Source organism: Lathyrus oleraceus, chromosome 4, assembly GCF_024323335.1.
Source record: "Lathyrus oleraceus cultivar Zhongwan6 chromosome 4, CAAS_Psat_ZW6_1.0, whole genome shotgun sequence".
In the NCBI taxonomy this organism is placed as follows: Eukaryota; Viridiplantae; Streptophyta; class Magnoliopsida; order Fabales; family Fabaceae; genus Lathyrus; species Lathyrus oleraceus.
In genome coordinates this window covers 496,547,940-496,620,028 of record NC_066582.1, presented here as the reverse complement: position 1 = coordinate 496,620,028, position 72,089 = coordinate 496,547,940, and the positions used below count along the sequence as shown (strand labels likewise).

Below are 72,089 nucleotides of genomic sequence, written 5' to 3'. Positions count from 1 at the left end.
ACCAGATCGAAATTACACCGTGAATAGGTATTGGATCTCTTCCCTCTTTCCGATTCCGGTCTCTGCTTCCTCTTCCTCTTGATCTTCTTGCTACTTCTTCTGGTTTTCTTTGCTAATCGGTGATGACGGCAGGGACGATGCTTGAACGCGATTGCGGCGATGACGAAACTTCGAATCACAGCTCTTCACTACTCCTTGTGCAAACTCACCGTTACCCGCTCAGAAGAACACGCCGCTATTTGTTGCTATCCTTGGTTGCGAAGGATGAACCGTAGTTAGTATGGTGACGACGAGAGTTCGAGTCGCCGGATCGACGGCAACGCGGTGGTGAAGCGTCGTCGCGATGAAGATCAAGGCATCGATGAAGAAAAGATTGGAGTCGATGATCAAAGGAGAGAGAGGACTATCGAATTCCCAAAGGTGCGATCCGATTTTTCCTCATCTACTTCTGCTATCTCCTTCTGCTTATCACCTCTGAGAATGGAGAGAATTGCTGCAGAATTGTTGCAGGATCCTCTGTGGTTCGGTTGTGATGATGATAGTTATGCCGAATGGAAGAGTGAAGATTTGGTTGAAGAAGAAGAATCTCGGTTGGGAAGAGGAAGTTGAAGTGGTGGTTCTTGATGTTGAAGATTGGAGAAGAAAGTGAAGGTTACGGTTACGGTGATAGAAGGTGAAGACTATGGAGTTTGGTGAAGGAATTGAAGAGAGGAAACCGAATTTGAGAGAGGGAAGGAGAATTTATAGAGATGAGTTTTTTTGGTTATAGTTTGTTAGTTAGTTGTGAATGAAAAATTCTGTTATTTCATTGTTGCAGGCTTTGCGGTTGGTGTCAATGCATTACCGTTGGATTTGGCTTATGTATTCACTGGAGCTTTGCTTATTCACCTGCGTTTTGCACCTTTTGCAGCTGGATCACAAGTCGTGGCTTACGCATTGGCTTGCGTTTGTTGCCGCGGTTTTAGCTTTGGCTTTGAGCTGCGTTTTTGAATGAGCTATTGTGAACGGCTTTGTGCTCTGCAGGTTGGAGCTTGGAAGTAGCTTTAGAAGCTTGGCTTGAAGCTTTGCACCGCTTGGTGAAGCTTGCTGCTTGTGTTTGGTTTTGGCTCAATAGCTTTTTGGTGCATTTTATGCAGAATTTCCACATGCCTATTATGCAGAATTTTTTGATGTGTTGCTGAATTTTTAATGCAGATTTTTTATGATGCAGAATTTTGTTTTAAATTATGCAGAATTTTATAATGCAGATGCAGAATTTTTATGATGCAATGCAGAATTTGGTTTATGCAATGCAGAATTTTTGTTATATTGTAAATGCAGAATTTTTTTTATGAATGCAGAATTTGGTTTATGCAATGCAGAATTTTGGTTTTGTACAAATGGCTATGGGTACGATTGGATAATGGCAATTGGTTTTAAACGGATAAACTAAATTGGATATGATTCGTGTTGAGTATTGGATAAAATGGATTATGGTAAAAAAATGGATATGAAATTGGATAATGATTAAATTGGAATAAAAGTGGTTTTGAGGGATATGGAATTTGGATAGCCGTAAAAAAATGGTTAAATGGATTTGGTTAGTTAGAAATGGATATGGTAATGAATGGGTTCTAAAAATAAAAGTGGATTTAGATTTTGATTGAATGGATATGGGTTAAACCAAATGGATACAAATGGATTAATGAACTTGGATTAAAATTGGATAAATGGGCTTAATGGGCTTATGAGATTTTCAAGATGAGATATGGATATAAAAAAATGGTTAATGGGATAAACTTGTGGGCTTAACAAAAGGAAATGAATGGGCTTAATGCAACCACGATTATGTTTCCACAACCAAATCAACTTTCCAGTAATCCTAGGATCATCCAACTCAACTTGAATTTCCAAGATTAATTCGAGAAAAGAACAAAATGATTTCTAACCTCAAATCCTTCAAGATAAGTATTTGTAATGACAAATGAACTTCTTTGGGACATGAAGGAAGCGTCTCAACCCATCTCTCCACTTCCTAACCCTCAGTTGACTTACAGTTGACTGTTATGGGCCCCAGATGACCTGGAACTGCACTGTGGACTTTGAGCTTTCAACACTTGGCCAAATTGCATCAAAATGAACCTTGGATCAGGTAAGCTCTCTAGAACACCCGCAGAGCCTTTATTTCATAGAAGAACCCTTCCTCTCTTGCACGGATGGATTCCCCTGATCAGTTTTGACTGATGAAATACAATGCACTATGCAATGTGAATGCAATGTTTATGCAATGTTAATGTGATGTTAGTGACCTAAAAAATGAAATGAATGTACAAATGGGAGGGTGCAAATTTGAGGTGCTACAGCTGCCCCTATTCAATCAACTGGGAACCCGAATGGATGAGAGCAACTGCTGTCAGACTTTCAGGGTAAACAGGGATTGAATACCAAGAACCGTAGAAATTTGCACACTGCTGGGAATTTTTCTTGTTTTCTTCTTTTTGTTTTTTTGTTTTTATTCTTCTGTCTTCTCTTTAAAAGCACAAGCACATCCAGACAATCGGACGACAATGACCGGGATCCGAAATCTCAGCTAGATGTCAACGGACAACTAGGAAAAACTCAACGTTTACCAAGACCAACGGAGAGGTAAATCAACTCTACTGGGGATGACCAGGAAAGGATGCAGCCATACGTCAGCGGACGTAATGGGAAAAACTCAACGTTCACCAAAACCAACGGAGAGGTAACCAGACATCATCGGATGAAAGGCGGGGGTAGTGATACAACCATGCGTCAGCGGACGAAATGGGTAAAACTCAACGTTTACCGAAACCAACGGAGAGGTAACCAATCATCATCGGATGAATGGAAAGAGATATACAACCATACGTCAGCGGACGAAATGGGAAAAACTCAATGTTTACCAAGACCAACGGAGAGGTAACCAGACATCATAGGATGAATGGGAAGACTCGACCAGACGTCATAGGACGAAAGGGAGAAGCTCGACGTTTATCGACACCAACGGAGAAGGAGGAAACTCAACCAGACGTCATAGGACGAAAGGGAAGCTCGACGTTTATCGACACCAACGGAGAAGGAGGAAACTCAACCAGACGTCATAGGACGAAAGGGAGACTCAACGTTTATCGACACCAACGGAGAAGGAGAAAACTCAACCAGACGTCATAGGACGAAAGGGAGACTCAACGTTTATCGACACCAACGGAGAAGGAGAAAACTCAGCCAGACGTCATAGGACGAAAGGGAGACTCAACGTTTATCGACACCAACGGAGAAGGAGAAAACTCAACCAGACGTCATAGGACGAAAGGGAGACCACAACCGGACACCAAATAGGACGTCTACTGGGGATTCTGGCTGGGAAATCAACCAGACATTAATGAATGAACTGGGAATAGGGTATACAATCAGACGTTCATGGACGAATGAGAAAAACACAACGTTTATCGAAACCAACGGGGAGGTAGATCCACTTGGGGAAGGGTACAACTAGACGTCATAGGACGAATAGGAAAAACTCGACGTTTATCGACACCAACGGAGAGGAGGAAACTCTGAGGGGAATCATATGGTATTACCAAATGATCTGTAGGGAATAAGCAACTAGACATCATTGGACGACTAGGAAAAACTCGACGTTTATCGACACCAACGGAGAGGAGTAATGGAGATAATGAACACAACCAAATCATCAACGGATGATCGGGAAAAACTCGACGTTTATCGACACCAACGGAGAGGAGAAATCTTCACTAGGGGAGGGATAGCGACGTTATGAACATCGAAAGAGGATGTTTACCGACATCAAAAGAAGACCAGACACTTACGCATGACTGGAAATCACCGAAAGATGGTGTTTACCGACACCAAAGAAGACCAGACACTTACGCATGACTGGAAATCACCGAAAGATGGTGTTTACCGACACCAAAGAAACAACACACGCGGGTGCTGACAGGAAGGAACACCAAGGATATCGGGTTGTAGGTATGAAACAGGTGACCGACCAAAACGTGAATTGGTTTGTGTTCCAAAACACTCAACATCCTGAAGAGGGCTAGAAAAGCAGTCTTGTTAAAGGATGGACATTCGATTCCACAAGGAATGCGAATCTTACTCTGCTGGAGGAAACAATCAACAGACTGACCAGAGAGCGCATGAGACATATTATCTATAGCCGTCAAAACGTAGATAATAATCTCGCCTGGAAGATTATCCATAGCCGGGTTGTAGGCTGTTAAATGGATAAACGACCGAAAAGAAAGGCATCGGGTACCAGGAATAGGTATGCAAAGATGACCAATCAAAAAAGGATGAAGTTGCTAACTCGGAGCAAATACCCAAAGGAAGTGAGAAACCCACTGGGGACAATACTGCTTGATCAAGGCAAGTATCCAGGGGAAAAGAATATCAGCACCACAAACTGAAGACTGATAACTGCAAAGAGGGGATTACATCTACCGGTTTGTAGGCAGAAAACCACGGAAAAGTAACCAGTCATCGATAAGATGAGCACACAGGGTTAACTCCACCAAGGGGATGAAAGTGGGATTTTACAACTACCAGCTAGTAGGTAGAAAACCACAAAGATAGGACTTACAGCTACCGGTTTGTAGGTAGAAGCCAACAAACAGAATGAACCACAAAGGTTACCTCTGCTAGGGGATGAAAGTGGGATTTTACAACTACCGGTTTGGTAGAAAACCACAAAGATAGGACTTACAGCTACCGGTTTGTAGGTAGAAGCCAACAAATTCCGCTGAGGATAAGATGAATGAGTGCCGATTAGTGAGCAACTATTCATTTATGCCCCAGGGAAGTACAAGAAACAGTCACGGGGAGCCAATTTAGGATCGGTCCCAAAAGGCAGACTGCATCAAAACTCATCCTAATGAGGAAAGAACTCAATAGGAAAAACCATCCCGTGCAGGGAGGAAACGGAAACAACCGTCATCCACGAGGATCTAACTCAGTGGGGAGTGCAGGAGGAAATGGTAGACACTTTCTGCTTAAGGGGTAGACTCTACATGGAGAGATCAGACACACCCACATTTGCTAGGGGATTTGGCCCAAGCTCTGCAAAATGCTGCCAACTTCTGGGAGTAACACTGCTGGGGATACCCACTTCTGAAGCCGATCCAATGGCGCGATGCTAAACTCTTTCCAACAACCCAATCTCGGCTGGTCACCACGGTCTAGGGCTAATGGATATGTTTGCAATGTTGGTGCACGAGTTTTTTTTTTCGTTCTACACAATGCCCCATGATTATGGAATGCTATTAATGATGCAATATGCCATGTTTATCTACATGATGAATGCATACACACGTCTCCTCCAGAGACAACACCGGGGAACTCCAGGAATTGTGCTGAGGATCTCATTACCACGTCAATTTCCACCCTGCTGGAGAAAGACAACCCTTGCTGGGAGTATCAAGACAACTTGCTAGGGATAATCAGGCGCCTTCACTGGGGAGAGCCAACCAATCCACAAGTAGGACCAACTCTGCTTTGGGAAATAAATACTACTTCGCTGGGGACGATCCCCACAACCCACAGATAGAATACACTCAGCCGGGGATGTAAATATCAATCTGCTATGAAAACCCGTCCAATCCACAAGTAGGATTGACTCTGCCGGAGAAATATTTCATTGAAACCCGCTCCGCTCGGGGAACTTGCTGAGGAAGAAACCCAAATCTCTACTCAGGAGATCTACTAGGGAACACAGCCCTGCTGGGGAGAAGCACTCACGACCATGCTGGGGATAACAATATCACAAACCCAACTGCCGGGGAACAACATCCCACTGACAAACTCCGCTGGGGGAACTCTCCTGGGGAAGCATCTTCCAGGCACTCAGTGGGGATCCCAGCTGGGGAAACCTGCCAACATAGGCCTGCTGGGGGTAAGCAATCCTCAAATATACCGAGGAAAGAAGGTACTATCCACAGACTTTTCCGTAGGGGAACACAGCTCTGACAGCTCTCAAACTTGCTTTGGAGAAAATATCTGCAGGGGAACGTCCTCAACCCTGCGAAACATTGTGCCCCTGACATCCCCACTGGGGACATGGCAACCTTCACTGCCTACTGAGGAGACACTGATCTCGAATCTGTCGGGGAGATACGGCTGGTTTGACATGGGATGCCGATCGACTCATCGAACACTGGTATTCATCATCCACCCTTTTGAGAACTCCCAGACTCGCCTGGACTTTTCTGCTCCGTCATCTGGTATCCCCCACTTGTCCGTACTTCACGGAGATCGAACTCTTGGGATCCACACATACTTTCCAATCATCAGACTTTGAAGAGTCTTCTTGATTACCCTTCCAGGATCGTCGTCGTAATCCTTCGCCGTCTTTTCACCGTTCATCTATCCCTTGCCCCTGGTCGGGCTCTGTAGGAATCTCATATCAAAAAGGGGTTCACACTACCACTGACAAGTGAATGAAGATATCCAACAGTACCTGCACAAGAGATCGTCAGATAACAGCGTGCCCCAGGTATGCCCCAGGCGTTCCAATGTTTCAACACTTAGGTCACTCAAACTTCCGAATAAGATTTCCAGATTTCAATCTCATAAGCATGCATCGGAAGGGACCAGTATGTTTCAAAATGCAAATATTCTTATCAAAATAAACAAACGTTTTCGTAATCAAAGCGGTAATGACACAAAAACAAAATTTATTTGACTGAACACACGCTTTATTGACTGGAACAAAAGATGGCTCACAACCGAGCAACACACAGGAAGCAAACCCTGGAAAGAGGTGATTGCACACAAAAGGAAAAATCTATCCTAATGGCAACGTGAAACCGTGATCTCATCGGGTTCCAACTCAGTTACACCTCATATGCCCTCAAGACTTTCCGCACTTTCTGCCTTCTGAACAAGACGTTTCCGATCGGTCTCTGTCGGAGATTAGCCGAGTCTTCATGAGCACAAACGATCATGCTGGACGCAGTTGTTCGTTTCAATCTCTCTTTTGCCTGAACGCCCTTTCGGGTTTCAGTCCACCGGGATACCCTTTTTTGCCCAAGTCGCCCTTGAGGGGTTTTCAACTTGCCGGGTGTACAGTTCTTTTCTTTTCGTATCCCTAACTTTTGCCCGAACCTTTCTCTTTTTCTTGGTTCGCCGGGATGCCCATTTTTGCCTGGACTCTTTTGTTCTTTTTGTCCAGCGGGTCTCTTTCACGAAGTATTTTCTAACTGCGTCCGCATTCACAGGGGATGGAAAATCGTCGTCATCCGTGGTCATCATCAAAAAGGCTCAATCAGCGGAAACCTTCTTGACCACGAATGGACCCTCATAATTGTTCATCCATTTGTCCCACGATCGTCTTGAGGAGGAAGGATCCTTTTCAACCAACTCATATGGTACGCACGAGGTCGCACTTCTCGGTCAACAACACGCTTCATCCCCTGGGCCCAACTGCCCCATGACAAGTAACTTCCAGCCTTTTCCCTCAGTTGGGTTCACCGTGTCATACCGAGTCCTTATCCATTCAGTCTTCTCTGATCAAGACATCAGATAGTAGCATCAATTCCCTCTCGGACACCTATGAGGAAGACACTGCCCCAGTAGATGCACATCCTGAGGTTCAATACCCAGGATACATACTTTATGTTCAGCCACCATCGTTGGTGCAGTCAAATGTGATCCGAGAAGTACTACCTCATCCACCTCTTAACCTCCCCATCAGACATCAGAATCCGTTCGGATTCAGGGTCAAGCCCCTCCTCCGGGATCGGTCACTCTCAATCTTTCGATTTGAGTACCTCGAGATGTCCTCATCAGGGACCTCAAACTTCCTTGGTTGATAATTCTCCATGGGTTGTTGGGCAAGATAATCAGGCCTCACACTTACTGCTTTCCGGGAGGTTTGAACACCATGTTCAATCAACAGCATTCGCCCTCATCCAGTCACTGCTAACTTCTCAAGCACACACTTGACCAGATCCATTTTGGACATCCACAAAGTGGTATGAATCAGCATACACTGTCTCAGTCGGCGAGCAGCCTATGCCAAAGTACATCAAGTTTTTTCGAACAGTGCGTGTATTGTTACACAGTTGATAAACTTTTTGCTAAGGTAAATTGCATGCTCTTTTCGACAAGACTAGTCATACTGACCCAATACGCGCCTCATAGACCCCTCGAGGGCTGTCAAGTACCAGATTAATAGTCGTTCCTTTTACTGGAGTATCGGAATCAGAGGTCCCTGCAACTTACTCTTTTGTTTTTTTTTCAATGCCCCTTGGCGATCATTATTCACCTGACCGTCTGATCTCCTCTTCTTTTTTTGGTTTCGGTTCAGGCATTTCTTGTATTGTTGTTTTTTTTTTTTTTTTTAATTTTTTTTTTTCAACAGGATTAAACTTGATTCCTCTGACTTGCTCACAACAAGCCTCGGTAGCTTGACGGGCAGCACTCCATAAGTGCACTGATTCGGACTCAACAGTATGAGTGAACTTGGTCGGCCAAACACCTTGCCCCGGCCTGCCGGATGCTCCTGTTCTGTTTGGGACTTTGCCATCATGTCATGAAACAAAGTCACCGTAGACTTCTGATACGTGGCACCGGCCTCTTGCGACTGAATGGCATCCCTTCATACCAAGGAGGTGCCCCTTGTGTGATGGACATTGTTTACTTCATATCATTTGGCAGCAACGCAATCTGGTCTTGGCCAAGAATCCATCCATGAAGATAAACACTGAGACTTGAGCTGTATAATCAACCGATACTCATTGTGACGTACCGGGAATCCATCTTTCAGATTAGCTCCATTCTCACTTTGGGGGTCCATACACCTTTTCTCTTTCTCATCCTTTTCAGGCCTCAGCTTCTGTTTCAATGGAGAACAGTTTTCTCTTGATGGTAGGTTGTGCCCCACAACATTAGTATTCCACCTTGGTGTATCATGATACAACCAGGCACAACTATCAAACTGCTCTTTCAACAGGGCTACCACTCTGTTCTTGACTTGTCTCTGAAGCGGCCTCAACTTTCACTTTCTGACCTCGGCGGAGCTTGGAATAACAAATCTTGAATCGCCCCTCGAGCGGTTGAATCACCTTCTCCTCTTGTCTTAACAACTTGGCTAGTTCCAGCAGATCACAATCTTCTGCGCCTTCTTCTTTGGCATGATAGATCGGATTGTCAAAGTCATACAGAGGTGTATCCGGATTGTTATCGATGAGATCCGGAGAATAATCACCGGTGAGGTGAGACCAATCTCAAAAGGGAAAACAAAAAGAAAAACATTGCCATTTTTATTTGTTTTTGAAACTGCAAAAATAAATGAAAAACAGGGAATACCGCTTTTAACTACAAAAACATCCATTTATCATTGATGCAAAATGTTGCAAAATGAAACACATAAGGTGGCCCTTACAATGGACCAATACGTTTCGGGCAAAACGTATGGCTTTCATGCAAACAAGAATTGAAAAACAGAAATACTACACTTCTGGATGAGTGACAGTGATGCTGTTGGAAGCCTTCCAGTTGTCTGGTACGCACGACTTTATCCACGCCTCAAGCTCGCGGTTGCTGTCAACGTCTTCATCCACTGAACGGGCATGACCAGGATCCAACATTCCTGCACTGACGAAGATATACGGTGAGCGACGTCCTCTGTTCGGTCTAGGCGACTCTTGATCCGGATAACCAATCCCGAACATGTCTGCCTTCACCACAATGTCGATGATTCTTCCCCAGCCTTGGGCCTCTTGGTTCTTCACCACCTCTAGAGCTTGCTTGTAAGAAGAAATGGACAGCTTCTTCTCTTTCCCAGCAACAAGAGCACTCCCCGCCTTGACGGTTTCGATTACTTGGCTGGGTGTTTCTTTTTCATTGTCCAGTTCTACTTCCTTCATCCTTTGGGTCGTATCTCCTGTCAGCATACATCCCTCTGTGGTGACGGTTGCACAAGTATCATCAACAGCAGGGAAAGCTCCATCCTGCCTCAGCGATTTGGGGACCACAGCCATTGGAACTTTTAACTGATCTTCCTCAGTCACCTCCATCCCTTTCTTGGCCTTCTTTACCATCTTGACTTTCACAGGACCCCGCCTGGGCACAGGGTTGACATCCCCCTTCATGATCTGTGCTAAGTTGATGGTCTTAGAGTCCACCATGTCCTGGATAACATGCTTAAAAGCTCTACAGCCCTCAATGCTATGTCCGGGCATCTCAGAATGAAACACACAACTAGCATTCTCATCATAGTTTGGAGGCCTATTCTGCCGCTCTATGGGAATCAATATCCTCGGCCGTACCAAACCCAGATCCATCAACCTCTGGAACAGGAGGGCATAAGTCACAGGTGGCTCCTCAAACTGACGTTCCTCCTTTTTCTTCTTCACCTGGCTCCTAACCCTTAGCGCCTTCTGTTGAGGTGGTGGTTGTTGCTGTTGAGCAGGTGTATTACCAACAGGAGTGGTTACAGAGCCAGCGTAAGGGTGATAACGATCCTGACTACGTTCCCTTTTTACCGTCCTACCAACTGGCTTAACCTCCTTCTTGAAAGGACTTCTGTCAGAAAGTTTCTTTACTACAGTGCTAGAGGGTTTGTTTACTTCGGAGGACGGAACCTGGTCCTGAACTTTCTCCACCATCAGCCGCTTCTCGATCTTTTCCAATCTCTCGGCCATGGCTTTCTGCCCCAAGGCAAGCCCTTGTACCATACCGAACAAGTCCCTTACCATCTCTTTCAGCTCAAGGATGTCGGCGTTGGGAAGATCCATCAGCTTGGATTTGTTGACCCCAGCAGGTTATCTGAGCAAACGAGCTATGCGCACCGGTTGAATACTGAACCCTACAAAACAGCAAACAGGTTAGTATGACTCACCCATGCAATGTCTGTCCGTACTAGGAATGTTCTGTCCTTTGATTCCGGTTTCATTGAGACAGATAAAATTTTATCAACAACATTCTGACATCTGGATGTCTCTCGACCTGAGTCTCAATTAAAAATAATGGACCCTGAGTACGGACCGACATGAGTTGAATGCAAATGAATGCCAAATGAGACCAATGCAAATGCATGTATGCAGGCCACTGTGCCGCCAAGTCATCTGAAGACCCAATACTTCTCTGAACCAGTCACAGTTATCTGAGGGACTAGGTCACCATCAATCCAACTTAGGGAGTTCCGAAATAAACGGAACCGGAGATTACATCCCTATCTTCACAGGAACATCCACTGAACGGATGACAAACGGATCCTCTGAACAAGTACTCTCAACTCAACCCGGGGCTCCGAAATAAACGGAACCCGCTGATAAACCACGGACAGAACTCTGGCGTCCCAGAAACAAACGTCTGCAATTCATGGTCGCCATTAGTACCAAGAGTCACCAACAAGTCACCAGCAAATCAGCAACTGTACCTGTAACGATCAACCCCTCCCCACTCACGGGTGTCATCTAGGCCAGGGTAAGGTCAAGAGAAACGCAGGATAAACAACCCTTTCAAGAATATCATCCTGTGCACACCAGATGTATGCACCGATAATACCCCATCAGAGTCTGAACTGCTCGTGATATCGATGTTCCGCTAAGTGGCGCCATACCACCCGCTTCCCATGAATCACTCTATTCCTAGGTTTCCTAGATTGCACTCATAGCCTGGGTATTGGGCCTTTTACCTCGAGTATCACCCACCCCAAATCAGAGAACACACAGCCAGCACAGCAAATGAAATGAATGAATACATTAATGCACACATTGAATGCAAACAATAAATGAAATGAATGCAATAAATAACAGCATACAGCAACCAAACCTAATCCTAGAGAGCGCTAGGAGAGACTCGCTTAGGGAAGAAGGACCAGCACAGGTCAACTTCTCTAGGTTCCCCAGCAAAGTCGCCAGCTGTCGCATTACGCGAAAAACCGGCGGGAAAACAAGAACAACAGAGCCGCCACCGTGCGTTATTTATCCCAAAAGAGGGAAAGGAAACGCTCAGAGTAAACCTGGAAAAGACGTGGTCTCGCGACCAAAGAGAATGGGATCGGGAGTCGGTTATGCGAAGGGAAGGTATTAGCACCCCTACGCATCCGTCGTACTCGACGGGATCCACGCACAATAGGAAAGAAAATTGGTTGCTAAAAACACTGCTCAAAACAAACATCTACACAGGCTGAAAGGGACACAGGAAAACAAATAAGACTGACTCGGCGGGATATCGCATCCTGGGCCTACTTAGTCTATCAGGCATAGACATCAGAGTCAAAGTAGTTCGAACTGGGGAAAACACGTGCTCGCTAGGATGTCGCATCCTATGCATACGTATCTCCTTTGGACGAAGGAGAATCAGAGCATTCGTAGCTCGGCTAACACGCACACAAACAAACACAGGCAAAGGCAAACGTGGAGCCTGAATGCCAATCACTGGGCTTACATCAGCATCCGAACCAAAACACACACAAGGAGGCAAACGTGGAGCCTGAATGCCACTCACTGGGCTTACATCAGCATCCGAACCAAAACACACGCACACTGGAATCCGAATGCCACTCGATGGACTTACATCAGCTTCCAAGCACACAACAAGAAGAAGAGTCTCGATTGCAACCAGGGCAAGAGAACGGGAAGGTCTCAATCGCAACGAGGGCGAGAGAAAAGAATTAGTGTTAGTTGTTAGTCAAACTCGACAAGACATCGCATCTCGTGCCTACGTATCTCATCTGGACATGAGAATCAGAGTTGCCGTAGTTCGGCTAAACTATTCCTGTTGGTTTGTGTTTTTTAAGTGGATAACGTCACTGCGCAATCTACCTGATGCTCGACCTTTGGAGACTTACTCACCTGTAGTAGAAGGAGTTGACATATCCTTAAGAGGGGATAATGTTTGTTTGTGTTTTAGGAAAGCTCAAGCAAGAAAGGAAGTCCTATACGAAGGAACCGTGCTACCTTAATTGTCATGCAAACGAGACTACGCGGAGTCTAGCAAACCTAGGGGATACAATCACACCACACAAACATATACAGCATGAAATAAACACACCAACAAGGGGGCTCAAACATCAGGGTTAGGCTTTAGTCGAGGGGTCATATCAACCTCAACAAACAAGCCTCTGTATCGGGGTCAGGTTAGCTCTTAACCTTGCCATTGAGGGGCTAAGGTGAAGCCAGATGAAAGGTGATGAGGGGTGTGCCTCATTGCTTCTATCTCAAGTCCGGGAGAGCATGTAAATATAAGAATGTGGGGGAGTTCAGAAAGATGGAACTCTTTCCCCAATTAGACTCGATAGATCTTGGGTTTGGATCTCAATGCTACAACCATGTAATGGGAGCAAGGAGAAGACTCACAGAATAGTGGGGGATAGATTGCTTATCCCTACCTTCCACCAATTGCCTTATTTAAAGGACTTTCACCTGCTTGGCACGAAAAATAAACAACCACAATCATTGCCTCTTAAGGAGGACTTCAGACATTTGCCCGGCCCGGTAACAGCCGGGTCTCCAGACTACATGAAGAAGAAAGTGCAATACCTCAATGCTAATTGTTTATAAGCAAAGCAATGCAAGTTCTTAAGAGAACTGAGCAACTGAGGATACCTGGAAAAATCAAACAGAATCAGTTAAACTGTATAGACAAACAACCAACAGTCAATATTACACAAACAGACAAATCCAATCAGACAACAATGAGCAATCCATGAACACAAGTGAATCCCCCATTAAGGCCTACAAAACACACAATGTTAGCCAACATCAACCAATAATCAGGCTTAAATGAATGAGGCACTCCAATCGTGGCAATGTGCCTTTGAACCTGAAATCCATAATCCAAACAGTGAGTCCAAACCACTAGGTCAAAGCCTAGGGTTAAAAGAGGGAAAAAATCCAGAACAGCAGCTGACACTCCACATGAAATTCATTTACTCAAGAGATAATATGTCCTAAAATTAAGGGAGCATGCAAGATTGAATTATTTCTAAGCCTAGGGGTAGAATAGTCATTTCACAGTTAAGGGTTAATATCTATACATGAAAATTCTAATTATATCTAAACTAGATTTAATATTTCTAAAATTATTTCTAACATATTCTAATCCTAAAATTATTTCTGATTATTTTCTAATTAAATTCTAACCAAATTTTAATACCTAATTAAAATTCTAAAAAAGGCTAATTATCTAAAATTCTATTAGACTAATCTAATCAATATTCTAAAATCCTAAAAGTTTAATCAAGGTTTAATATTCCTAAGACTATTTAAGTCTAATTCCTAAACTAAAATTTCTAACTAAACTAAGAATCCTAATTACCTAGAATTTCAAAATTAAGCTAATATCAATTAATTCTAATATTTCTAAAAGTCTATTACACTAATTCACGTATCATTTAATCCAAATTTTAATCAAAATTAATATTTCCAAAAAAATCTATCTAATTCTAATTAACCTACTATTTCTAATAAACCTAATTTCCTAAACAAATCGATTTCCAAAATTCTTAGAATTCCTAATTAACATACTACTCATCCTAAAAACTAATTACAATTCTAAACTATACCTAAACTATATTCTAAGTCCTAATTAACTAAAGTGAAATTAGGCCTAGCACAGTGAACGATTGTTTGGACCTAAATCCCAAATCAGACTCAGTTATACCCGCCGAAACCGGTTCATCCATGGCGAAACGGATCTCCGAACCGTAATACAATACGAAGTCCATCGCAACTTCCATCTTCGCTTCCAATCTGTCTGGTGTGCGTGCGAAGCGAACAACAGGAAAACGAAGAACGAAGCCTCCATGATCACCGCCACTCCAATCATCGGCATTTTACATCCACGTTCCATTCGTCCTTATGTATGCAGAATCCAAAGGAGGCGGGATCGGAACCACGTCGCGAGTGAACCGACTTTTGTACGCAGAAACATACAAGTGGAAGCAAGAAAACTAACCAGATCGAAATTACACCGTGAATAGGTATTGGATCTCTTCCCTCTTTCCGATTCCGGTCTCTGCTTCCTCTTCCTCTTGATCTTCTTGCTACTTCTTCTGGTTTTCTTTGCTAATCGGTGATGACGGCAGGGACGATGCTTGAACGCGATTGCGGCGATGACGAAACTTCGAATCACAGCTCTTCACTACTCCTTGTGCAAACTCACCGTTACCCGCTCAGAAGAACACGCCGCTATTTGTTGCTATCCTTGGTTGCGAAGGATGAACCGTAGTTAGTATGGTGACGACGAGAGTTCGAGTCGCCGGATCGACGGCAACGCGGTGGTGAAGCGTCGTCGCGATGAAGATCAAGGCATCGATGAAGAAAAGATTGGAGTCGATGATCAAAGGAGAGAGAGGACTATCGAATTCCCAAAGGTGCGATCCGATTTTTCCTCATCTACTTCTGCTATCTCCTTCTGCTTATCACCTCTGAGAATGGAGAGAATTGCTGCAGAATTGTTGCAGGATCCTCTGTGGTTCGGTTGTGATGATGATAGTTATGCCGAATGGAAGAGTGAAGATTTGGTTGAAGAAGAAGAATCTCGGTTGGGAAGAGGAAGTTGAAGTGGTGGTTCTTGATGTTGAAGATTGGAGAAGAAAGTGAAGGTTACGGTTACGGTGATAGAAGGTGAAGACTATGGAGTTTGGTGAAGGAATTGAAGAGAGGAAACCGAATTTGAGAGAGGGAAGGAGAATTTATAGAGATGAGTTTTTTGGTTATAGTTTGTTAGTTAGTTGTGAATGAAAAATTCTGTTATTTCATTGTTGCAGGCTTTGCGGTTGGTGTCAATGCATTACCGTTGGATTTGGCTTATGTATTCACTGGAGCTTTGCTTATTCACCTGCGTTTTGCACCTTTTGCAGCTGGATCACAAGTCGTGGCTTACGCATTGGCTTGCGTTTGTTGCCGCGGTTTTAGCTTTGGCTTTGAGCTGCGTTTTTGAATGAGCTATTGTGAACGGCTTTGTGCTCTGCAGGTTGGAGCTTGGAAGTAGCTTTAGAAGCTTGGCTTGAAGCTTTGCACCGCTTGGTGAAGCTTGCTGCTTGTGTTTGGTTTTGGCTCAACAGCTTTTTGGTGCATTTTATGCAGAATTTCCACATGCCTATTATGCAGAATTTTTTGATGTGTTGCTGAATTTTTAATGCAGATTTTTTATGATGCAGAATTTTGTTTTAAATTATGCAGAATTTTATAATGCAGATGCAGAATTTTTATGATGCAATGCAGAATTTGGTTTATGCAATGCAGAATTTTTGTTATATTGTAAATGCAGAATTTTTTTTATGAATGCAGAATTTGGTTTATGCAATGCAGAATTTTGGTTTTGTACAAATGGCTATGGGTACGATTGGATAATGGCAATTGGTTTTAAACGGATAAACTAAATTGGATATGATTCGTGTTGAGTATTGGATAAAATGGATTATGGTAAAAAAATGGATATGAAATTGGATAATGATTAAATTGGAATAAAAGTGGTTTTGAGGGATATGGAATTTGGATAGCCGTAAAAAAATGGTTAAATGGATTTGGTTAGTTAGAAATGGATATGGTAATGAATGGGTTCTAAAAATAAAAGTGGATTTAGATTTTGATTGAATGGATATGGGTTAAACCAAATGGATACAAATGGATTAATGAACTTGGATTAAAATTGGATAAATGGGCTTAATGGGCTTATGAGATTTTCAAGATGAGATATGGATATAAAAAAATGGTTAATGGGATAAACTTGTGGGCTTAACAAAAGGAAATGAATGGGCTTAATGCAACCACGATTATGTTTCCACAACCAAATCAACTTTCCAGTAATCCTAGGATCATCCAACTCAACTTGAATTTCCAAGATTAATTCGAGAAAAGAAAAAAATGATTTCTAACCTCAAATCCTTCAAGATAAGTATTTGTAATGACAAATGAACTTCTTTGGGACATGAAGGAAGCGTCTCAACCCATCTCTCCACTTCCTAACCCTCAGTTGACTTACAGTTGACTGTTATGGGCCCCAGATGACCTGGAACTGCACTGTGGACTTTGAGCTTTCAACACTTGGCCAAATTGCATCAAAATGAACCTTGGATCAGGTAAGCTCTCTAGAACACCCGTAGAGCCTTTATTTCATAGAAGAACCCTTCCTCTCTTGCACGGATGGATTCCCCTGATCAGTTTTGACTGATGAAATACAATGCACTATGCAATGTGAATGCAATGTTTATGCAATGTTAATGTGATGTTAGTGACCTAAAAAATGAAATGAATGTACAAATGGGAGGGTGCAAATTTGAGGTGCTACACCTACCTTCCACCAATTGCCTTACTTAAAGGACTTTCACCTGCTTGGGCTTAAAAATAAACAACCACAATCATTGCCTCTTAAGGAGGACTTCAGACATTTTGCCCGGCCCGGTAACAGCCGGGTCTCCAGACTACATGAAGTTTAGGAAGCTATACCTCAATGCAAGTTGCTTAAGCAAAGCAAAGCAAAAGTTCACAAGGAACTGAGCAACTAAAGTACCTGGAAACAATCAAACACAGTTAGTAATCAGACAGACAAACCATAAACAGCAAGTATTCACTCAATCAAACTATACAGATCAATGTACAACAAGGCAAGCTCAAAGCTTAAGCCCAAGCTTCACCACCTACAAAACAATGTTATGTTAGTGTACAAACATCAAACAACACCATTTCAATCAATTTGATTCATTCTCCATGTGCATTATGCTTTTGATCCTGAAAAATCAATCAAACATTAGCAACAAGACCACTAGGCCAAGCCTAGGGTCCAAAGCAAGAAAAAATCCCTAAACAGCAAGGCATTCTCAAACCAAAGTCAAATTAATGTCAAACAAGAGCAAACACCATTGGTCTCATGTTTATATCATTCATCATGCTCATGTTATGCACAAAACAATCCACATTGGTTCAAATGAAGCATCAAACATGCAAACAGAACTATTGCATTCAAACCCACATCAAAACAATTCCAAAAATTCTCAAATAATTTCCACCTAAACAGGGGATATTCAAGGTCTACCATGTCAAATTTGAGCTCAATTGGGCAAATGGAACCATGTCAATGAAAATCAACAAAAACAGACACAATTATAGGCTCCAAATCACAACATCAACACATGCTTCCACTTCAAAAATTCATAACTCAATGAAAACAAAAAAGAAATGGATGAGACCAAAACAGGGATGTCACACAATGTGTCTATTACAAACATGCCAAATTTCATGATTATCCAATACCATATGAGCATTTCACATCAAAATTACAAACATGTACCACATGGACTTGCATATTTGACCAACAGAAATGAAAAATCACAATCAATTTGAAAATGCAATGTAAAATTCCACAAAAATTCATACAACATCTCAACATGTTAATGATTCACCATGCAAAATTTCACGTTATTCTACCAAGCCTAGATCACTCAAAAAAATCCAGCAAATTGACACAATGAGGTGTGACACAAATTGTCACACCTAAGTTCAATAATTCATAACTCAATGATCAGGTATCAAAAACTCATGAAATTTACATGGAAATAAACATCATCCAGTCCACAATCATCACAAAAATTTTCAAGAATTTATTTGCAAGCACGTGCATTTCACAATTAAAATGGTAAAATGTATCAAAAATGAACACATGTGAAACAAACCTAAGTCAATCCAAAAATATACCATGCACAACTTTGACCAATAGGTCAAACAAATTCTACAGTCAACAAGGAAGTCAAAGAAACAATTCTCATATTTTTCTGAATTTTCTATGATTTTTTATGATTTTTTAAGGATTAATTTAATTAAAATGAATTTACAATGGCAGATTTGTAATTACATGAACAGTACCGCGGGAAACTCCTTGTTTAAAAATTCAAACGAAATTCCAGATCAAACAAACTAATTTCCAGAAATTCTTTCTTCTTCATCCAGAAATGCTATGAACACGAAGAACACAAAAGTTCACCAAAATCAACAAATGAATATCCGTTGGAACCGCCTCACCACGTGGATCTCAAATATCAACACGATTTCTCCTAAATGTTCCTAAATCTCACGGATCGAGGGAGTTAGGGTTTGCACTCGAAACTTCAAATCCAGATTACTCAGCCTATGCTTCATTATAATCTAAACTAAACCTAGCATTGCAATCTACATTGAACGAACTACAAAACACCTATAAACATTCATCACTTCGTGACATTCGAAATTCACACACCTGGAGATTGCAGCGATGAAATTGGCGTTCTTGAGCTTCGATTTCCACAAACAGATGTAGTAGAGTGATGAGGAAGATGAGTAGAGGTGTTAAATTCAGTTGAAGTGCTTGTAGTGCACGGATTCTTCAATTCACCATTGATGCCTCCACAATGAACAGCCACGAATGAAGCTCCTTTCAATCCAAACTTCAAAAACAGATAGAGATGATGATGAGAGGAAGTGGCAGCAAGAAGAATTTCGAAAATTGATCAAGAAATGAGAGAGTTCTTGTCAATTTTTGGTTTTTGGTGTTCTTGAGAATTTTCAGAATTTGGAGAGTTTTTTTATCTGATTTTTGGGAAGTGTGAGTTTCTGTTAGGAGTTTGTTATGATTAGGAATATATACTCCAACTTAATCCATCCTTAATCACCTCAATTAGCAAAATGAAGTGAAATTAGTGAAAAAATGAGTTATGTGAACAAAATCTGGAAAATAAGTGACTTAACAACCAAAAAACAGCTTCACACAGCAAAAAATACCCAGAAAACTGAGTTTTTGCGCGAGCGGTCGACTCATAGCCTGCTATGCGTCGGCCCGAAGCCTATGCGCTGACCTATGCGTCGACTCATAGCCTGCTATGCGCTGACCCGTGGTATATGCGCTGACCCTATGCGTCGACTCATAACTTGTAAAAAAAAAATTATTTATTTTATTTTATTTTATTTTATTTTTTTTTTTAAGAAGAGGAGGGCAAATTTTGAGATGTTACAGTATGTATCTGATCTTAAGAGGAATTTGATTCTCTCTTGGTAAATTCAACAAGAAATGATATGTTTTCAAATGGGAGCAAAATATCCTAAGGGTAATGAAGGGGTCGAAAGAAGTCTTGAGAGGCATAAAGAGGTAAGACTTGTATACCCTTGAGGCTGAGGTTGTAAGTGGTTCAGCAGATGTCGCATCCATAAAACCTATGTCGAGCACTGAGCTGTGAAAGATACTTGGTCATGTCAATGAAAGAGGTCTGGTCAAATTTCCGAAATAAAATCTACTATGTGGTGACAAGGTCGAAAAATTGGAGTTTTGTGAACCTTGTGTATTTGGTAAATCATGTATGGTGAAGTTTAACAAAGATAAACAAAGAACACATGGATCCCTTAATTAATTCATGCTAATCTCTGGGGGCCTGAAAGGAATCCTTCACACTCAGGTGCAAAGTATTTCCTATCCATAGTTGATAATTGTTCCAAAATGTTATGGGTATTCATCCAGACAACTAAGGATGAAACTTTTGAAAATTTTAAAAGTTGGAAGACTCTGGTCGAAAACCAAACTGACAGGAAGGTCAAGAGGTTGAGGACCGATAATGGTCTGGAATTTTGCAATGAGTATTTTGACAGCTATTGTGTTACGTCTGGTATTGCAAGGCACATAACTACTGCAGGTACTCCCCCAACAAAATGGTTTGACTAAAATGTTTAATCGAACCATTCTGGAAAGGGTGAGGTGCATGTTGGTTAGTGCGGGACTAAAGAAGGTATTTTGGGTTGAGGCAGTCATGACTGCAACTTACCTGATAAATAGGTGTCCCTCGACTGCTTTGGGGATGAAGATACCTGAAGAAGTTTAGTAAGGTCATCCACCAGACCTCGACAAACTTATAGTATTTGGCTGTGTATCATATGCTCACATTAGGCAAGACAAGGTTGAACCTAGAGTTCTGAAATGTATGTTCCTTGGATACCCTAAAGGAGTCAAAACTTATGCCTTAATGTCTGCAAGTGAGGTTCTGGATAAAGAACCTAGAGACTATAAGGAAGTTATGAGGAGTCAAGACAAGACTGAATGGCTAAAATCCATGGATGATGAGATGAAATCTCTTCATGATAATAACATTAGGGAGTTGATTGAGAAACCTTCAGGGGCCAGGTTAGTCAGCCATAAGTGGATTTAAAAGGTTAAGGAAGAAATGAAAGGAGTGATGTCGAAGCGATTTAAGGTAAGGTTGGTTGCTAGGGGGTTCACTCAAAAAGAATGTTTCGACTTCAATGATGTGTTCTCACCTGTTGTAAAGCATAAACCCATGAGAGAGAGAGAGAGAGAGAGAGAGAGAGAGAGAGAGAGAGAGAGAGAGAGAGAGAGAGAGAGAGAGAGAGAGAGAGAGTTATTTAAGTGAAAGGAGGAAATTTTTATTGATTAATATTTCTATAAATATTGATTTTCTCTATGTCATGATAATTACAAATGTAGTGTACCACCCTATTTATAATGAGATTGCTTGCATATCACACAATCTCAAATTGACTAACCAACTTTAACACGTTATTATTCAACTCTGTTAAATACATCCTGCTTCGACTGCATCTAACTGTATTCGACTCTCTGTCGAATACATGTAGCTTTGTCTATTATAAGTTATATTCAACCTTCTGTCAAATACATGCAGATTCAACTATTACAAACTATATTTCACTACTAATCTAATGACTTCTTTTAACTTCGACTTTGTTGAATCCTGCATCTTACAAACATGCTTAACACAAAGAATTACATATTTAACACACCATCTAATTCATTGTGTCTAAGATATCTAAATTCATCATAGTTCTTAATCTCTTGAACAATCCCACATGCATAGTCTTTGTCATGATGTCTGCAATATGATTCTTAGTTATGCAGTGTTTCAAGTTCAGTTTTCCATTTGCTACCTACTCTTTAAGATAATGGAATCTCATCTCAATGTGTTTGCTTCTTCCATATGCTATCAGATTCTTGGCCAAATTGATAGAAAAGATGTTGTAAATCTTCATCATCATTGCTCCATGATTTTCTCCTGCAATATCTTTAATCAGATTCACAGTCCATGTTGCTTGAAATGCAGAAAGAGAGACATCTACATACTTAGCCTCACATGATGACATCGCTACAACTGACCCTTTTCTTGGGCTTCAAGTAACAGGTGTACCACCTAGCATAAACACATAACCAGTTGTGGATTTTCTATCCTCAGTATTATCATACCAACTTGAGTCAGTATATCCCACTAGTTTGCATTCCTTTAGTTCATCTGCTACTGAAAATAAAATGTCATAGTCTAGTGTTCCTTTGAGATACCTTAGTATCCTCTTGGTGGCTACAAGATAAGACACATTTGACTTTTGCATGAACCTACTCACCATGCCTACATTGCATGCTAGATCAAGCCTTGTGTGACAAAGATATCTTAATGATCTAATGAGTCTTCTATACTGAGTTTCATCGACTTCATCTTCATCTTGATCCTTTGTCAGTTGCGATCTTGGTTGAACTGGTGTCGAAGTTGCATTGCAATCTTCCATATCAAATATTTTGAGTATCTCACTTGCATATCTTCTTTGGTGCAACATCAAACCTCTACTACTCTTATAGATTCAATACCAAGGAAATATGAGATGTTACTCAATTCAAGCATTTCAAATTCCTTTCTCAGGTCACATTTAAAGTCTTCGATATACTTGTTGTAGCTTCTTGTTATCAACATGTCATCTACATATAGACAAAGTATGAGCAATTCACTCTTTCTTCTTCTAACATATACACCATGCTTAATTGTTTACAAATTACTTCTCCATTAGAAACCATCTATGTTCTTATTCCTAGCTCTTGGAGCTTGTTTGAGTCCATACAAGAGTTTATGTAACCTGTATACTATGCTTTATTGGCCTCACTTCACAAAATAGAGTGGTTGTGCCACGTAAACTTCTTCATTTAAGGGACCATTCAGAAATGCACATTTCACATCCATATGACACAAGTATCAGTTATTCATGTTTCCTAGGCTAACAACCAACCTGATTGTTCCGATCCTACCAACTGGTGCAAAAAATTCATCAAATTTGATTCCTTCTTCTCGAAGAAATCCTTTGGATGCAAGTCTTGCTTTGTGTTTGGTTACCTCTTCTTTTGGATTCAACTTTACTTTGTATACCCACTTCACATAAAATTCCTTCTTATCTTGTGGCAATTCGACTAGTGACCATGTTTTGTTGACTTCTATGTACCTCACTTCCTCCATCATGGATTGCATCCATTTCGAGTCCTTAAATGCCTTAGTTACATTGATTGGTTCAGTATCTGCATAGAAAGTATAACCTACCAGTTCTCCTTCATCATTTACCACATCATATGATGTGATCACACATTCTTGCAGGCATATTTCTTATCCTTTGAGGTATGCTTGTGCTTGCTTGAGCCCCACCTTCTTCTGGTCAAATTCTACTGTCAGCTTCACTAGCTGGTTCATCAAATAAGACTATCATTGACCCTACTTGACATTGTCATTCAACCCGACTCCTTCATCTCATCTATGATCACATCTCTACTGATCAAAACTTGCTTATTCAAGGGATCGAATAGTTTGTATCCACCAGTTGAGTGATATCCTATCAAGATCATATGGCTCGACTTTTCATTAAGTTTCCTTCTCAACTGGTCAGATACATGTCTATGCGCTATGGATCCAAACACCTTCAAATGACTTAAGTTATGCTTGAAACCAGATCAATATTCTTTTGGTGTGATTTATTCTAGCTTCTTTGTTGGACATCTGTTCAAGATGTATATTACAGTTGACATAGCTTCGCCCCATAAATCATTTGGTAGATGCTTGCCTTTTAACATACTTCTTACCATATTCATGATTGTCTTATTCTTTCTTTCAGAAGTACCATTTTGTTAAGGAGTGTATGGTGGCACCACCTCATGCACAATCCCTTCTCTTTCACATAGAGCATCAAAGTATTTTGAAACATATTCTTGACCACCATCTATTCTCAAAGTCTTGATCTTTTGGCCACTTTGTCTCTCCACCATAGATTTAAACTTTGTGAACACCTCAAGCACATCACTTTTCTTCTTGATTACATGTGTCCATAATTTTCGATTGAAATCATCTATGAATGTAACAAAGTACTTGTTACCTCCAATCAAATCTACCCGAAGAGGACCGTACACATCTGAGTATATGACCTCAAGAGTGGATTTCTAATTACTTATTGCATATTTTTTGAAGTTATTTTTGTATTTCTTTGCATGAACACATTCTTCACACGCTTCATTTGGAATCTGGATTTTTGGTAGACCTGAAACCATGTTTCTTCTCTTCAGATTGCTGATGTCTTTGAAGTTGAGATGACCAAGTTTGTAGTGCCATAACCATTCATCCCTGCTAGCTGCAGTTTCCAGACACTTGTGTTTCATTACATCAAGTTCAATCTTGAAAGTTCTATTTTGAGACATAGGTACCTTCAATATTAACTTTCCACTTGAGTCGAGTAATTTCATCATCTTATATTCTATCAAAACTTTGTAATTCTTCTCAATCAGTTTCTCTATACTTAGCAAATTTATTTTTATGTCTGGTATGTACAATACATTGGAGATCACCAACTTTTCGCCATATTTTCTCATGATCGAAACATCACCAATACCTTTAATAGCTAGGGTTTTGTAATTTGAAAATTTTCACCTTGTTCTTCATAGATGGACTGATGTTAACAAACCAATCTCTCTTTCCAATCACGTGCGATGAGAAGCCCGAGTCTAAGTACCACTGATCCTTGAATCTTTCTTCTTCTATTGTTGTGACCATCAACAATACTTCTTCTTCTGCTTTGTGTTTTGCAAGTATTGCATCACTTTCACAAATGCTTCTTTTGTTTTCAGGATAATCACTAGCATATTGACCATGTTTCTGACAATTGAAGAACTGAATATGGCTTTTATCATGTTTCTTTCCACCACCTCTTCCTCTACCTGCACCACCACCTCTGTAATTGATTTGGTTTATGGGTTGTCTCTAATTCGATGAATTTACTTATTATTGGAGACTCCTACCATTTGAATTATTGTAACCTCCTCTACCTTTTTGTCGTTCCATCTTCCTTTGCCTTTCTTTTCTTTTGTTGATTGTGTTTGGAGAGCTACCTCACCTTTCGTGTTGCTTGCAGATCTTTCAAAAATTCTTTGTTCATGAGATTCAAGCGTCCCTTAAAGCTCTTCTTTTGTCATGCTCGATAAGTCCTTCGATTATTCTATGGCTACAACCACATGATAAAATTTTGGAAGCAACGACCTCAAGATCTTTACAACTATCAATCTTGATGTTAACACTTTTCCATACATCTTGATTTGATTCACCAGTCTTGTTACCCTAGTGAAGAAATCAACCAAACTTTCACTTGCTTCCATTTGAAGAAACTCATATGTTCTTTTGTGAGTTTTTAACCTCACTTCTTTCACCTCTTAGCACCTCCAAAAGATTTCTTCAGGATGTCCCGTGCTTCCTTCTATGAGTTTACATCACTAATTTTCTCAAAGTTGTCTAGATCAATGCACTGATGGATTATAAAGAGAGCTTTATAATCTTTCTTCTTCAAATCTTTATGTGTAGTCTTTTGTTCATCAGTGACATTATAGCCATTAATGTCATTCCATTCTTCACAAGATCCCAACCGTCTTGATAGCAGAAGACAACCTTCATCTACTTACACTAATTATCATAATTCTTATCATTCAAGATGAGAAGTTTTGCTGAAAAATGCTCGTTTGGATGAGATGTCATTGCTCTATGCTTACTAAGAATCACAGTCAGCGTTCTAGATACCAGATGTTAGAATTGATCTTGATAGAACAAGATTCATTGACTTTCTTGAATGATCCAAGATTCTCGTTCTTCACTCTTAATTCGAGTGATTCAACCACACCTTTGTTGCAAGACGATTTTCTGGCATAATGATTTGAGAAGAAAAATAATTTTGATGTAATGGGGGAGAAGATATACTTGTGTATTTGTGTGTGTGTGTGTGTGTGAGAGAGAGAGAGAGAGAGAGAGAGAGAGAGAGAGAGAGAGAGAGGGTTATTAAAGTGAAAGGAGAAAATTTTTATTGATCAATCATTCTATCAAATTGAGTTTCTCAAGCTAACTAACTAACTTTAACAAACTGTTATTCAACTCTATCGAATACATATTGCTTCAACTACGACTAGCTGTATTCGACTCTCTATTGAATACATGTACCTTCATTTACTATAAACTGTATTCGACCTGCGGTCGAATACATGTAAATTCAACTATTAGAAATTATATTTGATTCCTACTCTAACAACTATGCTCGACTTCGACCTTGTCGAATCCTGCATCTTACAAACATGATTGACAAAAAAAAATTATATATTTAATAAATTTTTGTGTGGATAAGACTATTGAATTATTTATTGTCATATAAGAACATTAACATTCTAAAAAGTTTCAATAATATTAATTCGATTAAAATATAATAGAGGTTTGTGTTAGAGAAATTATTTTTTAACCAAAATATTATTCTTAGTCTTAGTGTATTTTTCTAATTTATTTTAATTATAACATAATAATCATAGGAATTAAGCTGTAATTGCTGTTACTCATCTAGAATCAGACAAAAATAAGTATATGAATTGTGATTCACCATTTCACCCATTTTATAAAATGGATGGACTCAATTCATTCACTTAATTAAATTTTTCTTAAAATTTGTACAACATTTTTCTTACCCCAAAAAAGGAGTTTTCTTTAATCCAAAACGATTTGAGAGAGATATCACATTCATGATATCATAAGAGCAACACGATTATGCTACTGCTCTTATCTTCACCACTATCCTCTCCCTTACTCATGCAATCTCTTCCATGTAACTCTCTCTATCTTTCTCTAACAAACTTTACTACCTGTCTATGTTTTCAATATACAAAAATCTAGAAACTTTGATATCTCTGTTTGTGAATTTTATGTTTTGTGTTTGTTTTTTATTTCAAAGTTTTAATTTTTGTTGATGGGTCTTTGAGATTTGGATGTGATGCTATGTTTGAATTTTGATGTTGAAGTTCCAACACCCCTTTTCCAAAAACAAAAATAGAGTTGATTTTATGATGCTGTTATTGTTAGAATCTTCAAATTCTGCTGGTTGAAAGTTAAATTCAAGATATATAAGCTAGGTCTTTGAATTACTTGAAGCTTGCATTGTAGCTGTAATGTTAATGGTTTGAAAGAGTTACAACAGATTAGAGATTTGAAGTTTTTGCAGACACTTATAACTTAGAATAATAAGCTTTTTCAGTATGATTCATATTAGCACTGAGTTTTCTATTCTAACAAAGAATTTATTCTGTTTGGCAGCGAAATTTCTTTGTGCTGTACAAGGACAAGGAGAATCAACTCATGGATGCACTAATAAAAACCAAAAGGATTACATGTAAGAGTGACATTCTTTTCTTGAATGGATAATCATTTCATTTGAGTATCCTCCTTAGTGGCGTATTTGTTTGTATGGATAGAGTGCAGGATAGTTCCACATTACATCCTGAGAATGTATTAAGGAGGAAATTTGTGCTTTCTGCTTTGGTCCCAGCTGTTGTTTTCCCAATTTTATCTTCTGATGCGAAGGCGAAAAATATTAATCCGTATAATGAAAAACGCGTGTTACAACAAAATAGGAATATACAAAAACAGAACAATGTACCAGATGACTTCCCAAATTTTATTAGAGAAGGTAATGATCATTGTTTTTTCATACATGGTTATGTCACAGTTGTGTTTTTCTTTTGAAATTTAGTGTTGAAAAGTCAGGTGCCTGATGCGGATATGATATTCTGGTTTGTTAATATCACTTTCAGGTTTTGAAGTTAAAGTGATAGCACCAGATGACTATGTAAAACGTGATTCGGGGCTAATATATCGAGATTTTGAAGTTGGTACAGGTGATTGTCCAAAGGATGGTCAGCAGGTTTTTCTTTTATATTCTTTCCAATCGACTATTTCTTTCTTCGTAATTTTATTTTAATAGGCTGGGAGAATAAGTTCGCACAAATATTAGGCAGTGTGAGCACCAGAATGAGAACTAGAATTGTTTGTATGTAGTATTTTGCAGTGAGCTACTACTCTAAATACCTTGAGTTTGTTGAGATGGGGAAAATTGGAAACCGTTGTTTCAATTTAAGAGGTAGTATAATTTGCTAAACTTTAGAGCAAGGTGTTAGATTGCTACGTTGATGTTCTTAAAATTTGGGTTGGTTCTAACTAAACACTAACAAAACTAGTATATAAGATGAGGAGTCTCCACGTATAGAAACTTATATTTAGGTTCGTTAGCGGTGACCTAATAGTAGGTGGTCGTATGAATTTTCAGTAGACTTCAGTAGCATCTTAGAATTTGGGTTGAGTTGCCTAACAAAACCGTCGTCTTAAGGTGAGAACCGAGAACTGTCTTCACTTATTAAAAGCACATTCAGACCTTATCTCATCCAATATAAAACTCTTAAAAAAAGTATGGAAGGCTTTCTATAGCTTCGAAGCTGTCTCAAAAATATCATTTTAAGCACTGCAAAAATGCATGCAACTTTTAGCCTCTAGACACACTATCCTTTAAAACTTGACTTTAGCACACATATCATGCCTTGCAGGTAACATTTCATTATGTTGGTTATAACGAATCCGGCCGCCGTATCGACAGCACGTATTTGCAAGGCTCTCCTGCCAAAATCCGCATGGGTAACAAGGCATTGGTTCCAGGTAAAAGATCTTTTTTAGTATTATCGTTCCCTTGTGCAGATTGTATGACAAAAAGCATTTATCATTAGCCTGCTTTTATGTTTTTCCACATTTTCTAATGTAGGATTTGAGGAAGGAATTAGAGACATGAAAGCGGGTGGAAAGAGAAGAATCATTATCCCCCCTGATCTCGGACCCCCGGTACATCCCTTATTTTCTTTCATCTCCATTCCCTAATGTACCTTTTACTCTTTTCCATGTTTGATAATACGTAAGTGCGGTGAACTTCATAAAGAAACATGATTACTTTTTTCGGAAAGAAAATACTGAATCATGAGTAGTATGGTGATTGATGTTCTGTATTTGCAGGTAGGGCCTTCGACATTTTTCAGCGCAAAACAATTTGAAGTTTTTGATGTTGAATTATTAAGCATACAAAACTGTGAAAGAAGAACCATAGGATTTTATTCTGATGTTGTATGCAATTGAGATAAGAATGTCATATGATGTATACAGACAGCAAAAATATTCTTTATTGTTTTGGTTTGTAAGCATGTCAATCATCGAGAAAGGAACATATGTAGTATGAAAATACTTAGAAATTTTCATTTGAATCCTCTTATCTTCATTCCATTATAGCTTTGTAGCATAAGCATGAAACTGTACTACATTTGTTTGTACTAAAAACAGATTCACACTAAAATCGTTCATGATATGTCTAGAAAGCCATAATTGTTAATAAGAATGAATTAAATGGTCATTCTTTTTATAAAAAAAATAAACAATGTAAAAAGAAAACCATATCTTTTTTTATTATTTATTTAATTTTATATGATAATTTGATTCATTTCTTTTAACAGTTGAGATTTTTTATAAGACTTTTAAATTTATACTTGATGTCAATAAATCCTCACTGAGTAATTAACTTTACATTTATTGAAATGTTGGATTCTTATTTTTAGATTTGAAAATAAATACGAAAAAAATCATATTTAAAATTATTCTTGGAAATGAAAAGTATCTAATAACAATTTTAAAAACTTAAAAGACTATTGTATTTCCTATCATTGAAACAAACACACCTTTTGATTATCAAAATTTCTCCAAATTTGAATATGCTTTATTTTGAAAGAGAACGTTAGAGTTAAAATATTTATTTTTGATAAAATCAAATTCATAATATTAATCATTAAAATTATTCTTGCTGCTGAATAATGTTTGAAACTGTTTCTTGATTTTAATTGATGAAGAATCTTGTAGTAGTTTTAGTAAACATATTGGTTGATAATGTGGTTTTTGCATGATTTCTTAGCAGTGAAGGTTTTGCGTAATTTGCGAAAATGAGCTGGGATTTGGAGATAAATACCGTATTCAAGAACATCAATGCCCCTGTTCTTGAACCTTGGGAAACCGGCCGGATCAAAGAAACGATACCAATTGATCGGCGCAACTCAAATGAGGATGAAGATGTTGATATCATGACGTGCGATAACTCCGGCGAAGCTTTGATAGTGCCAGATCCATTTGAAGAGAGTTCTGGCTCCTTTGGTGATACAGAACCAAATGCTGCTCATGCTTCCTTCGGTGATCCAGAAGTCCAATCGCGAATGTATGCTGACATCGCTTCCTCGTCAATGCGCGATGATCCGGATGAACCACTCCGACAAAGGTACATTTCACCGACTAATCGTCCATGTCATAGAGATTCGACAAAGTTTTATGTTTACGATTTTTTGTATTGATTTAACCATTTAGAAGTAAAAGGGTGACAACAGCTCATTGGAGAAAGTTCACAAGTCCTGTTATGTCGCGCTGTAAGTGGATTGAGTTGAAACTGAAACGAATTCAGTCTCAAGCGCGTAAATATGAAAAAGAGCTCGCGGAACTCGATCATAAAAAGCAATTTGATTATGCACACTTAAGATTAGATGGCTGTGAAATCAAATCAGTACCTAACGTGATATTTTCTGTAGTGTATTTTCTGATAGTTATTACGAGTTGATGCGATGATTCATTTAAATTTTCAATATAAAGTTTGAGTAAAGTAACATTTTGGTCACGTTACTCTAACGTGACAAGAATGACACGAAACATTCACTCGTGACGCGAGTTTCACGCATAGTATTGCACAATCACAAGCGATGATGATTAGTCATTCTATTACACAAGGATTGAAAATTAAACAGGATTCAATTTCTTCAATGTCATTCTCTTGGTAACTTTAACAGCAATGAGAGCCAAAATCGTAGCGGTTGGGACAAAGATAACATCAGGTATGGATTTCATGAGACTCAGCTGAGGCAAAGATTGTCCTGATCTTTTAGCTACCATAGCTGCCGGAGGTGCAACGATTCCGGTGATCATCATAGAATCATCGACTTTACTGATATTCACATTCTTAATCATGAAATCAGTGAAAATTTTGTTCTTGTCTTCTTCCTCTGATTTATGCCATAGTTTAAAAAAGTCCTGTTTTTTTTTTTGTTGCAAACATGTTAGTTAAGGGAAGGTGCAGCAAATTTTTTAAGAATAAAATAAAAATGATTAAAGAAATAGTTAATTAATTTACCTCAATTTCCTTGTTTGATGGTGCATCATAATGCTTACCAGGCAAGGCCATGTTGATAGTGCTATGAACAAAATAAAAAAAAATAAAAAAATTGATATCAAGTGTTTTACATTTAATTAAAATTGATGAGAAGTAAAATGATTATAATTTCCATTGAAATGACATGCTTACTTGAAGATATCAAGAATTGCAGTGTGGAAGGCATCAAAGTTTTTGATTTCTTTCTTCATAAATTGATCATACAATGCTCCAGATACAAAACTTAAAGTTTGGGAGGCTATTCCCTCACCTAAAATATCACAAATTATTGAGCAAATCAAAATCAATAATAATATCTTAATCACATATCAGATAAAACACCGAATATGATATTGACACAAACATTCTGACACTAATCATAACATAAAAAAATATCATAGTCATATTCATGTTAGATACCGAACAAAATGTCGGTGTTATGTAGATGATAATAGAGAAAGAAAACAAAACAAAAGTTAGCAAGGTAGAAAATGAAAGAACATGATACCTGTTCCTCCCATGTAACTCATGACCATCCCCATAATGTTTTTGTATTTTTTGTGAATGAATGATTGACTACAAAAGCTAGAAACTATGAGATGACAAATGCATATATTTGTACATTAATGTGGGCCAAAAAAGTGAGTATATTTGTTTCTTTGGTGAAAGTAAAGTATTCTTGTTCATAATTTAATTTATGTTAAATTCTTGGCTTGGAAAGAACATGTGGCCTAAAGATTCTATATAAAATATAAGTAAGGATCATTTTTTTTTTTTCGCAAGGTTCTTAATGTACTGGTCCATCTTATAAGCCAAGCCCATTTTAGGGAGAAACAAAAACTTGATGTTCTAACAAATGAACTGCACCAGACCACTAGTGTTTTGATGTTCAACTCTAATTTTGTTTTTTATAACTATTGTCTTATTAAAGACTGAATAAAAAACAGACCAATTCCCTCTTAGAAGAAACCTATTTTTTTTTTTATATAATAAAATTAGAAAAAGATGGTTAACATCATTTATCCAATTAAGTTATACATACATATGACATCGTTTCATTTATTTTGTTCATTAATTAGAAGTATTGTAGAGTTTCATGTAAATGTGCCAATAAGATTGTATCTAATTTTAGGGTTGGTATAATGGTGAAGAATTAGATTTTAGGAGGAGTATTCGTGGTGCGGTTTATGCGGTTTTGACGATAAAAATTATTTAAATTGAAAGAGAGAGAAAAAATATGTGATTTGATTTGAATGACTTTTAAAAATAAAATCAAGCAATGTGGTTTGATTTTGTTGAGTTGTTTGTTTTTTTATAAAAAATTTATTGAGTCATATATATACTTATAGAGAACAACATAACTTTGTATTTAGTCATTCCTATATTATCAAATACATCAAAACTCATCATATTTGAACAAAAATTTCTTATTCAATATACAAAAATCAGACTAGACAAAAGTGGAATAAAAAACAAAATATTAGCATAAACAATATTCAAGACATTATAATAAAACATAAAAAATAGAAGAGATTAGAGAATATGAAAAAGAAAGAATATAAGAGAGGCAAGATTAAAGAAGAAATACGCGATAAAAATATAATTAAAAGAGAAAACAGTAACATAAAAATGTGAAGATGAAAAATAAAGAACATAAGAAATGAGAGATTAGAGTAGAAGAGACGAGACGACATGGCAAAGAAGATGAGAAAAATGTGTGATACTATTAGTAGAGATTTGAGAAGGTTGAAACTGAAGTTCTTAAGTGTGACTAAGAGAAAATTATTTATAATTGTAAGGTTAAAACATAATAGGTTTGCATTTTGGATTGGAAGTGAGATAAATGAAGTTTGGGTTGTAATATAATGCGATTTGTTTTGGTTTACTTCGGTTTGCAAAATACAAATCACAAATTAAACCGAACCGCGAAGTTTTGTTAAAAATGACACAAACATACCCGAACCAAATGCAATTTTTTTGCAGTTTTGATTTGGCAATTTCTATTGAGTTTGTTCGATTTTAAACACCTCTACTTAGGACCGTGCTTCTCTCAAAATCTCTCTCAAAATCTCAAGTTCGATTACTACAAAATACAAATAAATTTTGTATTAGGCCATATCCGAACAGGTTAAAAAGAACTCCCGCAAGTGGATGAAAGCATTTATCCCATTTGAATTAATACTCCCTCCATTATCTTTTATAAATAAATTTTTACTTTTTATATTCATTAAATAAATAATATATATGAGATAGATCAACTATTTAATGGATGATAAAAGATAAAATTTAATTATAAAAGAAAAGGGATAGGTCGCAAATCCGTATACCAAGTTTTAAAAAATAAAATAATATATGACAATATTATTATTTAATTATTTTCAAAAAACTGGCTTTAGATTATTCTCAAAAGATAAATAGTTATAATAGCAATAAGCCTGTTTTCTCAAGTAATGGAAAAATATCATTAAAATTTACTTTATTATTTTAAGTTTTTTCAACCTTACTGCCGTACTCATAAATTTGAAAATTATTTATAAAAACTAAAATGGCTAATTTCACCCCTCTAAAGCCATTTGTTCAAAATCCAATTGATTGTTAAAAAATAATCATAATAATTATTAAAACCCTATTCAATATATTTGATCTCTATTTGAAAGCTGGAATTGTTTCACATAATAGGAAGTAGTATCACAATACTATTATGAATTTCTTGAAACTTTTCTTAGTTGCTTTAGCTCCAGTTTTGAACACTTTGTTCATTGCTGTTATTGGGGCTGTTCTTGCACTTGACAACATTGGCATACTCAAAAAGAATACTAAAAAGCACCTCAATATTGTAAGTTTCATTCATTTGTAAAATTTAATTATTTCTCACATATTATAAATTTCTTATTTCAAAACTCTCCCAGCATCTCATATATTTTTTTTGAATAAAATGATTTGAGCAGAGAATTTCAGTGAAAGAAAAGCATTAACAGAAAATACTTATTGACAAAATATGATTTCTAATATTTAGTTATGAAATTAGATATTGTTTTCTTTCTAATTTTTGCTAATAATTCATTTTGTCTATGAACTTAAAACATAATATTTTTTTTAATTGTTTCCAACTCTTATTTTTGTTGTACAGATTGTATATTTTGTCTTCACTCCAGCTCTTCTTTATAGCAGCCTTGCTAAAACTATAACTTTGAGGAGCTTGGGAATGCTGTAAGTTTGTACTATTTATTATAATTTTCATTTTATACATATTGTTGGGTTCAATCGTGGGTGATTTAGTTTCATATTTATTATGAAAGGTATAATATTAGATATATAAGAGATGTGATCCATATAACTAATGTCTTAAGGATTATGGTGGAGATATGACATATCTCTCTCTCATGTGACCTTATAACGTGTGAAATGTTGTTTCTCCTAATTTTTCCAAACTTCATAACAAGTGGTTTCAAAGTCTTGGTTCTTCCTAATGGAGGAGGGGGAGTTGAATCTTATTTATAGAATGTGAGAACTCATACTTATGGGGAAAATTGTTAGGTTCAAATATGAGTAGTTAAGTCTCACATCTCTTATGAGTGAGTAGAGTTTTGAGTTTATAAAAGAGGTGGTGTATATAACTATTCTTAAATTCCTGAAAGGGCATGTGATGTCTCCCTATCCTATAGTTCCAAACCATTAGTCTCGTTGCAACATTATTTGATCTTCCACGTAAAAAAAGAATAGTGGTGTTGTGAAAGTGTTGTTTTGAAAACATTTTGGCTAGAAAAGACTTGATACTTAAGTGTGTTTGTTGTGACTTCACTTCTCTTTCTTGAGAATCTCTATGGAAATAGTTTCTAGTATGGTTACAACTTCAATCACAAGTTCAGCTATGAAATTTAGGCTAGAGAAAGCTAATTGAAGAATGATTTTTGTCTCTTAAAAAATTCAAATGAAGATTGTGTTGATACAATCAAGATCACACAAAGTGTTAATTAGTACATGATCGTCTATTGTCTTTGATGCAAGTTGTTTTATGAGATTATGTTGTTGATTGAAGAACTTCCCTCCAACATAGAAATTACACCATAAATTTTCAACATAATTTTCGACACGAGGAAATAATTGGAGTGGTTTAATTTCAAGCGAAGTGTATTCTTTTGGTTGAGTATGATAGTTTTTTTAAACTATGATTGTTACTGAAGATAATGTGAAAAATATTATAATGGTATAACTTCAAGTAATTATACTTTTTATGATGAACAATGATGATTCTTTTGAATTATAATTGTCGGTGAAGACAACGTTAAAACTTTATAGTCATGTAGCTTAAAATTATTATACTCTTTATGGTGGAGTATGAAATATTTTGAATGTTGTGAGGTATAGTTAGAAATTTGCTTTAGAGATTTTGAGTGTCATCGTGTGGTGGTTGATGGTAGTCCATGTGTTGTAACACTTTTCATATAGTGTTTTTTTGTTGTTGTCATTTGACAACAACCATAGTTTTTTTTATGTCTCCATATTGTGATTTCGTTCTTTTATTTTCTATACGGAGGTTGTCCTAAAAAATGGTGGAGATGATGTACCTTCTTATGGTCTTGAAGAATTGTTCCCATTGTCAAATAGGATTCCTTGGACTCCCCATTAAATGGTATCAAAGTAGTTTGACTTGGACGGGAGCGGGAGATAGATCCCTTGTTGAATCATGCTATAGGATGTGGAAAATACACATTTATAGGAAAAATTATTGGATTTAAGTGAGTGATTAAGTCACACATCAAATATCAATGTGAATAATGTTGGATTTATAAGAGAGACGACCTATATATCTAATATCTTAAAATTTTGGATAGAGACATGATGTCTTTCTCTCTTATGATCCTAGAGTATTGGTCATATTTTTGCTCCCGCCTTCGTTGGATTCTCCAACACAATTTTTATGTTCTTTCTCATTATTGATAGAAAAGCGAATGAATCTAAGATAAATATGAGAGTAAGATTATACAAAAGTACAATAAATAAACAATAGAACCTATATATATATATATATATATATATATATATATATATATATATATATATATATATATATATATATATATCTAATATCTCTTGAGAGTAAGTCATAATTTTTTTTGTTTATTTTGAAATCTTGGTTGGAAATTTTAGAATTTGGAAGTGAAGAACCAAAGGATGTTTTTGACATAATCTCTAGCATCATAAATAGAATTAGATTTTGGATCGTACGAAGGATTCACAGGGTGAGAAGAAAAAAAAGAATAGTCATACAAAAGCTAAATTATCAAGATATCGTTAGGAAATTGATATTGGACTAAAGATAATTGAGAAGTATGAAAAGTAAAATAAAACTTATAAAAAAATAAGGGCCTGTTTGAAACACTTTTCAATTTTAGTTCTTAAAATTTGTTTTTCAAATCTATTTTAAAAAACTATTTTTAAGAAGAAAATTAACAAAAAATTTGTTTGATAAAATAATTTTTAAAAACTGTTTTAAAAATATGAAAATGAAAAAACTTATTTGATAATCTAATCTTTTAAAATCACATTAATGTTATTAATGAAAATTATAAATTTTTTATGTTTTTTCTTCAAGTTTTATAATACTAAAAACTAAAAAGTGAGAAGCAAAACACAACTAAACTGTTTCACTTTTTTACTTTTAAAAACTGAAAAATAGAAAAGAGTTTTTAAAAACACTTTTGCAAAACATTATATTCAAACAAGTTTTTAAATTTTAAATTTTCAAAAACTAAAAAAGAGTTTTTAAGATGCATTTCAAACAGGACCTAATATTTTTACTCTAACAATTATGTTTTAACACAAGAACGTCGGTGAATGATTGAAGAAAAAATCATTTATAAGAAATTCAATACAAAGATCACTATCAAATATTTAACTTTAGCGTGAAATTAAGTTTCAATAAAAGATTCACTAGGTATAAATTATTTCCATCTAATTGGTTATACAATTTAGAAGAGATGCTTAATTCACACACATATAAGAGGTGCTTATTTATTTAACGAATTATGTAGGTGGTTCATGCCATTAAATATTCTTCTAAGATATATAATTGGAACAACTCTTGCATGGATTCTCGCCAAAATAACTAGAGTTCCTCGTCATCTTCATGGCCTTGTAATGGGGTGTTGTGCTGCAGGCAGGTTTATGTACACATTCATATTATTTTTTTCTTTAATCATCTCTTATAACATGAACAAATATTTATTTTCTATCTTATCATTGATCGTTTAACAATTGATGTATGCAGGAAATCTTGGATCGTTGCCTCTGATCATAGTTCCAGCTATTTGTAAAGGAAGAAGTCACCCTTTTGGAGATGTGGATGCTTGCTATCGTAAAGGACTAGCATTTACTTCCCTAACTATGGCAGTATGTCACACTAACTCAAATTCTTTAAAATTTATAACTATAGGGGTATAATAGAATTAGTGTTTATAAAGTATTTAAAATAAATAAAAAAATATTTTTAATATTTTCTTATTTTTCAGGTAGGACACATTTATGCTTGGTCTATTGTGTACAATATTCTTCGCATATATTCACCTAAGATCAATATTGTCAAATTTAATGATAACAAAATAAATATAGAAGTTAATAATTTAGAAAATATTGCAAAATGTTCGGCAAGAACATTGACAACGACTGAGGAAAAATCAATGTCTAATGGTTGCGTCGATCGGCCTGAGATAGAATGCAAAGTGATCGATGATGAAGAAGAAAAGGTTGATATGTTTTCTTATATATTTTTTGAATGATTTAATAGAGATAATAATGCTTAATATTTTCAACGAATTCACAGGTACAAGAAAAATTGAAGAATATGAAGGCACTACAAATATTATTAAGCGACAAGATCAATTTGAAAGAACTATTTGCACCTGCCTTGTGGGGAGCGGTATATGTCCATAATTCTATTGTTTTTCTTTTAGTATTTTTCTAATGATTCTAACTAATCCATTAGTTTACTTATAAGCTTAAGAGAGATAATATTATCTATCTTTATTTAATAATATTAATGCAGATTTTTGGAGTAATAGTTGGTATAGTTCCTCGGTTAAAAAAAGTACTAGTTACTGAACATGCTCCTCTCCATTTTGTTCAGACCTCTGCAATCATGTTAGGGTGAGAATCTTCTACTATTTATAAAGACGGTCATAATAGAAATTAGACAAAATATATTTTTTGACCTCTTAATTATATTTTTGGATTCAGATTAATCTCTTAATTTTTTTTAGGGATGCCTGCATTCCGTCAACGATCTTGTTAGTTGGCGCAAATCTTTTAAATGGTAATTAATCAATCATCACTAACATGTCTTTTTTTTCTCTTCATTTTCCTCTATATAAACATGTACTATATTTAACTAGTTGAATGAGATGATACATTTTAGGTTTAAAGGGATTAAGAAAGAAGATTCCACTTGTGGTAGGCATTATTGTGGTGATATATATTGCATTACCAACAATAGGTATATGCATTGTGAAAGGTGCAGTTCATTTCAACTTCATAAGCTCTGATCCATTATATCAATTTGTTTTACTACTTCACTACGCTGTTCCTCCTGCAGTGTCCGCAAGTAAGTCGTTTAACCAAAATCAATTTTATAAAATTAAATAAATCAAACTCATTTATGTCTTTCACTGAATAATCCAATATACTCTAAATAATGTTATCAATGTGTTAGGTACAATGACTCAATTGCTTGGAGTTGGTCAAAGTGAATGTTCACTTATTATGTTTGCAACTTACTCATCAGCTCCAATTTTGCTTACCCTTTGGTGCACAGTCTTCATGTGGCTTGTGTTGTAAACTATAGATTATCTAAACTAACACTAAAGGAAAAGTTGTAGAATGAATTTATCAACATAATGTGAAATGTTAATTTGAAATATTAAGGATGGTTTATCTTAAGATCAATAATATAGACTCTCGACCATAATTAAATGACTATAAATTCTTTTTTTACAGTAACTATAGAAAATGTCTGGTACCTCGTACTTAAATATAAAACTTACAAATAAAAAAATCATTGTTCAAGGTCACTCATAAAATTTTTAACTGCAATAATTATTTCTTTTTATCAAAACACTTTTATTATTTTACATACTTTAATTAATAAATAAAAAAAATTATGAAAAATAAATGTAGATAATAATAATAATAATAATAATAATAATAATAATAATAATGTTATCATCAATATTTTATAATTATGTCAACAGAGACTTATATATTGATAGTTTAAGTAGGGGTGTTCATGGGTGCGGGTAGACCTGCGAAATCATCTATCCAAACCAAGCCAACCCACTAATTACCCGAACCCATTCATTTACGGGTATATCCGACTCAACCCGTATAGATTTGGTTCGGGTATTGGGTTTTAGTTTCTAAACCCGTGAACCCAACCCATTGACGTGACATAATTAGTTATTATTATTATTACTAGCGTTCAGACGGATACTCCCATGTCCGTCTGTCCGCTTTTTTTAATGCGCACAGCCGAGAAAAATAAATATTTGTTTTTCTTTTTATGAAGTTTCTATTGTAGGTCGCATTAAAAATAATATTATTACATTTTGAAAATGGTAAATAAAGATATTCAAAATTATATCGAAGTGTGCAAAGTAATATTGATACTGTGTAATCAATGACGTTCTTTAAGAGGAATGTCGAACATGAAATCTCTATTCGAAGTATTTTCTTTTTCCCTGCAATTGTTTTCCGTAGTAAAGAAAAAATGTAAGACTCTTAAATTAGAATTTTTTTAAAGAAAAAGATAGTAAAATTAATAGTAAGTAGTGTAATCAAGTTTTTGCTTACCTTATAAAGATTCGAATCAATTCTTCGTATATTCATTTATCAATGCGCTCTTGAGATTTAAAAAACTACAAATATACGACGAAATGTCATATTATCAAAGAAATACATTCAGAACACTTGACTCGTTTGAATATAATATGAGTTTATTACGACACAAATAATACCTGGAGAATGGAGATACTTTGTTTTAGTCTAGATTTGGTAGAACAACAATTATAACTTGTTTCTGAATTACCTGAATTTCTGGTAAATAAGGAAAACAATGGACTTAGTAAATATATATGGTTTTATTTACATAAACCACAAATAGCAGTTAAATTCATGCATTCAAAAATAATCTAGAGTAAAAATATTCTTAAATGAATTAAATAAAAACCTCTCCATCCTTTGAGATATTATTTCTCTTTTCACCATTTTCCAATATTGTGTTTTATCTGTTATCACTGTGGAGCTTCAACCGATAGAGTAAATTTTCAAACATTTGACCTGTTTCAATAAGGATGATAAAAATGTTACTGAAAGAGTGATGAAAGTGCAAGAAACAATTTTTTATACGTATTACGGAAAAGGTAAATACACCTTATTGTCGAGTTTGCCGATGGATGAAATACTTTGTTCATCCTTTCATGTGTTCCATTTATCTTCAAAGTCTGTTATCTAAAATTTATTGCATAAGAATAGTGAGAATAACTATCACCCCATTTATATCTAACATAAAAGCATAAAATAAATAATTAAGTATAACTTATTTTTATGTCGAAGCAAGTTTCAACATTCTTTCGTCTCAACTCCTTACATAATTGAAAGATTTCACCGTGTTCTAGTTTGGCTGTATATTAAAACAAAAGAAAATTATATTTAATTATCATCTATACCTATATATAAAGGGGATACAATATTTTGGAGTGACTTTTATTTTTTCCAAAATCATCCTTATTTAATCTTTTAATTTTTTAATAAATAATAAAACAAAATTGTGTGATAATAACTTCTTGGTAGTTACCACTTGAATTTACAACAATATAACCTCCATGTTCTTCCATTTAGTAGTTACAAATAATGTATCAATATAACTTCTTGGTAGTTATCACTTGAATCTACAAAATTACTATTTATTTGCAAAATTTGTTCAGTTTATTTTTTTGTATTGTATTCGGATTTTAACTGATTCTGTAAAATCTAAAATGATTTTCCTATATCCCAATTTTCTCTCCTTTTGATTTTTATCTCCCTTTGAGTTCTTCATATTACTTAAACCATCATACTTGCTTTAAAGTTGATTTTAAGGAGGAAAGTTGAGAAATTTGAGAAATGATTTATCTATAATTGATAAGTGATTTAGCACTGAACTTTTACTTTCATCATTTAAGTTTTTTTTTTGTCTTTCTAATTATTATATTTCATTTTACTTGACCGTAATTGTTTTTAAAATATATTGAATTATTAGTTAATTTTTATGTTTTATACTAAAGTTGTGTTGTTATATGAGAAACTGATTTTTCCCTTTATGTGTTGTTTTATTGCACATGAACTTATAAATAACTTTTTGAGATAAAAAGAGAAGGAGATGGAAAAAAGGGAAGATTTTGGATTTTCAGTGACATCAACATGGAAGCTATTATCAAGAGAAATGTAGAATATGGCTGCCAACCCCCAACACATTGATACTAACTGGAGAGATCTTTCACGTTGGTGGCATTAATGACCGTACGACATATATTTTTCTCAATTTCTCACAATGTTAACACAAAGATGTCAATGTTTTCACATTGATCAAATTTAACATTAGTATGATGATCAAGAAGAAACAAACTCATTATAATGATAGCGACAGATAAGCCCATGTTTTCTTTTTTGTTTTTATTTGAGATTCAGTGTAATGATCAACTATTGCATATTCTCATTGATGATTTATTTATTTGTATTATATGATATATCTAAATCTATGTTCACAATTTTCTTCTTTAAGTTCTACTATTAATTGTTTTAAAGAACAAATATAACATGCCTATAATTACTAAATTTGCTAAAACATATAGTCTATTATTTCATTAAGTTTGTTGATTCAATTTATTTTACATTATTATATTTCTGATTTTTACGGCATATAGTATTACATAATAGATGATTAATGATTACTATTTGTCATGTTAATGACATTTATCTTGAGATATTTTTTCTACTACAAATCCTTCTATCTATATTTAACTCTGATTTATACAATTTTCCGTCTTTCTTTTCTATTTAGTTAAAAATTGAAATAGATTTATGGACAAAAAATTGTTTTACATGTGTGCATACTAAAAAGGCGGAGAAAGATTATAAATTAAGATAAATAATATGAGAGATATGATACTAAGAAAAAGAATAGAAAACAATTTAAAACAATTTAGAATTTAACAACTTATAAGTATAATATGATTTTTAATTATTATAATATGCCCTTTACATTATTAAATTGGTTCCTAGAAATTAACACTGAAGTATTTCAGAGAACCTATGACATCTTACTTTAAATTCTAATAAATTCTAATTAGTGTATCTATAACTATCTATAATGGGGATAATATATTTTGAAGTGACCTATTTTCATTCCAATTATATATTTATTCCAACCGACCCATTATTCATGGATTACTCTTACTAATCAAAATATTCAACTTCCTCATTTAATTTAATTAAAACAAATAGTATTATCATGAGTACCATACACAATACACTCATCAAAAACAAATTAAAAATTAAAAATTAAAAATTAAGAGAGAGAATGAAAGCGAAAAAGAAGAAAAAAATGCATGTTCTTAGTATTGGATTTAGTGATTCAGAAGTTTATTACCGTCTTTTAAAAATTTAATGCAGGCTTCCCAATTGAGACAAGTATGATCAAGCAAGATGTGGGGCGTAGAAGTTTATTTGATCATTTCTTATTTTGACATGATTTTCGAGATACGGTGGTGCATAAGATGAGATTTTCGAGATATGGTGGTGCATAAGATGAGATTTTCGAGATATGGTGGTGCAAAAGATGATAGATTATGGATTTGTTGACTATCAAGTGTTTTTCGTATAACGTTGATTATGTACTACTTATTATTTTCATGATTATCAAACATTTTCATTTTTTATCATGTTTCATAGATTTATTGGCCACAGTAGCATCCGACACTCTATTGCAAGTGAATTAAATACCAATTATATTTGCAGCATTTTTGCTGTTGTTCTTTATAATGTTGGTCAATAGTGTGAAATGAAAGGAAAATAATATATTTAGAAAAAAAATTAGAAAATAAAAATAGATACTCAAATGAAAATAGGGAGAAATTTAATAATACAAAAGATAAAATTGGTTGGAAAAGATAGGAATATTTATTTATTTATATATAATTAAGATGATAAATATTCACTTTCAATATGTTACAGTAAATTATTATTTAAATATGTGTGTGTGAGAGAGAGAGAGGTGTTCCGCCTTTTTTTAAGTTGATTTCTCAAATTTAAGTCATAATTTACTAAAACATGTTGAAAGTGAATATATATCATCTTAATTTTATTTTTATGAAATGTGTCAAAGTAATACTCTTTTTAACATTACATATGTGAAAAATATCATAAAAGATATACACACGTAAGCGCAATAAAAAAAGCGGACATAGGGGCACGAGAGTAAAAACAAAAACTCGGTGTAGCGCAATAAGGAGACTTGAAAATGGCCACGAGCTCAAATTAGATTTTCTTGATCCCATATTGCTTAGCTGAGATATATTTTGAATGTATTCTTTGATGATATGATATTTCTTCATGTATTTGTAGGTTTTTTAAATCTCAAGAGCGCATTAATAAAAGGGTGTATGAAGAATTGATTTGAATCTTTATAAGGTAAAAAAAAGCTATATTACACTACTTACTATTAATTTTACTATCTTTTTCTCTAAAAAAAATTCTAATTTGAGAGTCTTACATTTTTTGTTTACTATGGAAAATAATTGCAATGAAAAAGAAAATACTTCGAATAAAGATTTCATGTTCGACATTCCTTTTAAAGAACGTCATTGATTACACATTACCAATAGTACTTTGCATGCTTCAATATAATTTTGAATATCTTTGTTTACCATTTTGAAAGTGTAATAATATTATTTTTAATATGACGTACAATACAAACCTCATAAAAAGAAAAGCAAACATTTATTTTTCTCTGCTGTGCGCATTAAAAAAAGCGGACAGACAGGCACGGGAGTGCCCATCTGAACGCTAGTCTATGATATAAAGAATACAATATAAGCTTGATATGTCGTGTAACCAAAATGGGAATCAACGTGTGAGCAATTTTTTCAATGTACTTAATAAATACCCGTGGGTGCGATAAAAGAATTTGTTTGTAGACTATATTTTTTGTGTAGTCACCATATTCTCCTTTCAATTTTCCTTCCCTGGTCAAAACTCTTGTTGTAGTCTGTGAAACACCCCTGGATAAAGCCACATATAACTGTCCATGATTAAAAACATGTTGTGGAAGATATATTCCAACATTTGGAATGGTTTGTTCTTCTGATTTATTTATTGTAATTACAAAACTTAGTCACACAGGAAACTGCTTTCTACTAAGGACAAAAGGCAGTCCATCACTTGCAGATGTTTTTATTTTAATTATGGGCAAAAAAAATGTTTTCCTGCGTTGCTTCCTGTCAAGATTTCCACATCCAACATATTCATAAATAAACCACGACACAATAATCGGGTCCCATTACACAATCCATATCTAGGATCTAGATTTCGTAACAACATCAATGGTGCACCCTTTTTTATCTTTAGAATATGTGGTGGCAAACTACCTTGTGCAATTGAGTTTAAGAATTCTTGCTGGTATAAATTATGATTATCTCCTTCAACCTCGTCAAATGATAACAAATTATGTTCTTCTCCTGGAAACTGATCGATAATCATATCATTCAATTTCTGGACATCATCATTTATTGGTGTCAAAATAGCTCTTTGTACCATACATGGGGCATCCCAACCATGCAATTCTAAATTAGGAAAACTATGTTGGATAAGTACTTGTATGGAATGTTCACCTTCCCATGGGATTGCAATATGTAAAGGTAATCTCACCATGTCATCTGGTTTGGTAGGTTCAACACCATCACCAATGCGAATAAGGAATTATGCAAACTCTTGATCATGTAATGATCGCATATTTTGACACAAACGCAAAATCTTGGTATGATTCCATAAATGAGACTGAATAATACACGCTGAAATCATTTGTGCCTTAGTACCTTTTCTTACAACAGGAAGAACTTGACGAAAATCTCCCCCCATGATCAGAACTTTTCCACCAAATGGAGCACTGTTGCTACAAATGTCTTGTAATGATCGATCTAAGGCTTCCAAACAATTTTTATTTGTCATTGATGCTTCGTCCCAAATTATTGTGGCAGCAACTCTAATGAGATTTGCAAGATCCTTTTGCTTTTGAATACCATAAATGGAACTCGGTTGAATATCAATAGGTATCTTAAATCGAGAGTGTGCAATCCTACCACCGGGTAACAATGTTGCAGCTATACCAGATGATGCAGTTGCTAAGACAATTTCTCCTCTACTTCTTGAACTTGCCATTAATGTTCTATAAAGGAATGTTTTACCTGTTCCTCCTGGACCATCAACAAAAAATACCCCACTGTGTTTTTGAACAATTACATTCATAATGGTGTTGAATGCAATCATTTGATCATTATTTAACTTAGCAACAAATTCAATATCTTCATTGGGGACATCGACCGCTAACTCCTCTTGTATGATACTTGGAACTGCACCTCTGTCTATTGTATTAGGGGGTAAATATGGGAGATCATAATCTTCAATCTTTTTACCGTGCAGGTTTAAGAGTTCATTTAAGTCCTTAAACAACATATTAGTTAAGTCTGATTCCACAACATTGTTAGCTGTTTGATAATCCTCTACCATATGTGTAAAAAACTCTTTCCAAAGGCCTCTAACATCAGTAGGTTCACAAAATATTAAAATCGTCACGAGTAACCTCCGTAAAGCATATGGCATTCGGAGACTCATAGCCTCAACCAAACAATCATGAATACTATGACCAGTCTCTAGAAATCCCCTATCCTTGACTGATTTTTTGAATGTACTGAAAGTCATGCCATTATTTGTAAGAAGATATTCCCAACTGGTTGGACCTGTGACATGAGATAACAACAGTCACAAGTAAAACTTATCTCCCTCCGAAGGTGATACCGTATAGATTCTCCCAATAACTTTTCTTGTTGATCGTCTATGATGCCATTCCATATCCCGCTTGTTCCAACAATAATGCTTTGGAATCTCTCTATATAGATACTTTCTTTCTTGTGGATCTCGTAGGTTCAATGCAAAGAATTGTGTGAGCATTGTTTTGGAGTTGCGTTCATTATTTAACACATCTACAATTTGTTGATGATCATAAAAGCGCACTTGATGGCGGTTCGACAAGTGGATATGCAATCTTTCAACCGAAGGATATAATCGGTAAAGAGTGAATCGAAATATTTTCTATAATGCCTCGGGAGCACAAATCCATCTTGCGTCAACATATTGTTGAACTTCATCCATGTATGGTCCTTTATGAACCTCCATAGCCACACGATCAGGGCCCTTGTACACATATTTGTATAGATACTTGATACTTTTAATGCTACTGCAAATATCTACATTGATGTGATAGTCATACTTTAACAGTAACCAAGGGTTATAAGGAACCACCCATCTATTATCGATAGACCTATCTTTACCTAACGATACAGACTCATCAACCCTTCTCCTATACTCGGGATATGAGTCAGTGCCTTGACGTGTTTCATCCAAGAATTGTTTGGGATACCTTTTTATACAATGTCCATCTTTCATACATGGAGACTTTCGGTTGATTATGCCGCAAGGTCCGGGATCATATGTATTACAATAGCTTCATGCAACTGTGGTTCACATTCTAATTTAGGTATTTATGCTCTTACCATACTACCATAATCTTTTGGGTCACGCAACTTGTCGTTACTTTCTAAGACCAACAACATATGCACATGCGCCAATCCTCACTTTTGAAATTCAGTGACATACATGTAGCTTTTAACTTTACCTAAGACTCCTTTATCAATAACATCATCCTTCAATTTCTCGAATTTCGAACGAAATATCCTTATTAGCAAATCTGGACGATCTTGTGGTGTTTGAAAAGGCAAAATTTCTGATGGTATCTCACTCCAAGAAGGATTGCATGTCATTGTTAGAAAAATATTTGGTTTACCGCCATTAAGAACAATAGCCATGCCATCTTCATGACGTTGTGTCATGTCTCGACGACCGTCAATAAATGGTGATGGCAATATTGTTCTTTTTCCAATGTTCTTTACGATGATTCATGAAATGCATTAGTATTAGAATATATGAATGATTAGCATTAGAAGTACAACTAATTATTAATCTAAAACTGTATATTATGCTATATGAATTTGTACCTGCATTAGTTTCACCAACATGCAAAGCATCATGTAAACCTTGGTACAATTCAGAACGTATATCACTTTGGTGCTCTTTAATCCACCATAATCTCCCTGATTCAATTTTGACATAATTGTCTACAATATATTGTTGCAACAGTCAACCCGCATTTAATAACACTGATTAATCATTTGGGCGAATCTACAGTTGATTGAAAAAAATGTTGGTGCTAAATGTAAAGTTTTTTAAAGAACGCTTAGCTAAGTAGATTATCTACTAAAATTAATCCAAATTCACCTGAAGCATGTAACTCTAGTATGCTCGACATGACACTCTTCGTCCATTGCAATTTGTCGTGTTGATGTCCCAACCATGCGTCCCAAATGGAAACAATACAGGGTATTGCAAAGGATCATAATATCCCTTTGTCTCTTGAACTTTCTTGAGATTTCCATCACAATGAATGACATTAATATCCCTTCCATAATCCATAGAATCTGCATCACATTCAACAATAATTGTCACAACTTGTTCAACAGTTGGAAGATTGTATTGATGGTGATTACTTGGACGCTCCTTAAGTATGAGGCTACATTCACTGATATTTGGAAGTATTGACAATTGCTTGAACCTAATTATAAAAGGATTAAACTAATGGAGCATTTTCTGTAATTTGTGAACTACATTTTGGTGCAGCTGTGGATTTTCCTGCATTCTATTATGTAGCTCATTATCGGTGTCGTAGATGTATAGTTGTAAGAAACGCGACATGACACCCTCATTTGGATAGAAACCTCTTATGTTATGGTAAAAAGCACCTTGAGCACGAAATGTGTATATACCACGACCAGATGCAAGAATATTCTCATCAATGTGAACACCAATTGAAGTGAATGAAAGCACATGGTTATAACTTTGAATATGTTGCCTAAAATGTTTTCCTTCAGCTGAACCATCCAAAAATAATTGTTGTAATTCTATATGAGCATTAACTCGTGAGAATGATACCTTTCCACCATTACAACACGTGTCACGTGATTCATGATGAAACAATCTTCCATTGCAGTGTCTACAGGTAATTGGATGAGGCAACCGGGATTTTGCCATCATCATATTATTTTTGAAATTTCGAGCAATATTGTGCTTTGCTCGAAAAGCATGTCCTGATTCTACAGGCAGGAGTTTGATATTGATTACTAAATATTATCTAAAATCTAAAATACAAATAAAAAATGTATGCAAGATGCCTCAATTATTATATTTTAATATTGCATAATTTTAAATTTTATGTCACATGAGCAAAGGCTACATTTATTTGAAGCAAAAAATTTATGAACATACCTTGAGGACGACGTGATAATGCACCCTTTTCTCTGGCGTCCATGTTAACGTATGATATTACTGCATCCTCCAAAGCTTCATCAACATCCATGCCATATGATACAAAAATAATAATTAATATATATACATTTGTAAAAATTAATACTCGCATACTTAGAACTATATCACTTATACCTGTATCGGATTGACTCGTGTTGTTTCGTTGATTAGGTGATGTGCAATTACGATCTGCGGGTTTAAATACATAAAATGAGATATGACGAAATCAAACAAAAATATGAAATGTAATATATATATATATATATATATATATATATATATATATATATATATATATATATATATATATATATTGATCATCACCAACCAAGTGCAACATCATTAACATGTGTAATTCTACTTGGGTCGGCTTCACTGTCATGAGCTCCTTGAAAGTGTGATCTTGGAAAAGTAATATTTGTAAAATTTTGAAATGGAACTCTCGACTGACTGTTTATAGGGCGAGATGTTTGAGCTTGTTTCTCTTGCTCTTTTCGCCGCCTATAATTTTTACGTCGTCTCGACAAATTGTTTTCTCTCTGCTTGTTGCTCATATTTTGTCTCCTCTTCCTTTCATTTTCGGCCCTTCTTGACCTCTGTTGTTGACTTGATATTTGACGGGTATTATTTTCCATTTTATTAATGTAATTGTCAACTGGAAACTATACCGAATCCTCTGCAAAAACAATTGATCGAAAACCGATATATCATCAGAAGATGATTTAATATAAATTTTCTTCTTCAATCACTACATATCATAGACTAAATAAAATTAATTATGCATGTTATAAGTTATCTATTCCTATATATAGATGGCATAATTTATCTTTAGTTCTTTTTAAATAAATAACACAATATAATTTAAAACATTGTGTACTTGGTAATTATTTTCATACTATATACTAATTTAACTTGATAAATAATTTACCTTAAAATTAAAATTAAAAAAAAAGTATTCTATAAGAGAGAATAAAGTCAAAATGGAATGAAAAACAAATATGAAAGAGCATATCACAAAGTTGATTATACAAATATTTTGAAGTTATATTCGTTTGTATTTTGTTATTTATCCTTTCTTATTTTTGTTAGTGGTGTGGGGTGTTTCTATATGTATCTTAAATGATCAATGGATGCAACAAATTCTAGTCACATTATATTGTTCATGTGTCTACAAAATATGCACTTATACTTGTCAATGAGTTTAACTTATTACTTGCATGTCAGTCACGTGTGAAAGAAACATTTATACATGTTACTACCTAGGCTCCATTTTTTACTTCATCTCTTAAAAGTTTACACTTTTCTCAAGTTTAGTTTATCCATTCTTCAAAACATCTTTATCCTTTAGAACACAACTACTCACCATGACTTGCTCCAATCCTAATCTCTCACTTCTTGCATCTCTATGTGCTTTCCTTTTCCTTTCTAATCCAGCTCATTGTAGTGATACTTTTCTTCTCTCTAACACTTTCTATTCCCTCACATTTTAAATTTTTTTTTAATCTTTTTTGGTTACTTTTCCAGAAACTTTAAATTATTTCAGTAACTTCAATTGAGCCATGCATCTTTTTCATGTTTCTGCATGAAACTTTGAGGGTTTTTATAAGAACACCACACAATTTCAAGTATACTATAAATTTAAATATGTTGTTGATTTCCGCAAATAACCTATTTTGTACTTTTTAGTCATAATATGTTGCATGACGTACATAAATGTTGATAAATTGATGTTAACGTTAACACTACAACAGATGAAGTCATAATATAAGAATTTAATTATTAAAAGTGAAATAATTATAAATAGATATAAGTGATATTTTTTAGTGAGATTTCATTTCCATTTTTTTTCACGTAATATTGAATTTACGCATTCAAAATAATTTTAATAATTGAATTATTTCTACTTAATCTAATACTGTTAAAATATATTAAATATATCACTTATGTAATAATTATGTAATATATTATTGTATTATACTTTATTTAAAATACGTTAAAATAAGTGTTGCAATGAATAAGATGAGTTTATTATTCAAGTTATGAAAATATATTATAATAAGCATTACACTTTGTACTTAATAAACTTTATTATTTTAACATGTAACTTCTTGGTCAGAGAAACAAAATAAACTTCACTATTCCCTCTTTATAATAAAGTTTTGAAACCATTATGAGGCGTTATATTGTAATATCGAATATTATATATATATATATATATATATATATATATATATATATATATATATATATATATATATATATATATATATATATAATATATATATATATATATATATATATATATATATATATATATATATATATATATGATATTCTCTGTTTCTTTTTAAATGGTTTTATCAATTCAGTATTTATTTATTATGGTAATAAATAGTTATGAATGTACATTAAGAATGATTAATATGTTATCCCTCAATAAACTCCCATTATTAAATATGATTAATATGGTATCTCTCAAGTTAATAAAAATTGTCAGGTGGAAATAATTATACAATATGTATTTTTCTATTTTTCTTCTTCTTCTTCATCTCTACTCTAATATTTTACTATATATTGTTTTCTTCTTCATCTCTACTCTAATATTTTACTATAAATCATTGATCCGCTGTCGCGCACGGGTCAAAATGAGTAATTAGAAAACTGTAGTTTAGCGGAAGCGACAACTCGAGTATCATATCGCAAGGATTCTTGTATTATTGTTAACCTAGTGAAATTGATTTAAGGGGGGTTTATGTTTTAGTGGTCGATTTAGAAAACAAAGCAAAAAAAAATTAAAATAATCGATTATAAAATAAGTCAATCTACTATTTTCGGTTCCGGCTAATCACTGGTTTTTACCTACCAATTTCCTAAGCGGCTTCGATCTCTATTCGATTCAAATTTGATTGACAATCGTAATACATATATGATAGATTTATATTCCTATATTCTGAATTAAGAAAACGGATAAATACAATCGTGAATTAAGCAAACACGATTTACAAACGCAATTTAACAACAAAGCGACGAAAACGACGATTAATCGTTAGGAATGCAATCATACGAATTTAATCAAAACCGTTCCATAAAATACAGATTAAGCAAATGCAATTTCATAGAATAGAATTGAAAGAGAACGAAATTAAATTGATAGAATAAAAACCTCAAAGCCTTGGAAATTCGATTACAGCAGATTGACTCTAGGAGATTAGTTCCTCTTCATGATCGCGCAAAAGCAAAAAGTTATTGTGAATAATGTGTATTTGCTACAGTACCGTGACTGCCCTTTTAAATAGAATAAGGGTTTCACTTATAATTCAAACTGGGCCGGAAAACCTAAATTTGGCCCAACAAATGGCCCAAAAGAAATTATTTCCTAAAGTATGAAACTTCAATGAATTATTTGAGACGTCTGCACTCCGAATCAGCTTTTGGCTTCAACACGAAAGTTGTATCCCTTTCTCTTATCTTTCCAGTGCATGTTAGAACGCGCAAAACGGCATCCTGTAACTCATGTTATGATCTAAACAGTTCACATGTATCAAATAGCCGCTAAAAATGAAAATAACAAACGAAAATAGATTAAAGGCAAACATGAACTTAAATCTAAAAACATAATAAAATATTAAAATAAGTAAAATAAACTATATAAATGCCTAAATACAATTATAGAAGAATGTGCATCAAAATGCACTGATCAAATTCCCCCACACTTGAACTTTTACACTTCGAGCAAAATTATAATTTCAAAACAAAAGGAAAGAAAACAGAGCATGCACTTCCCAAAGTTTTCAAGATACAAGGTATAAGCATAATTCTATGTCTAAACTTCAAGAACATGGTGTTAGTAAGCAACGTTTTGTGATATTCAAAGCAGATAAAAAAACAAATTACCAAAAAGTACATCAACAACGGTAAGATCCTCACAGGATATAATTCACTCAACTCTCAAGTGTTTAGATTAACTGTTTACACTCAAAGCACAACATAAAAATTAGTACTACCATAAGCTTGAAAGGACTCTAACATCCACAGTTGAAATACATGCACACAAAAATCAAAAGGACTTTTATTTGGTTGTAACGTGGCCAAGGTAAGGGTGAGATAAATCCTAAGGGGTACTAGGCTAAAATTCAAAGAGATAAAAGAGACTTGAAAGAAACTGCGGGAGTTGAATTTATAAAATATTTCATTCACTTGAACAATTTTATAGTAATTGTTTTCTCTTCTCCTTCATCTTTTTATTCTTTTTTTTGAAGGAGTATGTATTGATATGTATTGAAATACTACAAACATAATTTCTTTTTTTTCTTCCTCTTATCCTTCTATTTTTTCTTCCTCTTATCCTTCTATTTTTTCATTCCTTTTTTTTCTTTTCTATTTTCTTTTTCTATTTTTTTTTCTTTTTTTGCCATCTTCTGAAATATTACAAACATAATTATTCAACCCCACACAACTCCAAACAAAACTCTTTCAACCCTTTGAATAGGGTGATAATATTTTTTTTCACTTCTCGGCTTGTAATGAGTTTTAAACAAATCAGAATAAGCTTCATCAACAACTTCAGAAAGCAACTCTATCTGAAAAACAGAATGCTCTTCCTCGTCAACCTTCTTATTTTTTAGTACTTCTTGTGGGAAAAGGATTGGTGATACATACTTTTCTTTAACCTCAACAACAATAGAAGGTTCAGGTTTATTTTCAGGTGTTACACTAACAATTTTTTTTTTCTGGGGCTGACTCTGCAACTTTTTCGGATCTCAAGGAAATTGCACTCACATTGGGGACTTTTGGATTCACTACTGTTTGGGGAGGTAGTTGGTTCGATCCTTGAGCTTGTTGCATGACATTCATTGAAGTGGAAAGTTGTCCAATTTGTGTTTGCAAAGTCTGAATACTATAATCTATTCGCTGCTGAAATTGGAGAGTGTTTACAACCATTTGCTTGAAAAGTTCCTCTAGTGAAGATTCAGAAGGTGAAGAGGTGGTTACTTGTGGAGGGTTATATGGTGGCGGTGGTGGAATGGGTAGCATCAATTGTTTCACTAAAGAGGTAAGTTCATCAATTATGGTTTCTAGAGCTTTGTTGGAAGAAGAAACCTGAGTCTCATTCACACCTTTTGCTTGGACCATAAAATTATCCCTTATTGTGAACTGTTAGGAGTTAAGTGACATCTTCTCAATCAAGGATTTGACAGCAGCTGGAGTCTTATCAACAAGTGCTCCACCACTAGCAGCATCTAAAATGTTTCTTTCCATTGGTAGTAATCCCTCATAAAAGTATTATATTAGTAATTGTTCAGAAATCTGGTGGTGAGGACAACTCGACACTAACTGCTTGAATCTCTCCCAATATCCAGCCAATGATTCCATGTCAACCTATCTAATACCATATATTTCTTTTCTGATTGAAGAAGCTCTTGAAGTAGGGAAAAATATTTCTAAGAAGATTTTCTTCATATTATTCCAACTTGTAATAGAATTTGGCTCAAGATAATATAACCAATCTTTTGCAGCACCTTGTAGTGAGAATGGAAATGCTCTAAGATTGACATGATCTTCAGTAATTCCTTGAGGCCTCAATGATGTAGAACACATAATCTGAAATTCTTTTAGATTCCTATGAGGATCCTCACCTGTAAAACCATTAAACCTTGGCAACAAGTGTATTAAACCAGATTTACATTTGAACGGTACGACAGCAACAGGAAATTCAATACATAAAGCATTATAATTAACATCAGGGGAAATAAGTTCTCTGAGGGTTCTTTGGTCAACCATGTTAAACTCAATAGAAAAGAAAATAAAATCAACAAACAATGAGAAAACACAACTAGTTCAGCAATGCAGCAGCAAATAGGAAAATACTGACAATGTCCCTATTACGAAAAAACAATTGAAATACAAAAAATACAAAAACACGAAAATTAATCTAATAACGTCAATTAAGAATTTTGAGAATTTTTTCGGAATTTTCTGAAACTACCAAAACAGAAATTAAATCATAAAAAATAGAGAAATAGGGAATTTTGATTTTTTAGGCGGCTTCCACTATTTAGTGCCAAAATAGAGGCTTTCGGTCCTTAATTTTTTCCTAGTTAATCAAAAAAGAATCAGAATAATTTGAGATAATTTTCTTAAAAAACAGATTTTTTTAATCCTAAAACGCAAAAAGACCAAAACGCAAGAAAGTTAGGGCAAAAAAATGCTAAAACACAACACATATGACTATAATAATAGATATACTATAATAATGGTTAAAATCTACAAGAATCCCCGGCAACGGCGCCAATTTGATCCGCTGTCGCGCACAGGTCAAAACAAGTAATTAGAAAACTGTAGTTTAGCGGAAGCGACAACTCGAGTATCGTATCGCAAGGATTCTTGTATTGTATTATTGTTAACCTAATGAAATTGATTTAAGGGGGGTTTATGTTTTAGTGACCGATTTATAAAACAAAGCAAAAAAAAGTGATTAAAATAATCGATTATAAAATAAGTCAATCTACTGTTTTCGGTTCCGGCTAATCACTGGTTCTTACCTACTGTTGGTATAGAATTAGAGTATCGGGTTTTTGTTATCGTCTCCACAGGGATTGTGAGATATCGTCGACGTTCGACAGTTGTTAAGTTCTTAACTCGTAGTAACAAGGGGGGTTTTTGTTTTTAGTCACGGTAGCTTGCATAAAAAGTAAGAAATTGCGGTAAAAGTTTTGGTTTTACGATTTGAGAAATATTGTCAAAGTTAGGGTTCAACGATCACTTTGCATGCATATGTTCGATCAACAAACTCATAAACTCCATTAGATGATAAACACATTCACAAAGTCTTCCCAATGTGTTTATCTCTAACACACATTGTGGGTTTTCCCATTTTGATCCATTGTTGATCTCTCACACAATCTATCAAAATGACAACTTTTAGGTTTAACTTTTTTAGTGAACAAAATCATTCAGTACTATCTCTAGCTAACAAACAAGAATGGATGAAAACCTAAGTCAAGAGTTGGAAAACATCTCTCGATCATAAACCAACACAAAGAGTTATCAATAAAATAAAGTTTTCACCATATATTCATCATCAAAGAGTTTACAAATGAAGATCATCCCATATACATACAAAGCTTATGATCATCTACATCTAACCTTGACAAAATGAAGGACTTAGCTACTCATTTTCATGGTAGCTTGTACAACAAGTTTCGGTTGAAGGTTGTGATCGGGAAAATAGCAAGTGTACTATTTTACCGATGTAGTAATAAAAGGAATTATCCTGAGTATCGATCTCAAGGACTGCGTAGGAACTATCAGTGTTGATAATGATTCAATTAAACAAAATAACCTTAGGTTGGTAAGTGAAGAGTGAATTTGCTTTGTAAAATATAAAGGTACAACAGAGATTTTTGAATGCAGAAACGTTAAACATGCTAGATCAAGGGTGTATGAATTGCTCTGAAATAAACTTAATCCTTATTTTATGATATCTATGTTCTAATGATACAATAAGGTTCTCAAGAGAAGTTTCCCCTAATTCCTTAGCCAGAAACCATTAACATTCTATTTTAAATCCCAATTCCTTAGCCATTCAAAAGAATATTAATCCCATGTATGAATATCAAGAATTTTCCATCATCGCTATTAGATCCTCATTCCTAAGAGAAATTAGCGATGTTGTTATACACATAGTGATAAAGGGATTTGTCAGACCTCCTTTACCTCCAATTCAATACCTAATTTTCCAATACGGCAAGCGTTACACTCGTGTTATAACAAATTGATTTCATAAAAACATAGACATTCATAACATTGTAGGAAAAAGGTTCATTACAAAAGCAATTCAGGGACACCCCCCTAGCATTGGGGGGTTTAACTCATGATAATATTCAAAGAAGGTACAAATATAAGATTAGACATTACAAGAGATTAGATAGCTTCGATCTTCAATTGCTTCCGCGCTTGATGATCTCCGTTCTTCAAAAATCTTGATTCTTTCGTTCTCTCTATTCCCTCCCTTTGTTTGTCCTTCCATTAGGTCTAAATAGTGTGGTACACATTGCAGCCAAGCCAAAAAGTCAAAAATGCCCTCCGGGATCACTTACATGAGTGAAAACAAGAAATCGGAAACTTCAGCGCTCCTGCCAACACGGGCCGTGCCAGGCAACACGGGCGGCCGTGTTGGCTCTTCAATTATTTATTTTTTGGTTTTCCTTCAGACCTGCTGACACGGGCCGTGCCAAGCAACACGGTCGGCCGTGTCAGCTCCCTGGTTTTTGTATGGGAAAAAGGTTTTCTTGCAGCACGGGCCGTGTCAGGAGACACGGGCCGTGTTTGGCTCCAGGAATTTCCTTCTATTTTTTCTTTCTTTTTCTTTCACTCTTCCACTGTTGCCTTGGCACTTCCGACTCTTCAACTACTTCTGAAACATGCACAATACCATGGAAACGACATAAAACGCATCTAAAAACTTAAATTAACACCAAAAGCAAAATAAGCATAAATCTACTCAACTATGAAATACTTAAAATTCAAACACTAAAACTCAAAATAAAGGGTTACCACATTGATGAATTTTGGCCGAGAACATGATGAAAATCAAGTAAAATGGTGACCGATCAGGTTGATCAACATCTGAGTCGAAGAATCGAGATTGGATGGAAATCCACCTTCTTTTTATGAAATATTATCAAGAGAAGAAGAAATATCAAAAAATGTGTTTCTAAGGTACAAAAATATGATCCCAAGAAATGCTGAAAAATATCTAACTGTAAAAGTTGTTCTGTTCCAAAAAGTAGCCCCTGCTACTTATAGTACTGGTTATTGAGCTGTCATGCTCGCTAGGCGAGCAGAATGGTTCGCCTAGCGAGCCCCAAAGTAGGCCACCAGAAGTGCCTGCGCCCAGAAAAATCATCTAAGTCCAGAATGCATACGTTCGCTAGGCGAAGAATCCTTCGCTAGGCGAAGAATCCTTCGCTAGGCGAAGCCCACGCTTCCACCTTCGCTCCAGCGAGTTTAGATGGTTTTGCTACTAGAATTGCTCGCTGGATGCTCGCCTAGCGAATGTTGGTGATTTTTCCACTGGAAGCATTCGCTACTTCCCTCGCCACGGCGAGTTTGATCATTTTGCTACTGTAAAATTCTGGGAATGTTCGCTGGCAGCTCGCTGAGTGCTCGCCTAGCGAACACCTCGCCACTTCACTCGCCTAGCGAGCTTGCTGATGTTTGCTTTCTTTCTTGGTTCCTTTGCCATCTTTCTTGTGCCTTTGCTTTCCATTCTTTTCATGCCTAATTACTGCACAATAACACACAAATTAAAGGTATCAAGATCATTTCACATAGTATTGCAAATCAACAAAAGCAAGGGCGGTTTCGAACACTTTAACGACAAAAAGGAGTGAAAGATGCCCACATTTGATAGCTCAAATAAGCACTTTTGGGCATCTAACAACTCTCCCCAACTAGATTCTTGCTTGTCCTCAAGCAAAGTATGCCTCTTGAAGGACAAGAGGATTTGCTTAAAGAAAAAGGTTTCTCCGATATTGGATAAAATGGCTCAAACACAAGAGAATCAACCAGACACAAGTTCCCAATGGTTAGAATAACATAATGCACAAGAAATAAAACCTTATAGCAAAGCGAAACATGTATCAATCCACAACAATGTTATCCTGAATGAATCACCCTATCTCTCCTCTTCGACAAAGGATTGAAGAAATTACGCGCTTGCAACCGCGGGGACAATTTCACTCTCCAACAAACAATGCAAAAATCAATTCAATTCATACAATGTCTAACAATTATAAATGAAAATGCGAAAGCACAAAGATCACTAAGGTCTTTTCCAGTTGTAGCTTGGTTAGGTTTACAAATAAGGGTCATATCTAAGGCCATTGAAAACGAACTTTCCGATGCAAAAGAGACATTCATGTACAAGCTATTCACACATCTCAACTTCGTTCCACTTGTTTCTCATTTGAAACCTTCACAACTCTTATTTCACAACTCAATTTTGTTTTTCATTATTTTTCTTCTAAGCAAGCATTCATTTTCATTTTCTCTATTTTTTTTTCTTTTCACGTCGTATTCACAAAACAGATGTTTCTCTTTTCTAATTTTTTTTTTCAATGCTTGCTCGGTTATTCAAGAGTTGTGACACCTACCGATTCTCATTTTCGTTCTCCCCAACTTATCTTTTACTCACCCTAAGTGAATGCTCTTGACTTTTTACGGCAAAAGAACAATTATCAAAAAATTCCGGGTTTCAAGAAAAAAGATTTTGACATCTCGCCTTATTTCAAGCAGAGATTCAACTGTTTAAGCTCAAAGGGGTTCACGAATACTCTCTGCTCGCGGGTAAGTTGTATTTGGAACTGGTTGTGCTCGAAAGAAAACAAGCGCCTTGATCATTTCTAATTGCTTCCACAAATTCACAATAATAAAAGACAAAGCATGAATCAAATGAATCAACAAAGTTTATTAGAATCCAACATTTTAGTGTACAATGGAGGTTTCCTCACAGTTTGTGGTTTTAAGTCCTAGATGAATCATTCATTCAATTCTGTTGCAAAAAGAACAATATTCAATTACGAAAAGAGTAAAGTTCTTAATGCATTCTAAAATTCTAACCGGAGGTAACCATGTACCTTAGCATTATTCGCTTGTTTATTTTTATCATTGTCATCCAAGCTCGGATGCACCTTCATTGGATACTTCTTTGAGGAGCAATCAATCTAGAAGGTTTGACCCTCAACAACCAAAAATTTATTAAAACAAAAGAAATTTAAACCAAACACAATAATTTAAAAAATAAATAATAACCATTACTTCAAAATGTTGAAAATGTGTGTGGGGGACAAAACACCCCAAAAGTACATAACCAATATCTAAAAATACAAGAAAATAAAACATAACATAAATAAAAACTTAGTCCTCATAGGACTCAGAACTCTCATCACTACCGGCCTCAGAACCGGAACCATCCTCACCATCACCATCATCATCATCAGCAGCACCACCAGAAGTATCAGCACCAGAAGCACCAGCACCCGCCCCCTCTCCGAAAACAGGCCTGTCCACAGGCCAGCTAGCGTGCTGCAGGAACTGCTCACGCGTCATCATCGGATGCTCTCCGGAAGGGTCACGTACCTGCAACTGTAACAACTGCATAGAATCGTGAATATCAATCATGGCGCGCTGAGTCGCCGCCATCCAATCCCAATTATAATTGCAGACAACCTGCTGGAAAGGATCAAATCCCTGAGCAAAAGTACCAGGACCATCAGAAGCCCCGGTATCACCAGCACCTGCACTACTCCTGAAGTTCTCGGGCTTACCGTACTTTGTTGGAGAATTGCCATCCAAGGCGCAGCGGAATTTAAAAAATTCTCCATTTAGTGATCCTTACGAATGGGCATGATCAGTGATAGAATCGTTACCTCTTGTGGCGATTCAAACCTTTGGTGCAGATCTCTGATAATGATCAAAAACTTTGGTACAGATCCACGGGGCGATCACGAACGTTGAACGATGACAACGTCTCTACTCAGTCCACACGAACGGATTCCTTCAATCGCAGTGCTAGCTGTTATGAATGAAGGCTTTGAGTGAGAGAAAGAGGGAAACAAAATTCCAAGTCTCTACTTGAATTTCTGTCTGAGTGGAATGGAGTGACAATGCTTCTACCCAAGGGGTTCTATTTATAGAACCACTTGTGTGGGCTTCAAGCCAAAAAGCCCACTTAAGTGCGTTTTGGCCCATATCTCATAATATGCCAAAATCACTTAAGTATTTGGTACCTTACCATATTTTGTCTCCCACTTAAGTGCACCGTACCTTACGGTGTTCCTTAATTATTCTATTTCTCATCAATCCGTCCTTTGTGTGTGACCCTATAGGTTTTCGCGACGTTGGCAATTATATTAAATCACGCATTTAACATAATAAACAGTGAGCGGTATCTAGCAACACATCACTGCTACCCAAGTCACGAAAATGTCATGTGATCTGACAAAACCTCCTGTGATAATAATTATGTGTATAATTACCCCTTTGCCCTTATGTCTATATTGAACACAAGGTATAGACCGTGTCACCCTTGTCCAGTTCAATATTGGGCCCATAGACATTTATCCTGTTACGCAGGATTGGCAAATTCCATCTAGGACACTCATGTCCCTCAGCATGCTTCGTGGAGTACCCATCAACTGTCTTTATGGTTATCCAGTTACGGACAACGTTGGATCAGCAATAAAGCACTCGACTCTACATCTAGGATCCATAGTGGTTTCAGGTCGAAGAGTGGTATACACTATTATCACCATGAGAATAACTTATGACACTTTGCATAACTTTCTATATAGCATTCTCATAGCGGGTCAATCCGGTATAAATATTACTCCTAATATTCATACCTATGTTTAAGACTTGATAACTCTTTATCCATGATCCATGAGATGTGATCATCAGTCTACAAACATAATAGTCTTAATGCTTTAATGTTATCCCACTTCACATTAAAGCTCGACTACGGATACTTTAAGAATAGTGCCCTTATGTTTAATGTGTTCTCATGATTAAGTCACACTTAATACATTAAACGGACTATCTATTCTAGGGACTTTATTAGTCAACCATTAATAAAGAAAATGCCTTTTATAATTCGATACAAGTACCAAAAGTATTGGCCTCTAGGGCTTACACCAACATACTTGGCCACATATCTATCGTCAATGGCGGACGGAATCCTCACTTGACTACGGGAGGGTAGATTCACCCTCGACTGTTGGCACAAAGCCATGATGAGACAAGGGAAAGCAAGGGGGCAGTTAACTCGTGCCCCCGACTTCAACCCGCTCTCAACCACGGACTTCATCTCTAAAGCAATGATTCTCGCCACATCGATCTGAATATTAGTGAGAATGCAGTGGACCAAGTGTGCCATTGGGATCGGCACGGTTGATGTGTGGGACTTGGGTTTAATATTGGTCAGAACCAGCATTAGGATCAGCTGAGCCAAGGGAATCATATCCTTCCTATGGTACCTCATTGGAACCCAAGATGGGTTCAACTCAACTGATTTTCCCTCAAATAACAGGGTTGGAGAAATAGAGTCGGTGTCTTTGTGGAGCCTCAAATCACGGTGGTATGTGTCCCTCTCATTAGCTCCCAGATGGAGCGGTTCACCCAGCACACGGTTGATTGCATCCCGATCGAAAGCAACCTGATGGTCTGACACTCTTGTCGTCCAAGTGAAAGGCTTGTCGTCATTAGGCAGTGCGTTCGCATAGAACTCACGCACTATCTCGATGTCATAGCTCTCGAGTGGAGCGATCAACCGGTCCCGTTTCTTGCTATGTATCAACCCAGCAAATGTCCGATAGTCACCTTTGGGGTTGATCATAAACCTCTTTTCTGGCAAGATTTTCCTTTTTTACCAAAGGCATATAGCGAGCGGCTTGCTTTGCCCCGACGAATTTGTCGGTGTCGAACTGAATTGGCACAGTACCGGAAGTGCTCCCGACCTTTCTCTTTTTCGAAGCGCTCGACCTGGATGCCATCTGTAAAGTCATAGAAAAGAAACAGCACAACCACAAAACAGATTAGAGAGCAAAACAGAAAAACCAACTACTGTCATGGTCGCTACTGCTTCGCCTAGCGAGGACCTAGCGAAGCTTCACTACAGGTTCGCATAGCAAAGTGGCAGCGAATGCTCGCCACAGATTCTCCTAGCGAGATGCTAGCGAATGTTACGGGATTCTGGGTTCTCCATTGTTAACAGCCAAATTTCGGAAAACCCTAAGTCATATGGTACCCATTTCAGAAACAAAGTGATTAAACATCCAAGGCATCGTTCTAAACATTCATGCAAACCTAATCTTACATGCAAAACCTAATGATACCCGCTCTCCCAAATTCACCCTTAATGTCTCATACTTCAGAATTTACAACTTGAAAGCATAAAGTAATGGAGATAGAACAAACTTGGTTGGAGAGTTTTACTGAATTTGAAATGCACGGTTAGGGTTTGCAATGCAAGTTAGGGTTTGTGTGAGATGGAATTGACAGAGGTGATTTTGTGCAAGTGAGAGTAAGTCTGATCCTTATATTCAGACTTAAAACAAAATAACAAGTTTTGGGCCCAAATGAGTGGCCCAGTGAAACAGAATTAAAGTTCTGTCACGCTACGCTCGCTACTGCCTTCGCCTAGCGAGCAGCTAGCGAATCAGCTCGCTACTGCCTTCGCCTAGCGAGCAGCTAGCGAGCATGACAGTATTTTGTTTTTTTTCAAAACAGCATGCAAAGCACATTTCAGCAAGGTTCTTCAAATTGAACACCAATACCACAACAGAAAGTTGTAAATACTTACAATGTTGGGGTGCCTCCCAACAAGCGCTTGTTTAACGTCGGATAAGCTCGACAATTCGAGATGCTCACAGAGGAGCATCCAAGGAGATAGCACAGCTCTCGCGATCCACAAGACCGCCAAGATACACCTTCAATCGCTGGTCATTAACCGTCCAACTTTCTTTCTCGTCCAAGTCCTCAATGACAATAGCTCCATATTCTTTGACTTGTTTGACACGAAATGGCCCGGACCATTTAGATTTCAATTTTCTGGGGAATAGCTTCAACCTAGAATTGAACAATATGACCAACTGTCCGGGCACAAATTGCTTCTTTCGAAGCTTTTTGTCATGATACTTTTTTACCTTTTCTTTGTACAACCAACTCGAGTGATATGCGGCATTGCGCATTTCTTCCAACTCAAGCAATTGCACTTTTCTTTTTTCACCGGCCAAATCCTTATCAAAGTTCAATAATTTCATAGCCCATAAAGCTTTGTGCTCCGATCACCCACAAGCAAATGGTCAAGCCGAAGTCTCTAATCGTGAGATTAAGAGAATTCTTGAAAAAACCGGCGCCATTTTGTTGGTATAGAATTAGAGTATCGGGTTTTTGTTATCGTCTCCACAGGGATTGTGAGATATCGCCTCCGTTCGACAGTTGTTAAGTTCTTAACTCGTAGTAACAAGGGGGTTTTTGTTTTTAGTCACGGTAGCTTGCATAAAAAGTAAAAAATTACGGTAAAAGTTTTGGTTTTACGATTTGAGAAATATTGTCAAAGTTAGGGTTCGACGATCACTTTGCATGCATATGTTCGATCAACAAACTCATAAACTCCATTAGATGATAAACTATTTCACAAAGTCCTCCCGATGTGTTTATCTCTAACACACATTGTGGTTTTTCCCATTTTGATCCATTGTTGATCTCTCACACAATCTATCAAAATGACAACTTTTAGGTTTAACTTTTTTAGTGAACAAAATCATTCATTACTATCTCTAGCTAACAAACAAGAATGGATGAAAACCTAGGTCAAGAGTTGGAAAACATCTCTCGATCATAAACCAACACAAAGAGTTATCAATAAAATAAGGTTTTCACCATATATTCATCATCAAAGAGTTTACAAATGAAGATCATCCCATATACATACAAAGCTTACGATCATCTACATCTAACCTTGACAAAATGAAGGACTTAGCTACTCATTTTCATGGTAGCTTGTACAATAAGTTTCGGTTGAAGGTTGATCAACATCCGAGTCGAAGAATCGAGATTGGATGGGAATCCACCTTCTTTTTGTATCAAGAGAAGAAGAAATATCAGAAAATGTGTTTCTAAGGTACAAAAATATGATCCCAAGAAATGCTGAAAAATATCTAAGTGTAAAAGTTGTTCTGTTCCAAAAAGTAGCCCCTGTTACTTATAGTACTGGTTACTGAGCTGTCATGCTCGCTAGGCGAGCATAATGGTTCGCCTAGCGAGCCCCAAAATAGGCCACCAAAAATGCCTGCGCCCAGAGAAATCATCTAAGTCCAGAATGCATACGTTCGCTAGGCGAAGAATCTTTCGCTAGGCGAAGCCCACGCTTCCACCTTCGCTCCAGCGAGTTTAGATGGTTTTGCTACTGTAATTTCTCGTTGGGAGCTCGCTGGATGCTCGCCTAGCGAATGTTGGTGATTTTTCCTCTGGAAGCATTCGCTACTTCCCTCGCCACGGCGAGTTTGATCATTTTGCTACTGTAAAATTCTGAGAATGTTCGCTGGCAGCTCGCTGAGTGCTCGCCTAGCGAACACCTCGCCACCTCACTCGCCTAGCGAGCTTGCTGATGTTTGCTTTCTTTCTTGGTTCCTTTGCCATCTTTCTTATGCCTTTGCTTTCCATTCTTTTCATGTCTAATTACTGCACAATAACACACAAATTAAAGGTACCAAGGTCATTTCACATAGTATTGCAAATCAACAAAAGCAAGGGCGGTTTCGAACACTTTAACGACAAAAAGGAGTGAAAGATGCCCACATTTAATAGCTCAAATAAGCACTTTTGGGCATCTAACACCTACCAATTCTCTAAGCGGCTTCGATCTCTATTCGATTCAAATCCGATTGACAAGCGTAATAGATATATGATAGATTTATATTCCTATATTCCGAATTAAGCAAACGGATAAATACAATCATGAATTAAGCAAACACGATTTACAAACGCAATTTAACGACAAAGCGACGAAAACGACGATTAATAGTTAGGAATACAATCATACGAATTTAATCAAAATCATTCCATAAAATATAGATTAAGCAAATGCAATTTCATAGAATAGAATTGAAAGAGAACGAAATTAAATTGATAGAATAAAAACCTCAAAGCCTTGGAAATTCGATTACAGCAGATTGACTCTAGGAGATTAGTTCCTCTTCATGATCGCACAAAAGCAAAAAGTTATTGTGAATAATGTGTATTTGCTACAATACTGTGGCCGTCCTTTTAAACAGAATAAGGGTTTCACTTGTATTCAAACTGGGCCGGAAAACCTAAATTTGGCCCAACAAATGGCCCAAAAGAAATTATTTCCTAAAGTACGAAACTTCAATGGATTATTTGAGACGTCTGCACTCCGAATCAGCTTTTGGCTTCACCACGAAAGTTGTAGCTCTTTCTCTTATCTTTCCAGCACATGTTAGAACACGCAAAACGGCATCCCGTAGCTCAAGTTATGATCTAAACAGTCCACAGGTATCAAATAGCCGCTAAAACTGAAAATAACAAACGAAAATAGATTAAAGGCAAACATGAACTTAAATCTAAAAACATAATAAAATATTAAAATAAGTAAAATAAACTATATAAATACCTAATTACAATTATAGAAGAATGCGCATCAAAATGCACTGATCAATCATCTTCTTCATACATATCTTATTGATTTTTTAAAATATTTTTCAAGTTGTTTCAAAGTAAGGTTGCTACAGAGACTTTTAAGGTTGCTAGAGAGTAAAATAATAAAATTATTGATTATAACTATACTTATTTAACGATGATTGCAAAATATTTTAAAACTTCAGGTGAAAACTAACTTATTGATATATTATAAGGAAAAAAAATAGATTTTAAATAATAAAAAATATAAATATATTAACTACAAAGGCTGAAAAGAGTGAAAAAATAAAACTTAAAAAATTATAATGTAAAATAAATGAAAGGAAATTGAAAGTGAAGTTATCATAAAAGTGGTTAAGAAAACGTTTACAAATGGTAAATTTAGAAATGTTTGATTTGTAAAAATCTATCATCAAGTATTCCATCCAAAATAGTATTAAAACTCTTGTCATAAAACAAAACAAAAATGATGAAACATAAGTTTGAATTAACCATATATTTGAAGGAGAATTTGCGACCCAAAGCGCAGCGGAAATTAAAATTTTCTCCTTTAGAGATCCTTACGAATGGTCATGATCAGTGATAGAATATTTACCTCTTGTGACGACTGAAACCTTTGGTGCAGATCTCTTGTGACGATCAAAACCTTTGATGCAGATCCACGAAGCGATCACGAACGTTGAACGATGACAACGTCTCTACTCAGTCCACACGAACGAGTTCCTTCAATCTCAGTGCTAGCTGGTACGAATGAAGGCTTTGAGTGAGAGAGAGAGAGTGAGAGAAAACGAAAATAATGCAACCGCCAATTTTTGCTTCTGCACAAGGGTTCTATTTATAGAACCACTTGTGTGGGCTTCAAGCTAAAAGCCCACTTAAGTGTATTTTGGCCCATATCTTATAATATGCCCAAAATCACTTAAGCCCATGGTACCTTACCATATTTCGTATTCTACTCAAGTACACCGTACCTTACGATGTTCTATAATCCACTTAAGGGCACCGTACCTTACGGTATTCCTTAGTTACTCTATCTCTCATCAATCCGTCCTTTGTGTGTGACCCTGTAGGTTTTCGTGACGTTGGCAATTATATTAAATCACGCATTTAATATAACAAACAGTGAGCGGTATCTAGCAACACATCACTGCTACCCAAGACACGAAAATGTCATGTGATCTGACAAAACCATCTGTGATAATAATTATGTGTATAGTTACCCTTTTGCCCTTATGTCTATATTGAACACAAGGCATAGACCGTGTCATCCTTGTCCAGTTCAATATTGGGCCCATAGACATTTATCCTGTTATGCAGGATGGGCAAATTCCATCTAGGTCACTCATGTCCCTCAACATGCTTTGTGGAGTACCCATCAACTGTCTTTATGGTTATCCAGTTACGGACAACGTTGGATCAGCAATAAAGCACTCGACTCTACATCTAGGGTCCATAGTGGTTTCAGGTCGAAGAGTGGAATACACTATTATCACCATGAGAATAACTTATGACACCTTGCATAACTTTCTATATAGTATTCTCATAGCGGGTCAATCCGGTATAAATATTACTCTTAATATTCATACCTATGTTTAAGACTTGATAACTCTTTATCCATGATCCATGAGATGTGATCATCAGTCTACAAACATAATAGTCTTAATGCTTTAATGTTATCCCACTTCACACTAAAGCTCGACTACAGATACTTTAGGAATAGTGTCCTTATGTTTAATGTGTTCTCATGATTAAGTCACACTTAATACATTAAACGGACTATCTATTCCAGGGACTTTATTAATCAACCATAATAAAGAGAATGCCTTTTATTATTCGATACAAGTACCAAAATGTATTGGCCTCTAGGGCTTACACCAACAATATTAACATGAAGAACTGATCTTTCTTTTAACGTAGATGATCACAAATTTCAATTTGCTTTGTTTCATGTAGTTTAATTGACATTATCCGTAAAAAACACTTTTCATGTAAAATATCATTTTGGATGTAGAATTTATGTTATTATTGGATAGTAATTTGTAGTGGACTTACGATATAGTTATTTTTTATGTTTATACTTTTAAAATCACAAAGGCAATTAGACACTAAATTTATTATAGATTTTACTCAAAAGAAGCACTCAAATTCATTATATGATAGTAATCTTGAATATTAAAATTAAAACTCCACAATATTATCGAACCTGAGTTCTTCAAAAACAATGAAAATATATTTGGTTTTATGAGATATTTTGAGAATGAAAAGAGATTGAATAAAAAAAATTAAACAACACGGAAAAGAGAAAAAAATGAGAATAATATAATATTTGATTTGGAATAAAGGAGAAGTGTGTATCCACTATCGATTTAAGACATTAAGGGAAGGTTATTTAACTATGACACAGAAGAAAAGAAATGAAGAAAAGATGAATTTGGGAAAATGATTTGGTTATGGAAGAGAGAGATATATAGTAAAAGAGGAAGGAGACAAAGGTGGAGTTGATATGATTATGAATTTTTCACCTACTGACTTTCGTGAGGAGAGAGAAAAAAAGAGAGAGAAAGAAAGAAATGTTTTTATTTTTGAAATATATAGTTTCCTTCTATTTATATAAATATATGTTTCCTTTATGCAATTGTGTTTTGAAACCATTATTCTCTCTCTTTGATCCATTCTAAACCTGTATCTTCTTATCTTCTTATCTTCTTACTAACGTCCAAATGGGCACTCCGTGCCCGTTTGTCCGTTTTTTTTACTGCGCTAACGCGTGAAAATATTAATAGCGTCTTTTTTTATATGTTTGATTTTAATATAAACTATTTATATGATGAATTTATTCAGATACATATTAAGTTTTGTTTGCAATATGTAATATTTGCGCATTAAATTTTGTTTGAATTGAGAAAACCGCATTTTGACGTGACTTTGTTCAACCAGGTGTGAGTGGAATAATTTGGTGATTAGGAATACCATATATTATGAAAAAAAGAAAATACGTTACACCAAAATTAAGTTTTATCTTTATATAATTTTATAGATAGTTGAAAATCATAAAAAGATTTAGATAAAATAAGATAAAATATGTTTAATAAATAATTAAATATAAACATTAACAGAGACATTAAGTGACACTGTTATATTTTTTATTGCGCAAATGTGTAGAAATATTAACAATGTCTTTTTGAAAAAAAATATTTTAATATACATTATTTATATGATCAAACATGTGATATATGTTCAAATATATATTAAATTTTATTTATAATATGTAGTATTATGTCAATGTTTGAAAATTAAAATAGATATGTTATTTTTAAAGTTGTCAATACAAATGCATTATTCAGCCTATAAAAATATATAGATTAAATAATTAAAAATTGTATTTCTCAATTTACTAAACAAATAAACATAAACATAAACATTAACTCTCTCTCACTCTCTCTCCTCTCCCCTCTCTCTCCTCTTCCCCCTCTCTCTATCTCCTTTTCCCTCTTCCTATCTCTCTCCCTACCTACCTCTTCTTATCCCTTTCTCCCTTCCTCCTTCCATCTCATATATGAGTGGTGTAGTTGAGAGTAATCTAAATTTTAGAAAACAATAAATAAAAAAATTAATATTCAAAATAAATGAATTCATAAATATTCAAAATTAATATATACATAAAAAACATAAAAATTGGAAAGAAACAAAAATTGAAACATATTAATGCAAAAAAAAAATTTAAGCAAAAAGAAATAAAAGAGAGATAATAAATAGTGACAAATTCTTTGATACTCATGATAAGTAATTGAGTATCGGTATCTTTAATGGAATTCGATTTAAAATATTAATTTATTTTTAAATAAAATAAATATCAAAAGTGATATTGTTTAATTGAGTGAAAGTATCAGTACTCAATTAAATTTAAGTGTTCCAGAGTGTTTATCATGAATAGTATTGTTTGTATAAAAAAGAAATAGAAGAGAGAGATAATAAATATAATTGTTTGTATAAATTGTAACATCTTTGTGTATTTTATGTTTTAGAGAGATGATTAAGTACTTCAGAATATACAATTATTATTTAAAGTTATAAATAGTCATTGATAGAATAGATTAATCTTATCATCTATATAATTTAATTTGGAGTAGAATATATAGATATAATTATGAAAAATACATTGCAAATTGAAAAAAAAATTCAAACAAAAAATAAGAAGTTCTCTTCATTTAGTAGTATCCCCTCTTTATCAAAGAAAAGATGAAGATCAAAGATTATTACCGTTGCATTCTTACTACATTGTTGAAGAGACGTTTAATTATTTTAATGTGTATGTGATGTGCATTACATCCTCATGCCAAAAACACTAAAGAACATAAATTCCAAAATAAAATTTTGAAACTTAATAAGGAACAAAAATCATAGAGAAAGAAATAATACTCACCAATAATTATGGAGAATTAGTGAGAGATAAAAAGATAAAAAAAGTAGGACTCTTGTAATGGAAGTTGAAATAAATATATTTATATTCTATAACCATTCAAATATTTTTTTTAATAGTAGATTACTTTAATTTTTATAGTAGAGGTTAATATGTATTCAGAAGGCTAACCTCCTTGAATATAAGATGTAGAATTTGACGGTAACTTCTACATAAAAAAAACTATTTGATTTTTATATAATTTTTTTCCAATAATTTATTATTATGTTTAGGGTAAAATGGTATATTGTTATAGATGAATTGATGGTAAAATTGAAAGAAAAAAAAAGGTTACACCAAAATAATGTTTTGCTTTTATATATTGTTATAGTAGATTATAGATTACAGATATAGGACTTCAACTCACACTTAATTTATTATTAACACTTTAATATATTACCTATTACACAACAATGAGACAACAATTTTGTAAGTAGAATGAATAAACAAACCAATTTAATTTGTAATTAGGAAAAAAAAATCATATCCAATATACTTATAAATTTTTCTTTTATGTATATTTTAAATTATTTTCATTTCTTTGGCATAAAAATATATTAGCTTATATAAAAAAATGATAAAAGATTATCATTGAAAATGATAAAGAGAGAAACTGAATAGAAAAAAAAAATACAAATTATGAATAAAAAAGTGAAATGCAGATGCAGTTTTTTTTTTATAAATTTGAATAGAAAAAAACAATGTAACAACTCTAGAAAATAAATTTTGTAATTTATAATTTGAATATAAATATTTAAAATTAAATATTTATGTGTATTAAAAAATCAATTTTTTATTGTTACATCTTAGTTACCATCACCACCATAAAACTGTGTCATTTTTCCCTTCGTTTTACCCCGGTCAAAAGATTAAAAAACATTAAAATAGAAATAAGAAAGAGAAAAAAGAACATGTAAAAGTAAATAAAAAAAACTATAATAAATATGTAAGAGAATTTCTAATATTTCAAAAAGAAATCAACAAACAACAATATGAATGTGTACTGCGGCAATTTGTTCTATTATTGATTAACTATTAAGAATGATTAAAAATGTGTCAATAAAAAATAATAATTATCCTACGAACTTACTTAATAGAAATGAGAAATATGTTAGAGAAATGAAACTGACATTTCATAACCTCTTTTCTTCAAGTGTCACACAGAACATCATTTTTGGAGAAAAATGAAGATCGAAAAGAAACAATTTGAAAGTGTAAATCAAAGATGGTAGTTATGAAAGGAAGTTACATGATAAAATGAAAAATATGAGATTTATAAAAATGTTGATTTTTCATTCTTATAAAAAAAAAAGATACAGTTAATATTATGTGGAAGTTACTTCCCACTCTAAAGG

At 35.2% G+C, this 72,089-nt stretch overlaps 4 protein-coding genes and 2 long non-coding RNA genes across 6 annotated transcripts in view; 4 read left to right on the top strand and 2 right to left on the bottom strand.

The window, feature by feature from the left end:
- The window catches only part of LOC127076739 (uncharacterized), a 1,744-nt gene extending 388 nt beyond the window's left edge, over positions 1-1,356 (top strand). Inside the window, exons 1-3 of the long non-coding RNA XR_007786863.1 lie at positions 1-27; positions 133-420; positions 500-1,356. The exon at positions 1-27 is cut by the window's left edge and continues 388 nt beyond it. This is a non-coding gene — a long non-coding RNA (uncharacterized LOC127076739). The remainder of the gene's footprint in view (positions 28-132; positions 421-499) is intronic.
- Positions 1,357-14,583: 13,227 nt separating this feature from the next.
- LOC127076740 (uncharacterized) lies at positions 14,584-16,285 on the top strand. Its single transcript, XR_007786864.1, has 3 exons — positions 14,584-14,950; positions 15,056-15,343; positions 15,423-16,285. It is a non-coding gene; the product is annotated as an uncharacterized LOC127076740 (long non-coding RNA).
- A 10,427-nt stretch (positions 16,286-26,712) lies between these two features.
- On the top strand, positions 26,713-29,366 carry LOC127076738 (peptidyl-prolyl cis-trans isomerase FKBP20-2, chloroplastic). Its single transcript, XM_051018503.1, has 7 exons — positions 26,713-26,888; positions 27,374-27,449; positions 27,532-27,746; positions 27,871-27,980; positions 28,657-28,765; positions 28,869-28,945; positions 29,114-29,366. Exons 1-7 carry the CDS (start codon positions 26,831-26,833, stop codon positions 29,231-29,233), a joined length of 765 nt encoding a protein of 254 aa, XP_050874460.1. The 5' UTR covers positions 26,713-26,830; the 3' UTR covers positions 29,234-29,366.
- Positions 29,367-30,754: 1,388 nt separating this feature from the next.
- On the bottom strand, positions 30,755-31,983 carry LOC127076737 (uncharacterized). The gene is made up of 4 exons (XM_051018502.1): positions 31,840-31,983; positions 31,485-31,602; positions 31,314-31,374; positions 30,755-31,213 (listed from the first exon to the last, which is right to left on the bottom strand). Exons 1-4 carry the CDS (start codon positions 31,871-31,873, stop codon positions 30,923-30,925), a joined length of 504 nt encoding a protein of 167 aa, XP_050874459.1. The 5' UTR covers positions 31,874-31,983; the 3' UTR covers positions 30,755-30,922.
- A 2,049-nt stretch (positions 31,984-34,032) lies between these two features.
- LOC127076736 (protein PIN-LIKES 3) lies at positions 34,033-39,164 on the top strand. The gene is made up of 10 exons (XM_051018500.1): positions 34,033-34,167; positions 34,462-34,541; positions 37,367-37,491; positions 37,603-37,724; positions 37,844-38,081; positions 38,153-38,250; positions 38,377-38,477; positions 38,591-38,643; positions 38,746-38,931; positions 39,040-39,164. Exons 1-10 carry the CDS (start codon positions 34,033-34,035, stop codon positions 39,162-39,164), a joined length of 1,263 nt encoding a protein of 420 aa, XP_050874457.1.
- A 6,174-nt stretch (positions 39,165-45,338) lies between these two features.
- On the bottom strand, positions 45,339-46,337 carry LOC127138199 (ATP-dependent DNA helicase PIF1). The gene has a single exon (XM_051064590.1). It carries the CDS (start codon positions 46,335-46,337, stop codon positions 45,339-45,341), a length of 999 nt encoding a protein of 332 aa, XP_050920547.1.
- Positions 46,338-72,089: the final 25,752 nt, after the last annotated feature.

Coding starts and splice junctions, on each gene's coding strand:
- LOC127076738 (XM_051018503.1), top strand. CDS start 26,831: ATGCTACTGCTCTTATCTTCACCACTATCCTCTCCCTTACTCATGCAA. Junction 27,747..27,870: donor CCCAAATTTTATTAGAGAAG/GTAATGATCATT, acceptor TATCACTTTCAG/GTTTTGAAGTTAAAGTGATA. Junction 28,946..29,113: donor CCCCTGATCTCGGACCCCCG/GTACATCCCTTA, acceptor CTGTATTTGCAG/GTAGGGCCTTCGACATTTTT.
- LOC127076737 (XM_051018502.1), bottom strand. CDS start 31,873: ATGGGGATGGTCATGAGTTACATGGGAGGAACAG. Junction 31,603..31,839: donor GAGTTACATGGGAGGAACAG/GTATCATGTTCT, acceptor GTGATATTTTAG/GTGAGGGAATAGCCTCCCAA. Junction 31,214..31,313: donor CATCAAACAAGGAAATTGAG/GTAAATTAATTA, acceptor AAAAAAAAACAG/GACTTTTTTAAACTATGGCA.
- LOC127076736 (XM_051018500.1), top strand. CDS start 34,033: ATGAATTTCTTGAAACTTTTCTTAGTTGCTTTAGCTCCAGTTTTGAAC. Junction 38,082..38,152: donor TGATGAAGAAGAAAAGGTTG/ATATGTTTTCTT, acceptor CAACGAATTCAC/AGGTACAAGAAAAATTGAAG. Junction 38,251..38,376: donor CACCTGCCTTGTGGGGAGCG/GTATATGTCCAT, acceptor ATATTAATGCAG/ATTTTTGGAGTAATAGTTGG.
- LOC127138199 (XM_051064590.1), bottom strand. CDS start 46,337: ATGACTTTCAGTACATTCAAAAAATCAGTCAAGGATAGGGGATTTCTA.